We start from the raw sequence: 72,089 nt of genomic DNA, 5'->3' as shown, positions 1-72,089 counted from the left end.
TCCAGGATGATGAAGAAGAGGGTTATGAGGACAGAGAGGAAGGGACATGTTAGAAAAACACTGGGGGGTAAAAGTAACAGTACTTGGTGATTAATTTGATGTCAGGTGTGGGAAGTGAGAAAGAAGCAATTGCTAAGATGACTATTTCCTGACTTGGGGAACTGGTTGGATATAAATCCAGATAATAAGATGAGGACTTCTGGGGAGAAGCAAACTTGGGTGTAGGAGGCAAAGATTGATGAGTTCAGGTGCCCATGGGGTATTCAAATAATTTCTGTCTTTTTTCATAATTAAATCAGCTATAAATGCATACATAATTACATAATTATTTATTAATACCCATTTATTCCCCAAATCCGTGAACTTCATGACAGTAGGAACTATATCTTCTTGTTCACATCTGACACCGCCTGGTGCAGAGTAGGTGCTTGATAGACATTTGTTGAATGTTGAATAAGTGCGTTGGATAATAAAAATTGTAATGATCATACCCAGCACTATCAAGATGAGAAGTCTCAGGCACTACTGCTATGAATAGTAATCAGACACGAAGCAAAGCTGTTGATGGTGATGAAGATGATGTGCTTGACCAGGAACATCTCTATGGTTAAAAAAATCAAGGCAGCAGTGGAGAATTTCATCAACATTCCTCCAAAACCCAGAAAAATAGGCCAGAATCTCCTACTTCAATCAAATTGTACTTCTGTTACATATTCATCAAGTGCCAATCGTGTCGTAGGCCTATTAGGAGGTTTTCCCAGGTGCTTTGCAAATGGAAAGACTTCTGTTGATCTGTCATATACTTAGTGCAATTGCCAGCTCTTGTGAATCAAAGCCAAGTTGACTCCAGCAACCCAGGGTAAAGCATGCCCTCAGCCAGACTGATTTCCTGCAGCTGCTCTCAGGGTACGGCAGCAACCTGATCATTAGCTGCAACGTGGTAATTAAGCCAGGCTGTGATTGGGGCAGGCTTTGTCCCTGTTTAGCTCATTCACTACAGGGCTGTGGATTCACTGTTCATGCCCCACCTCCTTCCACGTGGGTGCTTGAGAGGCGATTCTCTGATCCATCAGTCCTGATCACGCTTTTTAAAACAACCACTTATTATGCCCCCTTATCTTCCTGAAGTGAAATCCATAGATAATATAACCTATATGCACGCATAATTTCAAATAAATCAGTATCTTGCATAATGGTAATATCCAGGTACTTAGAAAAATTGTTTGGTGATGATGATGATGATGATGATGATGATGATGATGATGATGTGTTCCACCAGGAATATCTCTGTGGTTGGAAAGTCAAGCCAGAGAAGTAGAATTTCATCAACATTCCCCCAAAACCCACAAAATAGGCCAGACTACATAAGGAAGGTAACTCACAATAAAATGATGTGTATCTCAACATGCAAATGATACTCTACTAGTTCTGAGGAAGTGGTCTATGCCTACACCATGTGATAGTCTCACGAATGCACTTGCATTTGTCTCCAAATACAGACTGGGGGTACATTACATTGGTGACTAGAAACTATAGTATCCCTGTCAGTGATGTGTTTGCCAGGATATTCAATAGGTCTTCGGTAAGTTTCCAGACAAAATGAAGGACAGTCTTTCCTTGATTTGCATAGTGGTTGCATTCTTTGGAAATTAAGTGTACGTTATACTATAAACAAAATAAAACCTCCCTAAACCTCAAAACTTCCAAACTTTGTGGTAAGGTTCTGGGTTCAGATGATTAAAAAACAGGGTTTTCACTTATATACTTGTCCAGTAGGAGAGACAAAGTTATGTGGGACACAGACAATTCTTCACTGTGACAACAGTCGCAGACTGTGGTCCAATAAATGCTAGTAGAGTCACCCAATCATAGTGACCACCCAGAAAACTGCCACCTCATTGAAAACACAGTATTCTAGCATGAGCTCCCCAGTTAGATCTCTCCACTCAGCAAGCTGCCCACTTGTGAGTTCATGACCTGAGCCAAAATCAAGACTTGATGCTTAACAGACCCACCCAGGTGCCCCTCACACCCATTTTTTTAAAAGTTTATTTATTTATTTGAGGTTGGTGGCAGAGAGAGGAGAGAGAGAATCTCAAACAGATTCTGCACTGTCAGTGTGGAGCCTGATGTGGGGCTTAAACTCCTGAACCATGAGATTATGACCTGAAGGGGAGTCAAATGTTTAACCAATTGAGCCACCCAGATACCCCCCTAACATCCATTCTTTTAAACTTAGTTTTTATTTAGAGTTGGGAAGGACAAATTCTAGTCTTTTTAAAATAATGAAATGGTAGAAATTTCAGAACACTAAGAGATTTAGTCAGTGAAGAGTGATTCTCTTGTCCTTTTAGTCTCCAATCACAAATAATATTTAAAAAATATTCAGATGTTACTGACACAGTTTGGGCCTTCTACTGGTGAGATTTGTTCTTCTCTATTGGCAGAAGTTTGAGTAATTCTAGATGCCCCAGTTTTTGAGGGAGTCATACACAGAGAGTTTCCCACAGAGAAGAGGATGTATGGACTCCTTTATTATAACTTCTCTAGTGGCAGAAATAAGGTGCCATGGCAAAAAGTTGATTCCATGTTGTTTACCAGCAACATTGGATTGTCACTTCACATAATTTGGATGCAGAGTTTCCCATCTCTAATACTCCCCTATAAGCCCCTTAAAGTCGGAACACACTATTTGCATGTGCACACACACACTTATGAATGCATTCGTTTCTCATGAAGTGAGGGTCCACAAATGAGAACCTCCCAAGTGCCTAGAATGCAGGATGCATGTGAGGCCTGGGGGCGGGAGGTTGCTGCTCTGCCTCAGTCTCTAGGCCTGTTCTGATCACTTCACCTCTCCATCCCAAGGTCTGGGTGGCCCAGGGTGGTCCCCCTGAGCAGTTCAGTTGGACCCATCTCTCCTCCAGATTGCTACTGTACTCATTGAAATGGCTTATGATATCTCCATTGCTGTGTCAATTACTGTATCGTTGATCTGTTGCCCTTTTTATTACTTGTATTACCTCAATTGTTCAAATATTTTTTGTAAGAATGAGACATTTTTATCATTTTTGAAAACATATATACAGTTGACCCTTGAACAACACAGGGGTTATGGGGCCTGATCCCTCCCAAGCAATAGAAAATCTCTGTATAACTTTGACTCCCCAAAACTTAACTACTAATAGCCTACTGTTAACTGGAAGCCTTACTGATAATATACAATAACAACACAAATAACAATTTGTTAATACGTATTTTGTATGTTATGTGCATTATAACTGTATTCTTAGAGGAGAATAAGCTACAGAAAAGAAAACATTACTTAGAAAATCACAAAAAAAGAGAAAATATATTGATGACACTGTATATATTTCAAAAAACTCATATATAAGTGGACCTGAACAATTCAACCTGTGTTGTCCAAGGGTCAACTGTATTTAGCTATTTTAACATGAATATATGTAGTACTTACCATGTATACCAGGAACTATGCTAAGCACTCTACAAGCATGAACTCACTGAATTCTCATAACAACCCTATATATATTTTAAAAAAAACGAACAAGAGCACTATCGCTATCACTGAGGCACAGAGATGTTGCCTAACTCATCCTTTACACATTCTAGGGTGCACAGAGTAGTGGAAAGAACACGTGACTGGAAGTCAGCCAACCAAAAAGTCTCACTTCTATCTCTGTTTCTCTCCATTCAATTAGGTAGCATTTTTTTTCTCTATGCTACCAATCAATATCTTGAATTCTCTCTTTTTCCTACATAAAAGATAACATTATATATATGTTCATTCCTTTTTTTTTTTTCTCGCTTCAGGAAACATTTTGGGAATCCTCCCATAATAAAACACAGGGGACTTTCTCATTATTTATTGTTGCATATTATTCCATTGTATGACGGACCATAATTTGTTTAAACAGCTCCCCAACAATGAATATTTGGAGTGTTTCCAATATTTTGATATTTCATTTAAGCTATATACATATATTTATGTTTTTTTACACCTTTTTTAAAGCATGTAGAAGAGATTTCTAGAAGTAGCATTGCTGAGTGAATGCATACATGCTCTATGCTGTAGTAGCCATGGACAGATTCCCCATCACAGGGTAGGGCCATGCTGCATTCCCACCAAATGCATGACATGTCAGCTTCCCACAGCTTCACCGAGAGAGGATAGGTTCATATCTGGACTTTTGCTAACCTGATAGGTGAGAAGTAGTATTTTTTGTGTAGTTTTTCAGGTATATTATCTTGTCAGTGAAATTGAGCGCACTTTTGTATGTTTCAGAGCACTTTGCAATTTGTCTTTAGTGCTGTGTCCTAGGCTCATTTTTCTGTTGAGTTTTTGGCCTTCTGTATTTTAGAAGAGTAATGAATTAAAAATATTTTCACACCTCTTCTTTTGTCTTTTTATGGTTTTGAAATTATTTTAAAGAATTAATAACTATTGAATAATTTATTTANCTGGAGATCTCACCAGACACTGAATTTGAAGGCATCTTGATCTTGGACTCCCCAGCCTCTAGAACTATGGGAAATAAATGCTTGCTGTTTAAGCCACACAGTCTGTAGAATGACTAAGACTATCACCCTACTCCTGAAATATCTGAATAAGAATAGCGTATGTAAATGAGGCAGGATGCTGAGAAAAAGAAACAGAGACCAAGATAGAATTCTCAGAAATTAAAACATTTGATTCTAAAATCTTAAAGTTTAATAGCAATGATAGAATATAAAGTTGAGAAAAATCTAGAACATAGAGGAAAAAGAGAATAATGTGGAAAATACTAAGGAAAGAGGCACAGAAGATCAATTCCAAAGTTCTGACATCTGCTTTTATTTAAGAGTTCAAGACCAAGAACAATGAAAAGACACAGGAAAAATAATAAAGGAAATTATAGAAGAAATGGTTCAGAATTTTCCAAAATGAAGGGCTACCAAATGCCCAGCAGAATAAAGAAGAAAAAAAGGAAGAAGAAGAAGAAACAGAAGGAGGAGGAAGAAAAGGAAATAATGTTTCTAGAACACCAAGGATCAGAAGATTCTAAGAGGTCCCAAAGAGAAAAAATAAGTCCCTTATTTTTCCAATCCAACTGGCATCAGGTTTTGAATCCAAAACCACAGATGCCAAAATGCCTTAGAATAAAATTGTTTAGAGTTCTCAGAGCCAAATTATTTTAAAACTAGAATTCTATATCAAACCAAATATTTAAATGTGAATGCCTAATGAAGTCTGTTTCAGATATTCAAGAATGAAAGAAGTTACTCCCACATACGCTTACTGAAGGAGTTACTTAGTGTGTCAACTCCAGAAAAACTAAAGCAAAACTCCCAGAAAATGGGCAGTTTTTAAATAGAAGAAATGATAGAATGTACTAAAAAAAATTCCTGAATACCAATTGTCAGTGACCTAGCAAGCAATTAGTCTAAAGTATTAATGGACTCAAAAGAAAAATGTTTTCAAGAAGAATGGAATGGATTTTAAAAAAAGGTAAAGTGAGTAAAGGCTGAATATGATAAAGAAGGCCTATGTTTCTTCTACCAAAAAAGATTACCAAAAAAACAGGGGAGCCTGGTTGGGTTAGTCGTTAAGTGTCCGACTTTGGCTGAGGTCATGATCTCACAGTTCGCGAGTCCGTGAGTTCCAGCCCTGCGCTGGGCTCTGTGCTGACAACTCAGAGCCTGGAGGCTGCTTCGGATTCTGTGTCTCCCTCTCTCCCTGCCTCTTCCTCACTCATGCTGTCTCTCTCTCTCTCAAAACTAAATAAACATTAAAAGAAAAAGATTACCAAAAAACAAACAAAAAACCCACTCGGAAACTCCAGGGAAAAACAAAAAAAATTTGTACAAATAGGAACTAAAGTGTAGCATTATTTTGAGCAATTGGATAAGTGTGAGAAAGAAGAGTCTGTTCTTGAAACTTTTTTTTTTTTTTCTTTTTTGAGTGGTAGTAGAGTCATGACATTGGAACCAGAGAACAGAAATGCGATCATGGTGCACTATTTAGCTCGGTAACAATATTTACCCACATCATAAGCAGTATTTTCTGGTTTCCAATTTTTAGAATCGACCTATAAACAAAGCAGGGGAAACTTAATTGTGGTTACAGAATTGATGGAATTTGAGAAGTAGAAGGGGGTAGGGAGGTAGAAGAAAGAAGAAATTTGACTTCCATCTTCATTTTACTGAATGAGCCATCAAAGGTATCATTGACTGTCGATGGAACAAGAATTAGAGGTTTGTCTATAGTTACCAGAGTAACAGAGAAACCAAAATAGCCTAAAATTTTCAAAACTTAGGAAGGAATGGGGCGACATAAATTAAAGCCTATCTACCCTAGAAGGAAGTGGATAGATAATGTCTACTAAGGCTGTTGATCAAGACACAGCAGTGTAAACATATTATTTGAAGATTCAGAAGAAACCACAGGCAGAACTAAAAACAGAAACCAGCTAAAGTCTGTCGTCTATGGGAAGTGACTGAGGGTGAAGAGAGGTGGGTCAGGGTACTGTTTCTTCACATTTACAAAATCTTTTGGACCAGTTCATGTTTTAATCATGTGCATGAATTATTCTGATAACATTTGAATGTGAGTCCTGGAGACCTGTTTCACTGCCACACCATTAAAATACTAAAATTGATTACAAAATAAATGAAATGTTCACAATAAAGGGAGAGAAAGCAGAGAAACTCAGGCTAGGTGATCTTGTTCCAACTCACACTGGCCTATGGGTGATATGTAGGAGAGCTGGAATCTGAAAAGTGACTGTATGCCCACTGGGCAAGTCACCACTGGGCCTGTATGACAAAGATCCCATTTCTGCCATTGAGGAATATAGGGTCTAAGTGAGGTATTGCCAGTTCTTCAAAGACCTTCCTTTTCTACACATCTGCTCTAGCTAAGCCCCCAAGCTCAGGTCTGAGCCTTGCACAGACTGAAGCTCTTGTCTCCTTCCTCCTCCTGGACAGGATAGATAGTCGCAAGTAGAACTTGAATTCTTCCTTCACCCTTTGGTGATTTTGCTTATTAAAAGGGGTCATCCCCATCCTGGACCCAGCCTCTCATCTGCATTTATTGCTTCCTTGTTAAGTAAGAAAGATAAGAATATTGAGAACTTCTACTTCCAATGGGGAGCTTGACTTACAGCCTTAAAGACTATAATCTAGAAAAGTATATCAAATATGTATTTACATAGCTAGGAGGCCGTCAGGGAAGAAATCCAAGTTCTTATTGTATGAGGTAACATACAATCACCTCGTTGAGCCCTGAGAAAGAAAATATAGACTGACAACAGTGGAGTTTGGAGGGAGGAAGCCTCTTTCCTGAATGTTGCAAAGACCTGTTGTAGTTTGTGAGTGTTGGGTTTAATGTAGATCGTACGGGCCTGGAGGTAAATAAGCATTGCCAGGTGGCAGGGATGTGGTTACATTTTTGGCCAGGAGACTCATGTACAGTCATCAGCTGATGGGTGTTTTGGGCTCTGGCCTTCCCTGAGTGTTGATGTGAATCCTGATTGGGAAACCATCTGCTTTTCTTTAAGATCTCTCCTGAGGAGCCCTGCACATTGCCGGTAGGTCCAATGGGAGGTGAGGGGTAGTCTAGTTAAGTGGTCCTCAGGCTCCTGGGAGGCTGTAGAATTTGTAGGATGCCAGTTGCCCATGTACACATTCACATCCAAAGCAGGCACAGATTCTAACTTTCTTAGGCGTACAAACCACTGTTTCTCACATGTATATACATGCTCTTGTGACTAGTAAAATACAATAGTTTTATTTATTTAATTTAAAATACAAATATGTTTCAATGTTTCTTATTGAGAGAGAGAGAGAGAGAGAGAGAGAGAGATTCAGAGTATGAGTTGGGGAGGGCCAGAGAGAAAGGGAGACACAGAATCCAAAGCAGGTTCCAGGGTCTGAGCTGTCAGCACAGAGCCCAATGCAGGGCTTGAACTCATGAACCGCAAGATCACCATCTGAGCCGAAGTCAGATGCTTGACTGCCTGAGCTACCCAGGCGCCCCTAAATACAAATAATTGCAAAGCATTGTTCAATTGACAGTAATGTTTTACATTACGTGGTTTCATAAAGGACATTAAAAATGCAACCACAGGTCTTTTCTGTGATCCCCTGCCCCTCATTAGTTTTCCATGTTACACTCAGATAGCTATGCTTTGTTTTAAAGCACTTAACACAATTTCTAATTGTTTTCTTATTGTCATAGCCATTTACTTTATGTTTGTCTCTTTCTTACTAGACTATAAGCTTCATGAAGGTAGAGAATGCATCTGCTTTTCTCACAAACTGTATTCCTAATTCCCAGTAGAATGCCTGGCACACAGTAAGTGCTCAGCAAATATTTGTTAAGCAAATGAATGAGATGGCAGGGGTAGCGGAAGGGTATTCAAAAAATTTTTTGTTTGATTACTAAAGTTTTGGGAGCAATGATCTGGTTATTTTACAAATATAACCAAGACCCAGAGGAGCCAAGAGACTTACCAAAGAGACATGTTGGTTCATTGCAAATATGGAGGCAAGCCCAGCACAGTGATCTGTCCAACACCATTGCCAATTTCTAATAACATTTATTTTTGAGCTTATTTGTAAGTAATGTGATGCTGGACATGATTCAAAGCACACCAAGCAGAGGCTCAGCCTCTTCAGTGATTATAATCTAGAAGAGCATCCAGTGGATATTTTGGGTTGATACTTTCTCAGAAGGTTTACCATAAACTGTATACTTAGTCTCCCTGCCCTCCCCCCAGGATGTATAATGGTGTCAGTCACAAACAACGGTTTGCTAAAAGGAGGGGGCCATTTTTTGTTTGCGGCCCCCTCTCCACTCCATTTACCCCTGAGTCCCTTCCTTAACGTGAAATTAGACCGTGCCACTTATGGAATAACAAACACTAGAGAGAACTATTCTAGGTGTGACGGGGAAATACACAGGACTTACTAGGCACGGTACCTGCTTTAGAGGTGAAAACAAGCATGTCTACATTTATTTTCCTTTGTAGCTGGGGCTCTTTCTCTCTAAAGATCTAGTCTAAAGATCTATTCTGGGTACTCAGCAGCTGCAGAATTGACCTGCAAATAAATTCAGCCACATTCACAGTTCCTAAAAATGACTGTGACCAGTTCACTCACAGAGGTGAGAGGAAAATATTTGCAGAGAGAACAGAGGTACATAGGAAAAAGTTGCATCAAATAAAGAAAAAAAAGTCCTGAGATTGCATTGCATAAACCCACCACAAATTCTTGGCTGTTAGGAGGTAGCAGTCACTTTAGTTATGGAGAAAAATCTCAACGTGCATCCTGCATGGACCGTGGCAGCAGCCTGTGGGACATGTCGTTCCCCTTCTCCATTTATGGCTGTCTACTGCCGTTGCTTGACCAGGAACATAGGTGGGAATACTTACACAGTTGACACTCTACTCCCGATGAACTGGAACTCCCAGCTCTCGAGGTCACGGCTGAGAAATAGGGTGACCAAAACAAATTTTTTAAACATAAAATTTCCTTTCGCTTTGATAATTAACAGCAATACCTGGATTGAGAGAAAAACATTCTCTTTTTTTAATGTTTATTTATTTATTTATTTTGAGAGAGAGAAAGAGCATGTGAGCGAGGGAGGGAGGGGCAGAGAGACACAGAGAGAGAATCGCAAGTAGACTACACACTGTCAGCACAGAGCCCGACAACAGGGTTTGAACCCATGAACCATGAGATCATGACCTGAGCCAAAATCAAGAGTTGGATGCTTAACTGACTGAGCCACCCAGGGGCTCCTCTGGATTTCTAAAATACCTTTCCTCGGGTCATGTAGGTTGATGTATCAGAGAAGGCCTAAGGGCAGAAAGTGGTATAAATAACCAGGTTGCTGGTGATGACAAGGAGCCTGCAGCTTACTTGAGTATGGGCTGCAAGACAGTGCATTTTTTTTTCTTTTATAGTTTATTGTAAAGTTGGTTTCCATATAACACCCAGTGCTCATCTTAACAAGTGCCCTCCTCCATGCCCATCATTCCTTTTTCCCCTCCCCCACTCCCATCAACCCTCAGTTTGTTCTCAGTATTTAAGAGTCTCTTATGGTTTGCCTCCTCCATCTCTTAACTATTTTTTCCCCTTCTCCTCCCCCATGGTCCTCTGTTAAGTTTCTCCTGTTCCACATATGAGTGAAAACATACAGTATCTGTCCTTCTCTGACTTATTTCACTCAGCATAACACCCTCGAGTTCCTCCACGTTGCTACAAATGACCAGATTTCATTCTTTCTCATTGCCATGTAGTATTCCATGGTATAGATAAACCACATCTTCTTGATCCATTCGTCAGTTGATGGACATTTAGGCTGTTTCCATGATTTGGCTATTGTTGAGAGTGCTGCTATGACCCTTGGGGTGCACGTACCCCTATGCATCAGCACTCCTGTATCCCTTGGGTAAATTCCTAGCAGTGCTGTTGCTGGGTCATAGGGGAGTTCTATTGTTAATTTTTTGATGAACCTCCACACTGTTTTCCAGAGGGGCTGTACCAGTTTACATTCCCACCAACAGTGTAGGAGGGTGCCCGTTTCTCCACATCCTTGCCAGCATCTAGAGTCTCCTGATTTGTTCCTTTTAGCCACTCTGACCGGCGTGAGGTGGTATCTCAGTGTGGTTTTGATCTGTATTTCCCTGATGATGAGTGACGCTGAGCACCATTTCATGTGTCTGTTGGCCATCTGGATGTCCTCTTTGGAAAAGTACTGTTCATGTCTTCTGCCCATTTCTTCGCTGGATTATTTGTTTTTCAGGTCTGGAGTTTGGTGAGTTCCTTATAGATTTTGGATACTAGCCCTTTATCTGATATGTCATTTGCAACTATCTTTTCCCATTCCATCGGATGCCTATTAGTTTTGTTGAGTGTTTCCTTTGCTGTGCAGAAGCTATTTTTTTTTGTCTTGATGAGGTCCCAGTAGTTCATTTTTGCTCTTGATTCCCTTGCCTTTGGGGATGTGTCGAGTAAGAAATTGCTGTGTTTGAGGTCAAGGAGGTTGTTTCCTGCTTTCTCCTCTAGGGCTTTGATGGTTTCCAAGACAGTGCATTTTAGATACCTTTCATGTCCCCACCACTTGAGGACCCTGGCAGATGACATTGTAGAGGAGGAAAAATAATTTCAAAAATAATTTTTCCGCTACCATTCTATATTCTTGGCTGAGAACTCCTATCATAAAAAGGCAGATTAACAAATTTAATTACATACATACATACGTACGTACATACATACATATGCCCCACGAAGATATGAGTCTCAATGGTAGCCCGGCAGTTGAGGCTTATAAACCATCCTGAGATGAGGAAAGACATAGGGGTAAGCCTCTCTCTTTTGGTTTTCTTGGCTATTTGGAAGGGAAACAAGGTTCCTGGGAGATCTACCATGTGCCAGGAGCTGAACTGGACATTTTACATATAATAAGCCACTTAATCTACCCAACCACTCAGCAAGGGGCCTAACAGTCTCTTCATCTTGCATACATTCAGAATAAACAAGTTCAGAAACATTAAGTTCCTTGCCCAAAGTCACACAGCTAATACATGGTGGAGGCAATATTAGAAACCATAATTTTTTATAACAAAGCTAAAATTTACTTACAGGCAGAAACTGCGTTTACCTCTACCAAGAAGCCCCCCAGACACCGTGGACAAAGCGGCATTGTGACAGACTTTAGGGAGAATTGGGACCTTCGCGGACCCCATCTTTTGCACTTGAGGAGTTGTTGCTTCCTGCCTTGCGGGGCGGGAGGGCAGAGCCCTACTTCTGTTCCTCTGCAGAAAAAAGCAGGTGCATGACAGACACAGCAAGTTCACTCTTCAGACTTTTCTGTGAAACTGCAATATGTTCTGTTTCATGTTTCCTAAATTATTTGCAACAGGCAGCTGTGCTTGGTCAAAATCTTAGAGGTGCTGTGGGATTCCAGACAGGGTGGGGGCTGCCGCTCTGCTCCCTTTGGCTGGGAATAATACAATTCACAAATGTGGAGCATCTGGGGAATTTAGGGGCTAAAAAGAGAAGCTCCTGGCTGGAAGTGGCTAAGATTCTTGGACTTTCGTGGGGTCGGGGAATAGTTTCAGGGATGTTTTGCTTCTGCTGTGGAGCTAATAATAACGCAGCCGTGTACTGACGGTCACTGTGTTACAGACACTGTACAAAAGGACCTTTTTCAGGTACTATCTGCACCCATTCCATCAATCCTGATAGCATTTAACCTCTCAACTACCTTGAGGGGTGCACATTAGCAAGAACGTATTGCAGATGAGTAAATGGAGGCTTGGAGATCATCAAGAACTTGCTAGAGTTTTCACAGCTTTAAGACCAAGTTGGGATTCAAACCCAGGCTGTTTGACCTGAATGTTCATTTTTGAAAAATTTTTCAGTGTTTATTTATTTTGAGAGAGAGTTGGGGGAGGGGCAGGGAGAGAGCAGGCTCTGCTCTGTTGGCGCAGAGCCCACGGTGGGGTTCGATCCCAGGAACCGGGAGACCTTGACCTGAGCTGAAACCAAGAGTTGGATGCTTAAGTGACTGAGCCACCCAGGCATCCCCTGAATGTTTACATTTTTAACAGCAGTGTATTGTTGCCAATGAATTTATTGTGATGTTAACGAATACGTCAGACAGACTTTTCTCCATTTCATACCCAGCAAATGTTTGGGCAATTAAGATAGTTTGAGTTCACTTATGAGGGGAATGGAAAAAGAGCACTTGGGCTTGTCCCAGTTACATGAATTAATTCTGTCTTGGGGTTCTGATGGCAGCGTAAACCAAAGAGCCCAGAATCCCATGATGAAATTATATCGTTAAAAGTCCTTGGCAGCTTAGCTATTATTTTATGTAAAATATATGCATGGCTTCTGAGAATCCCTCTCCACCAGCAGACAGGATGAAAAAAATATTAGCGATGATAGGATTCTTTGCTATCATGCCGGTATTTATGTGCCATTATTGATAAGAATGTTGCTTGTTTGGAATCTGGAAGGTAAACAGAGTTTCAAATTCCAACCCTCTATTGTGGAAAGTAATAACCCTGCAGCATGGCCATGCAAATTAAGGAACTCTGAAACCCCAAACCTCCAATCATAGCACCGGCACACCAACATTCCAAACACGCCTCTCTCCCCAAAGAGAGCCTGGCTCATGCCACGGAATCTTTTCAGAGCCAGCATCAAAGGCTGCGTGACGCTTAGTATTTGCGACATCTCACTGCAGCCGCAGTCCCAACGTGGGGTGAGGTCACTGAGGGCAAATAACTAAATAGTTTTCTCCAAAACGCCATAGTTGGAATTCCCTCTCTTGGCCTGGGTTCCCTTGCCCCTCCCCCCCCCCTTGCTATCACACATCTCTTAGCCTTACAAAGTCCTTCGGGCCCAGTGCCTGGCTGGTCCCCCCACCCCACCCACCTGCCGCACAGGCATTGCCCAGCCCAGGCATAAAAGAACTCTACTCCCGCAGAGAGGGACCAAGCTCAGCACTCAAGACACGCCCAGGCTATCTATAGAAAATCCCTCTGGGGGTTCTGCTGACAAGTCACTCGAGATCCCTCCTTGGGCTTTATTATGTCACAGGAACCCTGAATGGAATGCAGAGGATTAAATTCCAAGCCCTTCCCAGTCGGCTGGGTCTCCGAAGGAAGGAGAGGAGCCAGCGGCTTTTAGCCTGGCTTAGTGGCCATCTGGGCTCTCAGGTGCCCCCTACTGAATGTTTTCGTCCCTCTGGTCCTGATGCCTGCAGCAGCTCAGTGCAATAATCCAGGGCTCCTGAAGGAAAGCCTGGGGTCTGGCGGCAGCTAGACCCTCTGCTCCCTTACAGCCTCCCGGGTACGTAGGCAGTAGGGTAAGAATGCAGTTTTGACCCTCGGAGCTCATCAAGTGGGTTTGGGCAAGTCGCTACTCTCCTCTGAGCTTTGTTTTCCCCCAGCACAAGAAGCCTGGCCCATGAAACTGTCAACATCATTACCATGTGGAAGTTGGGGAGTGTACATGGGGAAAGGGGAGATCTCAGCAAGTGCTGAGGGGTTTGTGGAGACCCCAGTGACAGGTTCAGGTCCACACACATTGAAAGATGACCAAAAATGATGTCAGAGCAGGGAAACATTTCAAGCTTGGGCTTATTCTTTTAAAAGGCAAGAATATTGTCAGGTTACTAAAACCTAACAGCCCTGTGTATTCCTCATCTGCAATATGGGAGTAATAATAGTACCTACTAGATAGGTCTGTGGTGATGAATATATGGGTTAATTCATCAAAAAGGCTTCAAATGGTGCCTGGTATGTAATAAGACACCTATTCTTCCTCTTATTATTCTATAAGTTACTTATTATTGTTGTTGTGGTTATTACAAGATCTCAGAGCTTTTACAGACAATAATGTTTTGAAAAGATCACTAGTTTGGGTAGCATTTATTGCACAATTATGGCATGTCAGTCATTCTGTTGAGGATTTAAAATAATCTATCATTTCAGAACAGCCCTGTGCAGTAAGTACTATCATTTCCATCTTTTACCTGTGAAGAGCCCGAGTTGTTAGTGACTTGCCCTAGGCCAGAGAGCTGGGAAGTGACTGGGCAAGTGCCGTCATTCCTGTCCCATCAGAGCTGGCCCAGGCTGGATTCCTCTCTGGCTGTTTGAACTTGCACATGCCCTTGACCTTGTTGGGTCTCCTATGGAGATAACCGGTCAGATATTAATCCCTGCTTTCTTTCCTTCACACGGTTGTCTCCAGGAAAGTGCTGTACAAACTCACGTTCTGCCCAAGAGCGGGAGGAATTTAATGTTCATACAAGAAGGTAAGTCAAAAGGAGGAAGTTACGAACTTGAACAGTCACAGGGAGCTTGCATTTTCATGGGATTGTCCTGTTCCTTCTCAGAGAGCAAAAAGGGACATAGTACACATTTGATCTAAGCCAGAAGCCCAGGGAGGCTCCTGTAGTCCCAGCAAGGCCACATGTGCTATGAAAAGTAGATGGTTCACCACTTTCAGAATCTCTCAGATCTTGAATCTTGCAATGGTGTGCGCATGCACACAGGCGCACACACACTGATGTTCTCAGTAATAATGCATCACTGGCTTCCACCTCAGCAGAGTATGAAACATGTAAACAAATAATAAATTACGCCTGTGCCAATGGGGCATAGAAGCAGTAACTATAAAATACTACCCAGGGGAGAGAAAGTTTATTGAGACTGTGATAGAACACCCCAATCTCATTGCCAATGGCATTATTTCACACCCAGAGTAAGCTGGCAGGGTTGTTACTTCTTGAAGGAGAGCTTTGTCTTTTTCTTTTTTCTTAAGCATCAGCTTTTTTTCCCCCTTTAAACAATGCAAATCTTTCCTTTTGACGGGATCTTGAAGAGCGGATTCCTTCCATTGTTATAAAAGGGATGCAACTTGCAAAGAATGAAGAAATTCCTGATGATAAGGATTTTAACTACTGCTAATTTGGGAAGGTGGGTGTTATGGTGGTTTTCCTTTACATTAAAGGGAGACCTTGCTTGGCTCCTAGGGGGAAAAGATCCTTTGGGGATCATGTCCCTATTGGACCCTGGGTTGAGAGATGATGCCACATAAAACTAGAGTAATGGTTTCCAAAGTGGGGTGTCACACCCAGAGGGTGCTATCCCCAAATAGTCCATTTGAAGTGAAGAAAGTATTGAATTTTTTAGATTTATTTGCATGTTATCAATACAAAACCATATTTTTGTTATTTAGGTTTAAAAATATATAAAACATAATGAACTTCCGACCTCATGTTCCCATATAACCATCATATGACTTCAAAAATTATCAATCTGTGGCTGTCTGTTTTCCTTTCTTCACACACCTACTTGCTCTGTCCCCTTCTTCTCCCACATTATGTGAAGCAAATGCTAGCCGATAGGTTGGGAAAGGCAGCCTTGCACATGCAGTCATTCGGCATCTTATCAAGAGATAAAGAGCACACCCAGCCTATGCTGGGGTTATTGCTTCGTGTGGGAATATCTTTCCTTATTTTAGGCTCAGTGAATGTTCCTTTGTTCTAAGCATGCGCATCAATGGCCCTTAGCCCCCCCAGTCTTCAGAATTTCAGACCTCATGGAGAAGTTGGGGCCCTTCCACTCTGAGAGTATGTGTTGGCACGTCACTTGCCCTGGATTGGCTGCTGGGAGAGACCCAATGGCCATGGGGTACCAATGCCCACTATTGAAGTTATTACTTCATTTCTTCTCTATGTAAGTAAAATGTCCCATCTGTTATTTTCCTCGGTGATTCCAATACCACGGTGGAAAGGGCAGAAGAGTTTGGAGTCCACATCTGGATCGGTAACCAGTGCACGGTGTTCTTCTCCCTGGAATTGATGACTGGTGCTCCACGCTTCATTGTACACTCTGTCATGACAGCTATAAAATTTTCAACATATGAATCTAAAAAAACTTCCTTCCAGGGCACCTGGGTGGCTCAGTCAGTTAAGCATCCAGGTCATGATCTCACAGTTCATGAGTTCAAGCCCCAGATTGGGATCTATGATCACAGCTCAGAGCCTGGTGCCTGCTTTGGATTCTGTGTCTTCCTCTCTCTCTCTCTGCCCCTCTGCACCACCTCACACTCTATCTTTAGATAGAGTTACTCCTTCTTTAAAAATGTAACCAGGGGCACTGGTGTGGCTTAGTCGGTTAAGCGTCCGACTTTCGCTTAGCTCATGATCTCGCGGTTCGTGGGTTCGAGCCCCACGTCGGGCTCTGTGCTGACAGCCAGCTCAGAGCCTGGAGCCTGTTTCAGAGTCTGTATCTCCCTCTCTCTCTGACCCTCCCCTGCTCACACTGTCTCTCTCTCTCTCTCTCTCTCCTAGAAATAAATAAAACATTAAAAGAATTAAAAAATAAAAAAATAAAAAATAAAAATGTAACCACAATACCATCATTATATTCCAAAATGATCAATGATAATTTCTCCGTATAATTTAATACCTAATCAGTGTTCACATTTCTTCAATTATCCTATCTATATCTTTTTACAGTTTGAATTGGGATCAAAACCAAGTCTGTATGTTGTAATGGATAAAATATGTCCCTTAGATCCCTTTTAACCTACCGGTTCCTTGTTCAAACTCTTATTCTCTAATTTTGCAAATTTTTGTTGACAAACTTGGGTTATTTTTCCTGGTTAATCTTCCACAGGCTGGATTCTGCTGATTATACTCCCATGGAATCACTTATCATGTGCTGTTATCCCTTGTATATCCTGTAAATGAAAAGTCAAGAGGATCCCTCAGGTTCAAATTAAGTATTTCTGGCAAGAACACTTCGTTGAGGGCGCTACGGACAACTATTGGGAGAACATAATATTTGGTTGTCTTTTTGTGTGTGTGATATCAGCAATCTGTGACGATCATTGCCAAATCCTGTAATTCACTAGGGATTACAAAATATGGTATTCTAATTCTATCTATCTGTCCTCATTTATTAGCTGGAATACTTCTGTAAGGAGAATCTTCTCATTAGCTTTTTGCTGACCCTGAGGCACAGTTCTGATAGGAGGGGCAGGACAAATGATTCTTTTTCTTTACCAGCTTTCAAAATAGTTAGTTCATTACCTAGTATTCTCTAAAAGTGATTACCAGGGCATTTTTTAAGTATTGCTATAAACATATGAATTTATATATATATAAAATGTGATCTAAGCCATTGTGGTTGCTCCAAGTGTCCTAATTTTGAGGCAGTGGATACCTATTCAAGTTGGCTCCTGAGTCTTTTTGGCACGACGCCAATAATAATTGATATCTTCCCTGCTTTCTGGTATGACAAGATGTTCCAGGAGCACTTTCCAGATTCTCCAAGGAGCAGATTCCTTTTAATGGGAAATGGTATTTAGAGACCACAGTCTATACTTAGAGTTAGATTATCCTTTTATTTTAAATTCTAATGTACATAATATATTAATACTATGGTGGATACATATAATTTATAAATGGCAAAGAAACACATATACCCAAAGTTTAGAGACTGCTTATTTAATGTATATATCTGGTGAAAGTGCTTGAATTCTGATACTGAGCTCTCTTCCTTTCCAGCTGTTTAGCCTTAGTCAAGTTCTTTTTTCTCTCTGAATCTCAATTTCTTCAAGCGTAAAATGAACACCATAGTTATAGCCACCTCAGGAGATATTGTGATGACCAAATTAGAAAGATAGTAGATAGAGATAGAGAGATAAGTAGATGATGGGTTAATAGATAGATAGATACATACATACATATATACATACATACCTACATATCCTGGCCTCACTCAACAAATGGAAGCTATTCATAATATACCAACTAACACCAATATTGATAGAGCTCCTCTTTTACAGAAGGTACTCTGTCTGCCCTCAAGGAGCTTGCAAACCAGAAGACTAGAGAAGCACTACACACAGGGAAGCTCATGCAGCATCCATTCTCCCAAAGACTTATCGAGTAATATGAAGGTTAAGTCTTTTGAAAGGTCAGAGGAAAACTCCCTGGCACCTGGAGAGGTCTGGAAGTCTTTGTGAGAAACATGGGGTTTTAGCTGCACCCCGAAGGCTCACCTGAAATGGTGGGAGTGAGATGAGGTTGCAGGGAGGGTATGCTGGGGTGGGGGAGATGGTCAGGTGCAGAAAGAAGGAGAGGCAACAACATAGCAGCAAGTAGAGAAGCTATGGGAAGAAATAGTCCCAGGAAGGAATGAGTGTTCCAAGGTCCCAACCCTCCACAGAGGTGAGCCAGGGAAAGACAAGAAACAGGACCCTGTTGGCTATAAGAGCTCACTTTGTCTCAGTGGTGGAGGGAAGCCAGGCTGCATCTGAGAGGTAGGAAGGGGATGTGATGTGCACAGAAGGGTTCCTGGTGGTTGGTCTATAGAAGGACAAAGTAGCCCAGGCATGAGACAGCCACAGTGCCACCTAGAATCACATAGGCTGCCCTGGCATGTGGCAGGCACCCCCCACCAGAAGGGAGATGCTGCAGGAAAATAAAGACTTCCAAAATGGCTTTGACGACCCTAGCCCCAGGAATACCTAGACAAGGTTCTCGGCAGCCAAAACAACACCAGGAACAATTGAAATAGTGCTTGCCTTTAAAAACCCTGGCAGGAGTCTGGCTCCCATCTGCTGGGCCATGTCAGGAGCTCATATTCTCATGATTACATGCCAGGCACTGTGTTAACCACTTAACATACATTCTCCCATTTAGTGCTCAGCATCAGCCTCCAAGAGAGATGAAGTGCTCCCATCAAACAGATGAAAACACTGAGGGTATCAGAAGTCCAGCAATTTATTGCAAGTTAAGTACAAACTGAAAGTTAGATTCAAACTCAAGTCTGCCTCTAAAACCCTTTCTCCTATGCTTTCCACTTTCTACTATTAACCAACTGGTCCTTAAAATGATGATCTGATTCATTTAGTACAGAACCTATAAGCTGCTATTTATTGAACATGTGCCTGGCACATTCCCCATTTTTATATACATTAACTCTTTTAGTTCTCTCACGCCTTATGAGAAACTCTTCTGTTATTCTAATGTTGGTAATTGAGGCACAAAGAGGTTAAATAACCTATCCCAGGTCACATAGTAAGAACAGTGCAAGGATTCAAACCCATCTGGATCCAGGCCTGCATTCTTGGCCTTGTGCTGTACTCTGCCTCACAGTGGGTGCCCATATGGGCCAGGTGTCTTTTCCATCCCATGTTTCCTTTCTGATGCAACCGTGTGCCCACCCAGGAAGCACCGTGGGTGAGTAGGCAGGAAGACTGGCTTCACTGAAATAGCCTGGGAACAAGATGTCAGAGGTGGCAGGTGGCAGTTCTGTGCTGACGACATCTGTTTCCTTGCAGTGGCAGCTCTGATACTAATGTGAGGTTAGTTCCATTCCTTTTGGCACTTGGCTTTGGGAATCTGAAAAGTCTGAACATGAGGGGTAACTGTGCACATACCAGGGAGAGGGCCCATCTACCTACTGTGGTATCAGAATTTTTTTTTTAATTAAACATTCTTCCTGGGAGATTTTATAGGGAGAGCACGAGCAGGTGGTGTTAAGAGTAGGGGGAAAAATCTTCTTTTGTCCCTTGGGGACTAAGAGCAATGCCTGTTCTACTGAGATTTGCAGTCCAATTTATCTTCCTTAAATGACCACATAGGAAAATGATGACAGCAGCGAAGCGACATTAGAAATGTGAAATGGATAAATAAAACGTTGGTGAGTGCTCTGGCTGTTGAACCCACTTGAAAAATGGAGATCTAAGGAGCACACAAACCAAACTAGAAGAGGCCTTTAGAAGGAAGGCACTGGAACAAATGTCAAATGTTTATCTGGACAAAAAGAGAAACTGATATGCACAAGCCCTCAGGCCCCTTGCAGGGTCCTTTCTTCTTGAGCAAGGCTGAACATTTCCACAGGTCATTTCCCAGCAGTGGTTACAGCTGCTTCTAGTAATGACGGAGCAGCATGGAGCATTTGGAGTGGAAGGGGCCTTTGAGGTCACACTTTATTGCCTGACCACTTCACTCTGCAAATGAGGAGCCAGTCCCAGAGAGATGAAGTGACATGGCCTGATATTTGATGTGCGTTTTCTTGGGGGATGTTTGTACAGAAATCAAATCATCTCTCAGATTGGTGTGCAGGCTGAAGCAGCAGCAACCGCAGACATCTGTGAACCCTACTACGTTCCAGACACCAGCAAGTGGCCAACATGATGTCATCCAGGCTTCACAACAAGGTGGTGAGACCGGGACTACACAGCCCAAATTTTCAGAGGGCACTGAGGCCTGGGGAGAGATTAAAGGTCTTGCCCACGGTCACAATGCTAGGAAGTGTCAGAGCCGCATCTCAATCCAGCCCTGGCACCAAATCCCCTGCTCCTTTTCTATTGCCTTCTGACAAGAATAGGCAAATAGTAAAATAAACCAGGACATACCTCCTGGGATATTATTTTACAATTAAAAATCATTATGAACTTTATGTAGTAACATGGTAAATGCTCATTATATGGTGTTTAGTGAAAACGGTAATATCAGCGTAAAAATACGCAGAAGAAAAATGGAAGTAGAATGTTTAAATACTAACAGTGGCTGAGTAGTATGTAGACTTTTTTTTTCCCTGCTTTTTACCCATTCTAATTTTTTTGTGATGTGGTAGAGGTCTCTTGTAATGAAAGAATGAATATAACCATTTTTCTCCAAGAACTAGTACTATACCCCTAGAATCGATAAAGAAAAGGCTAAAATGAATAGTAATATATTTTTCTTTCCTTGACAATAAAAACTAATAAGTAATTGATTTGCAGCATGAGATAGAAGACCATTTTACAAAGTCCATACATAACACAATTCTTTTCACATTTCATTGGATGCAACAAAAACTAAAACTCAGAGAACTTAAAATGTGGAGCTACCCTATTTTTATGGCCTGTGTAGCCTAGTCTATTAATAAAACGAGATGATAACCTTCCTATGTTTACCAGGGTGGTGACTAATCATTCTTTCCTCTGTCTCTAACTGAGTTCCAGCCAACAGTGAGACTCATGGACACACTAGGGGAGAAGATTCCTTCCCGTCCACTCTTTCCTTCCACATGTGGAAGCTCCAGCACAAAGAAGTCAAGCCACTTGCATGTTGCTACACATGGCCAGATTTCATTGTTTCTCTTGAGGGTGTTATGCTGAGCAAAATAAGTCAGGCAGAGAAGGACAAATATCATATGTTTGCACGTATAGGAGGATTAGGAGGAACTTGACAGAGGAACAAGGGGGAGAAGAAGGGCGGAAATGGTGGGGGAAAGGGAGAGAGGCAAACCATGAGAGACTCTTGAATGCTGACAAAAACTGAGGACTGATGGATGTGGGGGGGAGGGGGGATGGGCATGGAGGAGGACACTTGTGGGGATGAGCACTGAGTGTTATGTGGAAACTAATTTGACAATAAACTATTTGTAAAAATAAAATAAAATAAAATAAAAAAAATTTAAAAAAGTAAAAAAAAAAAAAGTCAAGCCACTTGCTCAAGGTCTGTGAGTCTTAATATATAAATCCTGAAAACAAACTCCAAGCCCTTTGAAGCACAGCCCTTTTGATTTTGCACCAATCCTAGCAGCCAGTGAAGAACTGATCCTTCACTAGATGAGTTAGAGCTTCACTGAGAGCACAGGTTGAAAAGTCCCATTTAATAAACATGGACATTAGCAGTAGCTCAATTCCCTGAGTGCTTCCTAGGTGCCAAGCACTACGCTGAATGCTTTACAGGGGTGATTTAGCCTCTAAGGTAAGCCTGCGGTACAGGTTATAGCATCAATCTTATTTCTATACTAAGGAATAGGAGCTTCAGAGGACTGAGCCTCATGCCCCAAGATGTATAGCCAGCTGGCAACCGGCTATGTCTTAGCATTGGAAGGGACTCCCAGCTCCAACTCACCCACAGACAGAATTTTATTCCCATAGAGTCAAGAAACTTGCCTGAGGCAAGAAGGGAACTCAAATGAAATCCAGATGTCTGTAGTCCTGAAACATGGCCAAAGCCATTTTGTAGCAATCCAGTAAGCCTTGAAATGACCACCTCATAAAACCAACCAACCAGCCCCTCCTTCCTCCCACTCAAGGTGTCTCCTGGTCACCTGGCCCTTACTTACTCAGCATGCTCCCCCCCATTTTTAATAGAAGCCATCATCAAATGTAAGCTTGAAAACTCATTCCATATTCGTTCAACAAACACATGTCAGGCCTCAGGCTTCTACAAGGCATGAGGTGAGGATGGAGGTGCAAAGTTCGCTAGTGTGACAACGCAGCCTCAAGATCCTTCAAGTGCACCAGCAGTCTTACTTTACCAGACAGACATGGAAGAGCCTAAGAGGTGATGCCTGTTGCTGTTACTCTTTAACAGCAAGCAGCGCCTCCTCCTATGTTTGCCGGAGGAATTATGCAAATATTTATATATCCTAATACCCATCAAGGCAGGCCTGAAGCAACCTGCGCTGAATGTCTTGAGTTCTATTTCCTTTGTTAAAATTAAGTGGCCCAGGCCGAATCAGGGTACACTGTGTTAACTAGTCAATGAGCAGAGCCAGGAAAATTGGTATCAAAGGAAAGGAGAAAAAAGGAACGAGCAGACATTTAAGGTGAGCAACTAGAAAGCACATACTTGGAAAGCAAATGTGTCAATAATGGCCTTCGGAGCCAGTTATGTCTGATTTGGATCTTGGCTCCAACCAATCACAGGCTGTGTGACGTTGATAAGTCCTATAGTTATTCTCAGGCTCTGTTTAAAATCACTAAATGATGTACTAATACACACCTTGCAGGGTTATTAGATTCATGATAATCTAATGCAAAATGTCTAGCACAGTGTCTGCTATCTCGCATTGCCCAATGCGTGGTAACTGCCATTATTACTTATAATCCCTGGAGATTTCCACTTACACTTGGCTTGCCCCAGTTGTAAATTAGTTGAAGACTTCCAAAAGTGAAGAAAAATAACTTCTTAAGAAACAAATTTAACAATCAGCTGAGTTACCAAGTATCTGCTCTGGACTTCAGTGTGGGCGGGGAAAGCAGGGAGTACTGCTTTTTCAATGACCGTGAGAAAATAAAAACACAAATTAAAATGAAAACTGCACTAAGAAAACCTATTTTGAAAACACTAGGCTAAGCCTCTGTGAAGCAAATGAACTCACCTACTTGTTTCAGATCCAAAGGAAAACTATAAATGAACATGGATCTCCCTTTGTCACCAGGGTTGACCATCTAAGTATACTCCAGAACCAGATAGAGTAGATCAGGTAATACTAGCTGCAATAACAGATAAACCCCAAAAGAAAATGTTGCTTTTTCATTTGCATAAAGTCCAACAAAGTGGGGATGGGAGAGATGTGAAAGGGATACTTCAGGCTAATCTTCAACATGAGGCTCCCAAGTCTGCGCTGGCGTCAACATCCAGCCTACAGATGGGGAGCAGGAAGGTACGCCTATCACCTCTGCCTCCACACTCCATTGGCTTAAATTTAGTCACATGGTCATACCTAATTGCAAAGGACGCTGGGAAAACTCAGGCCGTTGGCTGTTTGCTCAGCAGGAACTGGAAATGGGTTTTCGGAATAGCAGTCAGTTTCTGCTACACGGCACCTGCAAACGCCAGGTGTTCCATGTTTGGGAAATCTGCGACCCATTCTTTCTTGTTTTCATTCTTGCAACCCAACTCAGGTATTTAGTCCCCAGCTTCATAGTACCACAGGCAAATTTCACACAACATAGTGACAAAATAGGAGAATAAGAGGGAGGGTGGTAGATAATAAGGACTCTGAAAGGGAAAAATTAAATGAAATTTACACTCAGAGGAAAAATTCAACATTCACCCTCTCTGCTTACGCAAGACCCTGAAGATAAAGGCCCTAAGAAACCAAAGTGGCATTCACAGAGCTGCATCAGCAGATTCTGCTTTGTTTTGACAAAGCTAAATTTAAGGTAGAACTTGAGTCTTTCTCAAAGTGAGAGGCTTTGATTGACTGTTTGACTGTTATGATTCTTGAGTGTTGTGACTCAAATCTACATCCCCAAATAATACCATCTGTAATGATCACACCTTGTTCTGGAGCACACATTTCTTAGAGCTTCCAGACTTTGGAGAAATGGCTTCCTTTATTGGCATGTCCAAACCAAGCACCCACAACTCATATAGGTCTATCTCTGGATCACTACCCATCTCCTGGACTCCATGTGGCTCTGGCCCAGGCCACAAGAAGTTCGGGCTGAAGTTTCCTCTCTCATCTTCCACACCCTTCTACCTTCCTGCAAAAACTGTTTTGGAGCTCGTATCATTTCAGTTTCAGTTTTTTTTTTTTATCATGACTCACAATAATAATTAAATTTTATATTTTGACCCAGTACACATAGATACACACAGACACACACAGACACAGACACACACACACACACACAATTAAAAGTTTCTTAAAACATTCTTATTTTATTAAGAATGGTGCACTCTGATCATTTTTGTTCACTTCTGTTTCAGTCCATTAAAAAATGCTCCTTAGGACTCACTAAATGCTTTAGACAAACCGTCTTCCATAGATTGTCATGTTTGTAATTTACTAGCCTATAGTCACTGGCCTACATTAGAATTATTTTTTCTCTCCTTGAGGCCAGTGAACTTCATTTCTGCTGCACTTTTCCCATATTCTCCTAAAACCACACTCTCAGCTTTTCCCCTCATTACCTTTAAAATCTTTAACTCCAGTATCTCCTTGGATCTCAGCCCTCGATCCTGTTGCATCCACTTTACCTACACTTCAAGCTTAATCAGGAGCTTTAGACTCTTACTCTTCCATTGACTATTCTTTATCAGAATCTTCCTGGTTTCGTGTCTTCCACAATCTACACAGATTCCACGATTACAACCTCCTGATCTGTCCACCATTTCACCACTTGGCATGAGATATTTTGGTTCTGTCCTCCTGATAACCAAGCCTACAGCTAGGCCATCAGCCCAATGGGCATGGCCAAGAAAGTATAGGCATTAAAGTATCTGAGCCAGGCCCATCAATTGGCATTGACGTCTACACTGAGTTACCACTGCTTATTTATTTATTTATTTATTTATTCCTTAGCCCACTATAATTTTTTCACTTCCAATCGCTCTGCACTGTTACATAGACTGAGAAATGCAAAGCATACTCTATGGGCCTTATTTTATTCTCTCTGCAGCATCTGAGACTACCAACCTTCGGAATCTCTCCCCATCACTTTGAGGGCCCCCTCTTCCCTAATTTTTCACATTCTCTCCTGCCATTCCTTTTCAAGCTTCTTTATAAATTCTTTCTCCACTCTCTACCCCTTAACTGCTGGTGTTCTCAAGTTCCTCCCCTTTCAGCACACTCTACAACATTCCAAGGCAAAGCCATCCACACCCATGGTTTTCACTTCCATGTGTATGATGATGATTCTCACAAATATCCTAAATCTTCAGCCCTCTGTGTCTTCATATCCAATGCCTACCACATCCCTTCGCCTGATGCCTCACAGAGCCTTTCAAGCACGACATGTCCCAAACTGAAGTTGGATCTTTACCCCTACTTAGAGTTTTCCAATGGTTTTATATTGCACATAGAAAAGAAAAAAAGTCCATGATTATCACCATGGTCTTTCAGGTCCAGGGGTCTAAATGGTCTAACTTCTAGCTCCCTTGTCTACATCATTGTCTAAACTTTCTTTATGACTTACTCTGCTCAAGCCAAACTGGCTTCCTTGCTGTTCCTCCAATAAGCCATGGATCCACTTATCATAGGGCATTTATCTTGTTACTCTCTCTGCCTGAAACGCTATTGCCCCAGATCAGATAGCCACAAAACTCTCTTCCTCATCTTACTCAAGTTTCTGCTGAAATAACAGCTGCTCATAGAATCCTCTCTGACTAATCTATCAAAATAGCATCCTCATCACTCTCTATGCCCTTACCCAGCTTTATTTTTCTTCAAAGTAGGTACCATCACATTATATGAATGTGTTTTTTTGTCTGTTTACCCTGTTCACTAGAATATAGGTTTCTCTATTTAACTGATGAAATTCTCACCATCCAGAAGATTTGAGACAATGTAAGAACTCAATAAATAATTGATGAGTAAATGATTAATTTATCTCCTTCCCCTCTCTTACTCTATCCCTCCAAACTGTGTGTTCTCCAAGATTCTAGGTAAAAGGTACATGATTTTCCCAATCCTAGCCTAACCCAGAAGCTTGACCTTTAGCCTCAACCTCTATCTCTTCTCTCTACCCACATCCCATTTATCATGCATCTAAGTATATCTTCCTAAGTCTCTCTCCTATCACATCTGATCTCTCCATTTCCACTGCTGTGGCCTTGTTTTCACTGTAATGGATCCCTTTGTAAACCTGATAAAAGCTAGGGGTCTTCTCAGGAAAATATTCATGGAAACACTGTATTCTTCATAAAAGGGCTTCTAGATTTTCCAAAGCCCAGTCTCTAGACTTCCCTCCCCAGGTGCCACAATGGCCAAGGGTAAAAATCTCTACCTTAAAAATTCCTTATTTCTTATCTGAATAACTGTGATGTCTGCTGTGCTCTGAATTTTGTGCCCCTCCCCGCCTCACCAGAAAATGCATATATTCAAATTCCAATGTGATTATATTACGAGGTAGGCTTTGGGTGGTGATTATGTCATGGGAGGTGGGCGCATATGAATGGGATTAGTGACGTAAATGGACTCTGGAAAACTAGCTAACTTTTTCTCCATGCGAGGTTACATGGAGAAGATAGTGGTCAATGAAGGAGGGAGCTCTCGTCAGACACCAGATATGCTGGCACCTTTATCTTGGAATCCCAGCCTCCAGACCTGTAAGAAATAACTGTTTGTTATTTATAAACCATCCCATTTATGGTATTTTGTTATAGTAGCCCAAATGGACTAAAACAGTGTCCTCTGACAGGTCTCCCTGCCACCAAGCCTATCCTTCCTTCCACCCGGTTTCCACAAGAACAGCTTTTAACAGTGCAGCTTTGTCCAGGGCCTTCTATGTGTCCCTTGTAATACCTGTTAATGGTCCTCCATCACCTTAGGAGCAATCCCCTCTATGCAGGTGCAAGCTGCTGCTTATTCCTCTAGCCTCAGCCCTTTAATGTTCCACACCCACACTCAGCTGGAGCTATTCTGAAAAACTCCTCTCTCACACCTGTGTGCCTTTGACTGTGAAGGTTCTTTGCCCTACCTGGATCCTCACTTCCATCTGCTCGGCTACCTGCTACTCATCTTCCCCCAAACAGATCAAGGATTATCATGAAAGGATGTATCTGATATCCTGGGGCTTAACTAGAGACTCTTTCCTCATATATGACTATCTTATGATCATTATCTTGTCCATTTCCCCTGTCAGATGGTGCATCACTGAGAACAGGGGCTGTTTTGTTAATTTCTGTGGCACATAGTAGGTGCTCAATAAAGGTATATTGAACAACCAGATGGGATGATCAGGTAAAAGAAGGGAGAGGTGGAAGCAGCATGTTTTAGATTCATATAAATGGGGCAGGTATAGCCAACACAGCTTCCAAAATAGGAAAATCCATATTTACAGAGGAAATAAAGCTGATAGTTCTTCCATTTACAAAAAGGATTCACCACAAGGGGCCTCTAAATAGCAGGTATTTTAACCAGCCTATGTAAGTGTTTGTTTACAGATCATTAATCATTTTACAAAGAAGCCAAAAGCTCAAGTGCAACCAATCAGAGCCTTTAGAACTGAGTCACAAGGCTTCTGAAATTACTCTACAAGTTAACAGGAAGAATGATTCAATGTTAAGCTCTACAATTAACACATAACTTTTCAGGAACAAGCCAGAGAGAGAAAGGAAAGGAAAGGAGGGAGGGAGAAAGAAAAACCACAGCAACAGAAGCAATAATGTTGAGAAGTCTAACTGAAACACCCAAGAACTGCCTTAAANGGGTTCCAAAATTATTATGTAACTACAAGAAGGCCTTCATAGTAGTCAGTAAAGACAAATATCTCAATTTCTAGTGAAGACTAAGATACAGAGAGATCTTGTCTTGGCTATTAATATGTACCTAAGAATTCAAATGTATTTACTCTGATGCTAACCCTAAAGTTCACTCGTCTATTCACCAAATATCAGTTGAGTCCCTGGCACATGTCAGTCCATGTGAGATAAAATGCTGACCAAGATCTAGGCAATCTCTTGCTCTCAAGGAACTTGCATTTTAGAGGGAGGAGCAAGCGATCAATTAACACACAGGTAATTTACTACAGTGAAAGTAGTAGCAAAAGAGTAAGAAAGTGATGTGACACTGAGGGTGGGGATTCCAGGAGCTTCTCTAGACAGAGAAGGCGAGTGAAGCCTTCGGGGAGCACATCATCAGGGCTGAGCCTGATGGATGAGGAGGCAGCCACAGAAAGATCTAGAGAAAGGCACTCTGGAAAAGGGACCATCAAAGTCCAAAACCTGAGATGCGAAAGATCTAAGAGCCAAAAAGCCCTTAAACCAAAAAGAGGCCACTCTAACTGCAGTTCAGTGAAGTAACATAGCCTGGATGGGGTTGGAAGGCAGACTATGCAGAGCTTTGTAAAATGAATAAGGACTGTGGGATTATTCTAAATGCAATGGGAGGCCATTATTTCGTCAGGAGACGATATACTTAGAAATAATCACTCTGGCGTCTATGTGGAGAATAGGGCTTGAGGGAAGAAGAAAATAGCACACCAGTTAGGGGGCTATTGCAGCAGTACCAATGGAAGATGACAGTGGTGTGGACCAGGGTAGTAGTAGAGGCAGACAGATGTGGGCAGATTGCAGATCTAGCTGATATGGGGCGCAGAACTGTTGTAAGCGATGGCAAGTGAGGCCTCTCTAAGATTCTTTCTCACTCAGACATTCTGTGACTATTACTTGGGTACCATGGCTACCAAAGTGGAGCTCTTTGGTTGAGGAACTCTGCCTGGCATGAATGCTGGGCAGAGCCACACTTGGGTCACACTGTGATAATCACAGGCCCATGAGTTTGGGGTGAGAATTCCTATAAATCCATCACTTGAGAAACCCAGAAGAAATCCATTCTTTGCATTCTAAAAGTTCTCGTAGCTAGCTCTGCTTCATCTTCCTTCTTGCCCTAAACCCGGAACACTCTCTTGGGGATTCTCTATTTCAGGGAATGGTGTCACCGATCCAACCAGAAGACAGCACACCATTTTTGACAACTCTGTTGCAAACTGACCAAAGTCACGTTGGTTGATCACAATTACTCTGTATTGGGTAGCTAATGGCATCTCTCAAATGTTAGAGGAAGATAGGGGCTATAGGTCTCTTCCCCAACAACCTCACAATCAGAGCGTGTCTCAGACCAGATCCTGCCTCACTGACAGAGGCAGTGACAGAACTTTTCGTGCAAAGTTCACCTTGAGACAGATGCAACCATACCCCATGGCAGGATTCAGTTAACTGAGGCTAGTGGTTCTCAACTGGAGCAGATTTTGTCCCTTAGATTTGCCTTCCAGGCAATTTATGGAGATATTTTTGTCTTTAACAACTGGGGACATGCTCCTAGCATCTAGGAATGCTAGGCCAGAGATGTGGCTAACCATCCTACAATGCATTCCATCTATCCCCAGGGTCACTATATATACCTTTCTGAATAGTTATAGAATCCGTCTCTCACCTCTGCCTTCTACTGCCCTAGTTTGGATCTTCAGCATTTCAGACAAAGCCTTCCTCCCACCCACTTCCCAGCACCCCCTGTTTCTTCTGGCCCAGTCTCCCACCCTGCTATGAGACTGCTCTTCCCAAACTAGGACTGGTATCCCACTTTTGAAAATTCTCCAGTGTCTCTTCTGTGCACAATAAACTCACTCTTTGCTTTCTCTCCTACCTCTTCTCCTTGGGCATTTCATTTCCACCTGCTACAGTTGCTTTAGTGTACCACATTCTTCTAAACCTCTGTGCCTTTGTACATGCTATTCCTCTGCCTGGAAGGCCCTCCTGTCCCCTTTTCTTACTCCTTTCCACCTTTCTGGGTACCCAGAGCTTGAGCCTAAACTCAAATACTGTCTCGTCCTGTGACAAATCCAGGCCAATCCTGGGCCTCCGTGCTGACCTTGCCTTATTCTATACAAATCTTCACTGAAGTCAATGCCCCAGTTATCTTTTCATACTGTGACTATTTGCGTGGCTACTACCCTCATAACTCTAAACTCCTATATGACTAATTCATTGGGCCCAGCATGCTACCTGTTATACCACAGGCAGCAGCTAAATATTTGCTCAATAAATGATCACTTGCTATGCCCTGGGTTGTCTGGTTTTTGCTTTTAGTTTTGTTTTTTAACAGATTTTAAATTCTTCAAATTTTCTGAGGATGAAGTGATACAAATGTGATACTGTGGTTTTCAAATCTCAGTGTGCCTAAGAATCCTCCTAAAGACTTGTTTCAAAAGCAGATTCTGGGGTCCCCAAATGCCCATGTAGTTTTTAAAATTAATTAATTTTTAAAAAGTGAGATTTAATTTATGTATCATAAAATTCATCTTTTAAAAGTACACAATTCAGTGATTTTGTAGTATACTCACAAAGTTGTACAATTGTCACCACGATTGAATTCTAAAATATTTTTATCATTCTGGAAAGAAAACCATATTTATTAGCTGTCACCCTCTGTTTACGCTACCCCAACCCTTGGCAGTCACTAAACTCCTTTCTGGTGTCTGTGGGTTTGACTAGTCTGAGTATTTCCTATATTGGGTTGTTGGGTATTTTTGCTGTTGTTGAGTGGTAGGAGTTCTTTACGTATTTTGGGTATTAATCCTTATCAGATATATGATTTGCAAATATTTTTTCTCATTTTCTGTGTTATCTTTTCATTCTCTTGATAGTCTTTTGATGTATGCATTTTTTAAATGTAATGACGTCCAATTTATTTTTCTTTTATTTCTTGAGCATTTGATGTCATATCTAAGAAACCATTGCCTAATCCAAGGTCACAAAAATTTATGCCTATGTTTTCTTCTAAGAGCTTTATTAACGCTTACATTTAAATCATTGATCCATTTGAATTGGCTTTCACATGTGGTGTGAAGTAAAGGTCCAACCTCAGTGTTTTGTATGTGGATATCCAGTTGTCCCAGCACCATTCGTTAGAAAGGCTATTCTTTTCCCCATTGAATGGTCTTGACAGCCTTGTAGAAAACCAACTGATGATAAATGTAAAAGTTAATTTTGGATTCTCAGCTATGTCCCATATATGTATATGGGACTATATGAGTCCCATATATATAGCTATCTGAGTGTGTGGTACTGGCATACTATATATATATGGATATAGTTGAGTATATATATATATATATATATATATATAGTATGCCAGTACCACACACTCAGATAGCCAAGGAGCCAAGGAGCCACATTTAGAAAAACCTTGGTCTAAATTACAGTTGCCGTAAATAAGAGTTAATCCAAAACAATGGTTCCCAACCAGGCTGAACATCAGCATCATTACAAGAGTTTCAAAAAGAAAAACCTCCTGCTCTCCAGGTGTTCCTCTGCCCTATCTCCCTCTCATCCCATAGGGTTTTGATTTAGCAGATGGCTAGAAGGCTCAGGAACTGCTGTTTTTAAAATGCCACACTCATGATCATCCAGAATTGGGAATTGCTGGTCCAGGTGATCATTTAAAGTCCTTTCCAACACAAGGGACCTATAAGGTTAGGAAAAGAGAAAATATAAGGTAGAGTTTGACCCCAAAACATGTTAAATGATCATCCTATGTATATTTGACTTTCAGAAGGCATCTTTCTGATGAAATAAATTTGAATATGATTTTATGAAAAACAATTGAAATCAAAGGACCAGTAGTACTCAGACGTCTAGATTAGGAGGAGTTATGTCGTAGTATTAATGCAGATGTGGGCACTTGTCCCAAGGCCAGGCACAGTGCCTTCCTTGGGCTCCCACAGCCGCATGCTCTATTGATGCTGTGTCTGTCTCCCCCCACTAATCTCTGGAACTTCTCAGAAACAGATTTTTTCCACTTTGGATTTCCAGTGCCCATCGCTGGGCCTAGAAAATTGCAGGTATTCAATAAAATGTCACATTAAACTAAACATAGTTTCTATATTTAATCAAATGCACAGATAAGGTCAAATAGCAGGCTTTATGTAAAAATGCTAGGTATCTGATGCTTTGAAAACAGAACTGGGAGGGAATTAAGCAGTGGGATTAAAAAGATTATTTTTTAAAAAACCAAGCAATTCTTTTTGTACCATGTTTATCATCTTAGTCCTTACCCGCCTGCCTACTGACTGTATTCCTCAGGGTCCCAGCAGGAAACAGATGGCTCAACAGAGTTGAATGGAGGAACTACTTCCAGGGGGGTGGGCAGAATTAAGGGGACAACAAGAAATGAAGTCTGTGGGACTCGTAACAGTGAGATGTCCTGACCATCTCTAGGCCCGAAGGGCCCAGGGGACAGAGTAGAGTGGTCAGAACACAGCGAGAGCTGGAACTCAGACAGGGCTGCACAGCAGGACCTACAGCTGTTGGCATGATATGGGCAGAAAAGAGCACAGCATTTCTCAGGAAGGTTGGCCAGCGAATCACCAGCATACTCACCCACGAGGAAGAGGAAGACCTGGACATTCCACAATAACCCATTGGGAAAAACAGAAATGTAAGGGGCTGGGGTGCAGCATATCAGCTAAGCTTCTTCGTCTTCAGCTGATTTGACCTTTCTGGAATGTTGTGCTTTCATTAATTCATTTATCAAATACTTGAGTCTTTTCATGTTGTTCAGCACTGTTTTTGGCCCTGGGGATACAAAGAGGAGTAAGACACATATCCTGCCTTCAGAAAGTTTTCAGCGGGGACTGAGGGACACAGGCAAGCAATGACAATACAATAGGGCAATGGTAGGTTTATTTGTTGCCTAGGGCTGTCATAACTTCCCAGTAACAAAGTACCACAAACTGGGTGGCTTACACAATGGGAATTTACTGTCTCACAGTTCTGGAGCCTGGAAGTGTGAGTTTAAGGCGTCAGCAGGGTTGATTGCCACTGAGATCTGTGAAGGAGAATCTGTCCCAGGCCTCTCCCTTCGCTTCTGATGGTTTGCTGGCGATCTGCGGCATCCTTTGGTTTATAGAAGCATCTTCCCAATCTCTGCCTTCTTCTCTACATAGCATTCTCCCTGTGTGTGTGTGTCTATGTCCAAGTTTCCCCTGTTCATAAGGGCACACTAGTTATATTCGATTAGTTGCCACCTTTCTCTAGTATAACCTCGTCTGAACTAAATACATCTGTAATGACTCTATTTCCAAATAAGATCCCATCTGAGGAGCTGGAGATTAGGACTTTAACTATCAATTTTGGACACAGAATTCAACCCGTACAGTGGGGATGGGCTCAGGGTATTATGAGAACACATACAAAATGGTTGTGGAGGAGGAAAGAAGAGAAGGCGACTTTGTCGGTCTTAAGGGGATGAGTGAGAGTCAGCCAAGTGAAGAGATGAGCAGAGGAGGGAGAGGAAGAGGCCAAGGCACTTGGGGAAACAAGAGATTGCACTCGTGATCTGGTGCTTAGGAGAGCTCAAGGCTGCAGAGAAGGACCAGCCCTCCGGTCACACAGGACCTTTACCACCTGCAGAGAGCCCAGCCCAGAAAGAAACAATGGAAGGGTTTTAAGCAGGGACTTAACAAGTGCAGTTTTGCCTTTCAAAGGATTGCTCTGACAGATAGGTAGAAGATGGTAAGGATTGCAAATGGAGCAAACATCCGGGAGGCTGTGGTGTGGGGCCACGTGAGAGAGTGGTATCAGGAACAGCAGGAAGAGAAGGCGTAGGTTTGACCAATACTGAGAGGGACTTGGTGATTGCAGTGCCTGAGCAGAGAAGAGTAGGGGAGCAACAGCCCCACCCCTGCAGCAAGGCCTCAGTGTCATGAGCAAGGTGCAGAAGAGATAGTTTTAGCAGGAAAATTGTCCCTGATTGTGGCTCTGGTAATACTGGATTACTGGTGCTTATGGGAGAAGATAAGAGTAAAGATCTTGAGGGGCGCCTGGGTGGCTCAGTCGGTTAAGCGTCTGACTTTGGCTCAGGTCATGATCTCACGGTTTGTGGGTTCGGGCCCCGCGTTGGGCTCTGTGCTGACAGCTCAGAGCCTGAAGCCTGCTTCGGGTTCTGTGTCTCCCTCTCTCTCTGACCCTCCCCTGTTCATGCTGTCTCTCTCTGTCTGTCTCATTAAAAACATTTAAAAATTTAAAAAATAAAAAGTAAAGATCTTGATTAGAAAGAGGGACTTAGGAGTTCTTTGTAGGTCTGACAAGAGAGAATGAGATTCACCAGGGAGTGTGTGTGGCAGAGGAAGACATGCTGCGAGTGACAACAGAATCCTGGGGAACACCCCATGTGCCTGCCGCCCGTGCCTGTGATAGGCAGAGGAGAGGAGGAGGCCTTTCTGAGGGATCGTGGAAAGCAGAGAATGTAACATGGAAGTTAAAGAATTAAAGAATCAGGACACTTCAAAGAAGGGTAATCCATATTCTTTTTTCTTAAGTTTATTTTGAGGGAGTGCGAGAGGTGGGGGAGGGGCAGAGAGAAAGAAGGGAGAGGGAGAATCCCAAGTAGGCTTCTTGCTGTCAGCATAGAGCCCAGCATAAGGCTTGAACTCACAAACTATGAGATCATGACCTGAGCTGAAATCAAAAGTCAGACGCTTAACTGACTGAGGCACCCAGGAGCCCTGGGCCATCCATATTCTTAAATGCTTCAGTAAGTTCTAGTAAGAAAAGGACTGCAACTAATGTATTCAATTTGCTGCCAGGGAAGTCGTGGGCCACCTCGGCAACAGCAGTGTTAGTATTGTGGTGGGTGGGAGCAGAGGCCAAAGAGCTGAGGATGAATGGATGTGAAGACGGCAAGAAGTCTGGAAGAGAATGGAAGACATAAAGTTTTGAAGTGACTAGAGGAAGACGTGGGGCATGAAACTTGAGTACGATTAGAGGCTTAAAGGGAGATGGAAGAGATTTCATCAAAATGAAATAGAATAACCATCAAAGTATGTCAGTAGGCATCAAGGGGGAGAGTAAAGGGCACAGAAAGGGGAGCACGCCTCTGAGCCTGAAGATGAAGAGGAGTATGCATGGGTAAGTGTTTTTAGGAAGTGGGCAAGGCATTGTGGGGGAATGAACCTGATGACCTTGAAGTTAGAGATAAGTTTGTCTGCTGAGTGTGAGAACGAATCAAGGTTGAGCAAGAGCCTTGGTGAGAGTGTTGGAAGACTTGGAGTGGCCACCCAGGGGCACAGAGAAGTGAGCTCTCCGAGGGCAGGGGAAGGCAACATGGGCAGCAGGAGGACCCGTGGAGGCTGGGGGCCATGAACTTGTGGTGGCCCAGCCTATACAGGAGTGTCCATTTCCCCAGGAGTGTTTGGTCTCTAAAACAGAGCAAAGACAATGGGATGAGGGCTTCTGTGCATCCATGTCTGGATTTTGCTTGGTGACAATTGTGGGCAGCTAAGGGATCTGGAGAGATCTGTGAGCCACTGGGTCCAGGTAGGAGATGAAGGAAGGCAAGGGCAGGAGAAGCCTGATAAATGAGGAGAAGATGGAGACATCAGCGGAAGTATGGATGCAAGAAAGCTGGAAGAACGCGCAGATGTGATCCAAAGGGACACACTTACCCTGCTTACATTTTGCTGAGTGTGACGTACGAGTGAACAGCAAATCTTCACACGAACAAGTCCATGATCCCTTTGCAAATTGCTCATGTAAAACCGTTGAAGCTGGATTGAAGGGGAAACTATATAAGATGCATCTCAGCTACTTTGGTCAGGGCCCTTTAGGCTGGGTCCCACCATGATGTCAGGAATTATTATTCTTGGGGTGGGGATTGTTTAGAAAATGAAAGAAGAGAGCATCTGTTTTTTTTTTTATATAATCTTTATCAGAATCTGATGAAGTAGTTCAGCCCTTTTTCAAGACAGTGTATAGCAACAGATAATGGTGCCTTTCCATGAATAATGAATCCCCACTTTACAGGGAGAGTGTGGATGAAGGGCAATGAGTTGAAGGCTCTAGCAGAGTCTCTGGCTGCATTTTGTGAGCTGGGCGAGTGACCGATCAATGGCAGAGAACGCGGCAGCTGACCAGATGCATTCATCCCATGCTGGGCGCACTGAGACCCGAGTTCTGATATGCAAAGAGAGCCCGGGCCGCTTGTCAAATCACCAAACAGGATGTTGGCCATGCAGCAAACAGGCCTGCAAGCTGTTGACAGCCAATGTCAGGCTGCCAGAGCCGGGCCCCACCGCATGATGGGCACGGCCCCAAAGGCTGGGCGGCAATCTGTATTCCAACGCACACCCTCGGCCACGCTGCTGGCGCTCCAGGCCGACGCATCAAGCGATGCCCGTGCTCTGGGTCCAGAGACACTGTTGTGCAGCGCACACAGGCCCCTTTGTTTAGCAACAACGCAGGCATGAATGGAGGCAGCTTCCTTTGGTTCTTTCCTCAAGGCCTGGAAAGAAAGGCCTTGTAGTCCAGCTGCCTGACTCATCAGCTTTGGGAGTGGAGGGGGCTTCTTGCCGAAAGCAAGTTGGTTTTAGCACACCCAAACACGGAGCTTTAAGAGGCTTGGCCAGAACTGTGGCAAAACCCCACTCAGGTGTCCCCAGGCCTGCGTGGCGCTGGCCGGGGGCCCTTGGCAGCCCCTGCTCATTAAACGGGTTAAGAAAGTGTCTCCGGCAGAGAAGGCTCAGTCAACACGGATGCTCTGGTGCAATCTTTTCAAATGACAGAGAGCCTCTTGCTTTGTGTGTGGAAAAAGCTGAAGAGCAAGATAGGTTCAATATGGGGCCCAGGAGCGGTTGAGTAATTACCATTTTCTCCTTCTGTGGCTGTTTCATTTCCCCTGAAGTGATCTTCTATCCACTGAAGGACACTTGGTGATCCAGGGCAGGGCCGTTCTCTCTCTGCCTCCAACCATGCCACCGGACACGTGCATGAGGGAAGCAGCCAGCGGGGAAGATGGGTTCTGAAGGCCATTTTTCTGTGACCCTAGAAAAGGACCTAGATCGTCACCTCCCAGGCCTCGGCTAGTGGTGACAAGTGGGCTCCATCCCAGGGGAAGGGAGACCTAGTTTCGGTTCATAATGAAAAACCATTTCCTTTTAAAAAAAGAAAAACATCTTTGTGACCCTAAAGGAATGATTTCCTTATTTTTTGGCTCCAGAAAAGACCTGCTGCAGAAAGCCTTTGAGTAATTCCAAAAGCTTTCGGCGTGGCCAACATCCTGTTTGGTGATGTACAATTTCCCAGCAAGGAGGAAGGCCCAAGAGAGCCCCCCGGGTTCCTGGCGCTAGGTACCTTTGGCGCCCACAGGCCAGGAGTCACACAAGAGCAGTGGAGAGAAAGGTGGTGGTAGGAGTTTTGCCCAGGTGGCAGGGACTGCGTTCTTCCCCTGCCAGGGTCTGCGCCATGGCGCCCTCCTCCATGGGGTTCCCTTATGAAAGAGAAGTCATACTCCCCCCCTGCTTGACACCAGCTCAGGGTATGATTCATTTCCTGTCACTCCAACACCCAGTTCAACACGCAGCAGGGACTGAGATATTCAGTGGATGGATAGACGTTATAAGGACTGAAAGGCATGTTTCTTTGTACTTTAGCTCTATCAGCTTTGTTTACAGACTAGACCAAGGCATGTAACTCTTGAAAGTCTTCCAAATCTAGAAATCTGGGCATTTTTATACCACGGCTTCCAGCTCCTCAGCAGGGTGCCCTTCAAGGAGAGACCAATGCAGCTGAATTGAGCCTGGACAGAGAGTACCTGCTTGCTCCCCCAACCCCATCCCTGAAGCTGGCCCAGGTCCAGGAGAGTTCTAGGACTTGGAGTACGAGCCACAGGAGTTAGAAAGCATATACCATAATTTGGCTCCTCTACTTCTCCCTGACTTCTAAGAAAATGTAAACTTCTCTAGGGAGCAAGCCCACCCCTCCGCTATTGACTTTCATACCCTTCTCCTCCTTGCTTCCCTCCTTATATTAATTCAACATACATTTATTCAAAGCATACTGGGCGTTGGACATTGTTGGTGACTAGGACTCTAAGATGATTCAGACCCATCTGTGAGTTTATAAACCACTGGACTAAGGAGAGGTGCATATATTCAGCATTTGTCTCAAAGTTGCTGACACACGTCCACATAGGGAGCTACCCTGGTGGGGGCACCTCACCAACAGGAAAAAAAAATCCCAGATATTTTTTGTTTTTCATTTGGGAGATTTGGTTTAGTGGTACCCTCATATCACCTTGAACTGATATTTGCACCTTACAATAATTTGCACATTGCCTCTTTTATTCCTCACAATAATCCTGAGATCAGAGATTTAATCTGGCGTACAAATGAAGAAACTGAGTCACAAACTAAGTCATTGTTCAGCCGCAGGGCTAACAGAAGCTTTGAGCTCAGGATGCCTGAGGGCAGCCCTGGCTCTTCCTACTCCACGAAGCTGCCTTCCCAGCAGGCCAGCAGCCCAGCGCCTTCAGATGGGGAACCTGGTCAGTCCTTTTAAAGGGGATGAGAAGAGAGCTCCAAAGCCAGAGTGTAGCCTCCACTTTTCTTTTTTTGGCCTCAGCTGCTTGTCTGTTTTTCAGTTTCCAAACTATAAAAAAGAAATAAAAATAGGGATAAGACTGTTCTGTTGCTTCCTTAATGAACCCACCTGCTGGCTATTGCCAAAAAATTCCTTTAAAGAAGCACAAATCTCTTCATTCTGCAGGTATAAATAAAAAGCTTAAGATGCAAATGCCTGGAAGCCTTAACACACAGATATAAATAAGTTCCACTCAAGTCCAAATGATAATAGAATATTCTATCCTGCTCGTTTTGAGCTAGAAAGCAGAAATAAAAATCACCAGTAGTCCCAAAGCTTTGCAGTATTTCTATAGGTAAAAAGTATACAGATAGAATGTTTTTGAGCATCTACTCAGTGCCAGGCACTGTGCTGGGTGCTAAAGATTCAATGGTAACCCAGATAGACACGGTACCTTCTTCCATGGCACTGAGAGCTGAGAGAGAAATGCAAAACTTAGGTGAGTAAATGAGAGCAAGCTTACAGTGAAGGGGACTAGAGAGAGGTCTTCCCAGGCAGAGGGAACAACGTATTCAGAGGCTCCAGGGTCAGTGTGGCGCGTGTAAAGGGACCCAGAAGTGGAGAGCCAGGTAAGGCAGGTAAGGGCGGCCGCAAGGTATGAGAAAGGTCTTTGGTGAGGGACCTTGAAACTTGAACTCAAGCTTACAGGGCACTGAAGGAGAGCCTGAAGGGCAATGGGAAGACATTCAAGGGCTTTATAGCAGGAAGGATCATAATATGGCTTGCATTTTTTAAAAATTTAATTTGCTGCAGCATCAGGAATAGGTAGGACTATAGTATGAACAATGCCGTCTGCGTCATTTGGGGGATGCTATGATGGAAAAGGGGAGATGGGAAGATAGATGCTCCAGAGATGTTAGCGTCTTAGAGTCTTGGAAAAAGAAATGAATGAGATTTGGTGATGGGATGTGGGGATCAAGAGGAGAGGAGTCCAGGATAATCCAAGTTCCTGAGGCTCGGCTGAGATGGGCAAGAGACAGTGCTGCCGGTGGACAGAAGGGCCACCACAGAAGGAACAGGGCTTGGAGGGAAGAGAATGAACTCAGTGTGTGGCATGTTGGGTTTAAGTCCACATGAGCATGGAGACACGTGGCGTTCATGCGGCGTTTTTGCCTTGTTTTTGCTCACACCGCCTTCCCTGGCCCATGCGGCTGGATCACCTCAACACCCAGCCGTTCTAGTCCTTCCTTCTGTCTTCCTTGAATCCACAAAACACAACACCTACAGACGGTGAAACAGAAACAAATGTTCTCATGCATTCGATGTTCCTCTCTGTGCGGTCTTCATTCCCTGGCAGAAGAGCAGAGGGAGAAGCCAGTTTCTGTGATTTGCACATTGGAGATGTTCTTCTTTACCAGATACCCGCTGCAGCGCAGATCACTGCCTCTCAGCAGCCTGTCGCAGGCACGTGCGCCAAATGTAGGATTCCAGAGAGCCCAGGGCAGGAGGGGAAAGACTGCCCAGGTCCGTCCCCATGTACTTTTGTGAGCTCTGCGTGTCAGCCTGGCTAATGGAATGATGGGCTGCTATTGACACGGCCCCATTTTTCAAAAGGCAAATAAAATTAAACCACCATGAGAGAAGCAATGCAGATAAAAAGTCCATCTCAAGACTTCTTATGCACTCTGCAGCTCACTTTTTTCTAAATCCTTTCATTGATTATATTGTCTTGAGAGAGAGAGAGAGGACAGAAGTCCTTCACGGTGGCTGAACTGTGCCTGCTATGATTTCTCCTTTCTGAACAAGTTTTTAGTCAATGGACAGAAAAGAGCCTTTTGCAAGGTACTCCCAAGCCTGGAAAACATTTGTCAAACTGTTCTGTCTAAATCCCTCCCCCGTGAAGATTTCTGTGCTCCAGGCCTCTTTCTTAAAGGCTTGGATCACTGTATACAGACAAACAGCAGAATTTCCCTTCCGGATAAAAGGTCTGTGAACAGGCTTTTAGGAGCAAGTGAGAGACCCTCTGTCTTTCCTCTTCCCCTGCCTCAGAGCTTCTCTTCCTCCCTCACACTCCTTCTTAAGTAAACAACAAATATAAAGGCCACAGTTAGAGACATCTGAAATCCCTGTGAGGAGAAGAAGACAGGGGCTCCTGGATCTCACAATAAAATTAAGTGGGTGTTTGGGCTCTGGTCCTCTAGAAGAGCAGAGACTTGGGCAAAAGAAGTGAGAGGTACTATTCAGATGGTGACGGTCAAAGGCGGGTAAGGGAAGTTCAAAGGCGGGTAAGGTAAGTCAAGGTGAGAATCGATTCCGTGGGGTGTGCTTCTGCTCTGTCCGGTGCTAGCTGAGAAAAAGAGCCAGGGGCTTAACAAAGGTCTTTACTTAACACAAGGGACTTCTCTGAAAAGAGAACAAGGAGAAATGCGTCTCATACTTCAGAATGATGCACAGGAAAGAGAAAGGGGAGAGATTAATCTTTAGGGCTCCCCGCCTATCTCTTACCTCCCGGTTGTTAAGTTTCACCCCAGAAGAAGCTCCTTCTTCCCGGACTTCCAGATTATGTCATTCAGATCCTCACCTCAGGAGCGAACGCCATACCTTCCAAGTATGGGGTGAGGGGTGGAGGTGCAAAGTGGGGTATCTGGGGCCCTGAGAGGGAGAGAGAGAGAAGAAGAAGGAGAGGAGAAGGAGGAGGAGGAGCAGGAGGAGGCAAAAGAGAAGAGGGAGGAAGAAGAGGAGAGGGGAGGAGAGGAGAGGGAAGAGAAGGGGAAGGGAGGGAAGGGAAAGGAGGGAGTGGCAGCAGATGTAGCTAAGGAGATCAGAGATGGAGCCTAATGTCTCTGTCCCAGTACAATGGCTATAATGGGTGATATCCTTTTCTTTCCATGGAACGGGATTTGGTAGAAATGGAAGGGAAAACACAAAAGAGGACCTGGGAGGGGTGTTCATAACAAAGGTCTGAAGGATATACTGAGTGTTTCTAGAAGAAAAGGATTGAAGGAATAAGGCTGGTTTTACCTGTGCATTTTGTATCTCAGGGACCTAGGGGCAGGGAGCTGTGAGGGAGCCTGATGGAGGGACCCCCGAAGCCAGGATCTGCATTGCGGAGGATTAAATACTCAAAGAGGCACACAGGGGCTTGCTCACAGAAAAGAGTGCTTATAAAACCAATCGCAATGGTTGGTGATGAGAAATGCTGCTCTGCACCCCAACCTGCTTGCCCCAAAAAAGGCCTCAGGGGATCTAGCGATGACTCACTGTCTCTCCAGCTTGTCCTAAGGATAGATTGTACATGCATCTGTGGGGAAGGCAAATGGGAGATGTCAAACTGAGCGCCCCTATTTCCTGGACAAGGGCAGGATTGGGCCCCTCTCCTTGGCAGAAGGGAAGGAACCAGGGCCCCCCTTAAATCTGTCCCATGGCCCATTCCACTTACCTGGCCAGAGGAATGACAGCTCACCCTGCTGCTTCTTTCCCAGGCCCCACGCCTGAGTGGGACTTGTGGACAAAGCACTCATTTCGGGGGCAAGGTTTTTGGGGTCCCTCTGTTGGCCACATGTTGCTCTCTTGGGAGTAAGTTGATTGGCTTTTTCCTGGCAGAGCTCCATCCAAGCCTCCTGGACGGTGTGCTGGATCCCTGCGAAGTCAGTTACTACGGAGGCAGTGCTTGGGCAAGATCAGGGTATCCACTGAAACAGGCCCATGATGTTTTGGACCCTTCAAGGCTAAACCTTGGTGACAATAAATATTATTCATCTAGCACTCCACAGAGTGCAAAATGCCTTCACCTTCACTTTCTTCTGTCTTTTTGTAATAACAAAACTGAAGTTGATGACGAACGATCTAGACTCATGAGGTTATTAAGAGTTCCCAAGGTCACACAGCTGATAAAGACCCGAGCCCAGGTCTTTTATTCCTAATTCTCCTCTGATTCTGTGTTGGACCCCTAAAGAGGAGCCTGAGAGATGAGAATTATGCATTTTGATTATTCTAATTTGGAAACATGGTTCAAAATGCCTGCATCTAAGGCGGCAAGGGAAAGTCTTATAGGCCTCCGTCTTCAGATGGCACCTACCCCACGCGATCATGGGCAACAGCCCTGAAATCCTCCCTATCAGGCATTTTCAGTCCTCACTTCCCACCCCTCCCACCTGAACTATTTTGAGAAGGAAATCAACAAGCATTTCCCAAGCTGCTTGTCTCTTGTTGGCTCCCTAGCAAGCGCGCTCTCGCTCTTGCTCTCCCCCTCCCTCTCCCTCTCCCTCTCTCTCTCTCATACACACACACACACACACACACACACACACACAGGCACGCACACCTCCTGCCCACCCCCCTCCCAATACCCCCCTTTCCAAGTGCTGCCAGCAGAGAGGCTCCCTGGGAATTTTAATAGCATCAATCAGCCTCACAGCTGGGGGCAGAGATAAGGGTGCGACAGTCCCTCCCTTAAAACCCTTCCCCTGGATTTGTGAGTCTAACTCTCACTTCTTCAATTTGGGAGCCCTTCACACAAAGACAAACACGTACAATTGCCAGTCTCCAGCGTGGAGAGAGGGGAGGAGAAATCAGCCCAGCTCCCAGCGGCCCATTTATCTCCTTACCACAAGGATTCCTCTGTTTCCCCCAGTCAGCCTCCAGGTCCTGGTCTTGGGGGAGCCAAGAGCAGGGGAGGAGGTGGGAGGGGGGAGGATTCCTGGAACCCAGGGAAGCCCTCTTTGAGGAACTGGGTCACTCCTGGACTTGAACCCAGAGCAGCGAACTGGGCCTGCTTCGTGACTTTCCTCTTCCCTTGGATGTCCTTCAGACCAAACAAGTAGAGGTGCTAACCTTTCTGAAAACAGCTGTTTCATCCTTTCTTGTCCCTTCTTTATACAATAGGCTTCTTCCTCCATCTCCCAGATTTTGCACGGCTTGAGGGAGAAGACACTGGGGTTATTCATTATTTTATAGCCCAATGTTTCCAATAGGCTACGTGGCCCCATGATATAATATAAGGAGATGATCAAAGGAATTGAATTAAAATCTTGTTTTCTTCCCTTTGCTGGTGTGTGTTGAGGACCCACTGCTTAACCACTTTCTGCCTCAGTTTCTCCATATACAAAATGTGAATAATTACTATCTGGAAGAGTCATGGCAAGGACTCAATGAGATAGTGCTTGGGGAAGTCACTGGCCCCCTGAAGGTCTCAGTGAGGCATAGGTCCCTTCCCTGACACAGGGTTCTCAAGCAAGTTCCCAGTGTCTTTATACTTAATTGAAAACCAAAGAACACTACCCTTCACTCTGGAAATCACTTTGTCCTTATGGTTCTTTATTTCTCCTCTTAAAAACATACTGTCAAGATGCCTGGGTGGCTAGTCGATTAAGTGTCTTGACTCTTGATTTTGGCTCAGGTCATGATCTCACGTTTTGTGGGATTTAGACCCGGGTCAGGCTCTGTGCTGACAGCAAGGAGCCTGCTTGGGACTCTCTCTCTCTCAAAATAAATAAAAATAAACATGTAAAAAAAACATACTGTCTAAACATTTATTCTCTTTTTCTTAGTTATTCATCCCATTTCATTTAAACTCCTAGAAAAAAAATGTACCTCTTTTCTAACCCCAAGTCACCAGGGCAATTGTGGTTTTCCCTTCTTCCAGTACCTCCCTCCCCTACACACATGTGTACATAAAACTGGGAGAGAAAGAGATCAGTTCATTCATTCATGTAATTGTAATCACTCTACTTCCAATAGGATTTCAAGGAAATCAACACGTGCCTCTACAATAAGATACACATTTAGACTGAGTTAAAAGTAAGCAGGTGAGGACACCGGGGCAGGGGACAGAGAGTGGTTGGAGGGGTAGAAGGAAGTCGCAGTGACATCAGCCCACAAAAGCAGCTCAGTTCTGGGAGCAGCTCTCAGAAGAGCTGGAGGGTTGACCATAAGCCACAGGCTTCTACTCCCTGCCCAGACTGGTGCTTTCAGGGAAAGGATTGGAAAAGAAAGCCCCTGAAAGTGACCATCTTGGCAACATCCTCTGTTTCTCCCCGGGGAGAAAAGTGTGGGGTAGAACCACGGAGGTTTATCTGTGTGGGGTCAGGAGGAGGTAAAACCATGGCTGCTTTCTGGATAAACTTCTGTCAGAAGTGGGTCATGTGTTGGACATCTAGGGGGCAGATACTCCCAGTTCAAATCACCAAAAATGGGTGATGGGCCTTGAGGAGGACTCTGTTGGGCACATACTGGGTGTTGTATGTAAGCCAATTTGATCATAAATTATATGTTATATTTGTTATATTCATAACAAATTAAAAATAGACATGATTCATTAATTAATTAATTGCCACATCGAGATAACCTGGGGCTTCACTTGGAAAATGCAGTTCTACCACAAATTCAAGCAAGCCCTGACTTCATGACATGGGACTACTGTAGACATCATAGTAGCCCAATAGATTAAACAACAAACTTTTTTTAAATATATATTTTTTAATATTTATTTATTTTTGAGAAAGAGAGAGCAAGAGCAGGGGAGGAACAGAGAGAGAGAGAGAGACACAGAATCTGAAACAGGCTCCAGGCTCTGAGCTGTCAGCACAGAGCCTGACAGGGGGGTCAAAGTCACAAGTGGTAAGGTCATGACTTGAGCCGAAGTCAGATGCTTAACTGACTGAGCCACCCAGGCGCCCCTAAATAACAAACTATTATCAAGTTGTTTTCAGAGTTCAAAAGCTATGATGACTAAAGACAGGCTCTCCTATATACATACCCATGCGTCGTGCAGTTCACTGAACTGGGTGGGGGGAGGGCATCCAAAAGTATCTGTTGTAAGGGAAGACAACATTTTGTTCAGCCTTCCTAGGCTAGACCTGAAAATTAAACTGAAAAGGATTAATAAGAGAAAACCATCATATTTTATTGAATTTGTCTATGGAAGTGGGAGCTTCACAAGAGAACGAAGACCCCCAAAAAACGGCCAGGACTGGAAGCTTTTGTACCTTTAAGACCAGAATAACAATACATGTGTGAGGAATTGGCAAGACAAAGGGGTTTGCGTGGGGGTGGGGGTGGTCATGCTGGATCTAGGTAGACTTTAACCTTCCTTAACTAGTAAAATAAGGGGTAGTTTAGCAAGCTTTGTTTGTAAATTCCTCTGGTGATTCCTCTGGGCTACTGAGAGTCTGTCTCCAGTAAAAGGAGAATTTATTTCCTGACTTTAGGAAGAAAAGGGGGAGCTTTTTACACATTTCCTGCTTATAAATTGCCCTCGGCTCAGGGTACCTGGTGGCTCAGTTGGCTGAGCTTCTGACTCCAGCTCAGGTCATGATCTCATGGTTTGTGGGTTCAAGCTCTGTATTGGGCTCTGTGTTGATAGCCTGGAACCTGCTTCTGATTCTGTGTCTTTGTCTCTACTCTTCCCCTGTTTGCCCTCTGGCTCTCAAAAATAAAAATAAACATTAAAAAAATATAAATTGCCTTCTGCTCAAACCAATTTTTATGTCAAAGAGGCGTATTTGGGGGTGACATAGGCTGGTTTCCTTCACTGCCCTCCTCGTATTGATGAAGATCCCAAGGTTACTGGTTTGAGCTGTCATGAAGACTGGGAAGCAGCGTGGAGACTGGCAGAGGTCTTGATGCCCATTCCAATATGGGTCTCTCCCACATTTCACTACCTTATTTCTTGACTCAACCCCTGGGCTCTGCCCATCCCACCCTCAAATTCCAATCCTCACCTTTCCATCTTCCCGTTCTCTACCCCACTGACCGGCCCTGCAGCAAAGCCACTACTAGTATTTTGACTGCTCCTTTGTGGGAATGGGACCCTCAGAGGCCACAGCACCAGGAAATTGATTCTCCCCTGTTTCTAAGGTGATACCTGGATTATTTGCTACAGGTGTTTACACCACATACCCAGCATTCATGTTGCTTGTTTCTGTTAAACTATTGATTCTTTCTCTTGGCAGCTGACAGGAGGCTTTGATGTGGGTCTGTGTTGTAGTTTCTAAAGGAGGGAGAAGTCGGTGGGAGGATTTACAGCTGTTTGAAGCGTTCCTCCGCCCTCCCGATTGTTCTGGAGGGAGGAGCCCGTTGATTTTCCCCGGCTGGGGGCAGCTTTCCTGAACCCAGTTTCTCTCAGAGAAGGCGAGAAGGGAAACTCAAGTGCTTCCAAATCAAGATCTGAGTAATGAGATTTGATCTGAAGGGATTTGTTCTTAAACTCGAAGAATTTCCAGATGCGATCCATAGCACCAGCAGAGTTTGGTCCTTCCAGACGGGCGAAGGGTCTGCTCTACTGGGGATGGGGCCAGACGGGAGGGTGTTTATCGACCCCTTCACCACCCTATTTCCCTTTTAAATTGTTCTGCCATAGAGACATCCCCTGTTTTGTTGCAGCAACTCTCAGCAAGTGAATAGTGCTTTCTGGGGACCTCGTCTTTGTTAAGTAGATCTGCAGTGATACAGTAGAGATTTTTATGTGCAGTGCTGTGTTTTAATAGACTATTAAACTACAGCATTACACATTAGCTGGCTCTGGCACAATTGCAGAAATATCGAAGATGTGCTCTCAGGAAAGCACTCTTTACTTTAATGGCGAGATGCTGCACTAGACTGAAAATCTCTGCAAAGAGAGCAGGGGGAGGGAGGACCCGGGGCTGTTCCTGGGCTGCCACAAACCCTCTCTTACTCCAGGACCCGAGTCTGGAAGGGCGATCCTCACCTATGTGTTACCAACCCAGGGCCCATTGACTTGTGGCTTCTTGTTGCCGAAAGATTTTTGTCAAGTTGTGAGTTTCAAGGTCATTGGGCTTTCCAGGTCCATTCTTACTGGTCTCAAGGTTGGAGTGACTTTGAGGCATGTGGTCATTTGTCTTCGTTTATGGGGGCTTGGAGCTTTCATATGTATGGTTTGCTCTGTTCTCCGTGGCCCGAATGATAGGAGTACAAGGTGGATAATGTTCTTCTTTGGAAAAGTCATTTTGCTCCAGGGTTTTCTTCTCCCTAGTGCTCCCTCCTCCCTTGCACGCCTTCACAGGTACCTGCACCGACACCAACTTTCTGTCTCAGTAATAAATAAGGGAGTCAGGAATTCGAGTCTGTTCCCCCTCGTCATTTCAGAGGAGGCCGGGCCGAGTCTATCCCCAGGAGAAAACGAGTAGATTTCTCATCAGCCCTATTTTCAGGGATGGCTTCGGTAACTAGAGGACCCTCTCCAGCCATTATGCAGAATAAAAGTTTAGGCGAGTTGCTCTCCACCTGTGTTATTGTGCAGCAGAAATAATCCTTGAGAGCAGAGCCATCCAAGCCTTACCAGATGAGAGCTGTGAACAGCATTTTCCAAAAAATCTATCTTATCTTATAAGCCTTTTCCTACTGTGCCTTCCTGCTGTACAGCAACATTTAAAAACCAAATTGCAAATTCCAAAAAGAGGCCAGTGCCTTCCCAAGATTTGCGCCCCCAAAACACACTCTTTATGCAAACGTAGGCCCACAGGAAGCCTGGAGGAGGCAGGAAGAAATGGAAAGACAAGGGAAATAACCCCCAAATCAGTAGTACAACAGGACTTCCCCCATCTGCCTAAAGAGTTTGCTCATTCAGCCTTGGAAGTAATCGTTTTCTTACCCACTCAGTGACATTTTATTCTAGGTGAGCAGAGGAGAATGTTAATTTCATTCATGCTCTCTCCTATGTATTATTATGAGGACGGGTGAATTGCTTTCTTTTTCTCTTTTTAAATGGAGGGCTTGTGAATAGGGTAGGCAAGCCACTGTCCACAGGGTAGGATTTGTCTCCTAGAGTGGATGGCTGTCATGCCACCTTTATAGCTTCATCTCTCTGGGGCTTGAAAGTGCACACACACACACTCACACACACCCAAGAATGGAGTTTCACAGACTGCACATTTAGGCCTCTACAAACAACATGCATGTACCTGAACATTTTTTCCCAACAACACAGGAAGGTATAAAATATAAAAGAAATACCTTTTTCATCCACTTATCTTTAGACTAACTCCTCAAAGGCCACTAACAGTTTGTTTTTAATTCTTTTGATAGCCATTATAATTTTATTTAAAAAATTTTTTAATGTTCATTTATTTTTGAGAGGGGAGCAAGGGACAGAGAGAGAAGGAGACACAGACTCCAAAACAGGCTTCTCTGAACTGTCAGTTCAGAGCCTGATGTGGGGCTCAAGCCCATGAACTGCGAGATCATGACCTGAGCAGAAGTTGGACGTTTAACCAACTGAGCCACTCAGGCGCCACTGATAGTCATTATAATTTTAAATTATATATATTGTTTATTTCAATTCAAGAAACTCTCTAATTGTTTCCTACAAGGAAAGGAGATAGAGATACACCTCTCCACCTTGGTTGTCCCTCTAACTTAAATTGGCTCAACATCCCAGACAACACTTAGAAATCAATTGCAATCTTAGCAACAATTAGTTAAGAGTGAGCTAAAAAACACTTAGACTAGGTGCTGGGAGGGGCTCCCAGGGAAGGCTGGGGAGAAGGAGGGAACTCAAGAGGGAAGAGAGAAAGAACCAGAGATGAATTTCTTTGACAACATGGCCTTGTCGGATCATGTAGCTGCTTTTTCCCATTAGTTAAAGGATTAAAGATATGAGAAGGAGGGTCTTGATGGGCAACGTGTGGGCTTGCTTTAAGAAACCCATCTCGGTCACGTCTGTCTTTATTCACTCAAAAAACAGGTATATTCGTGTCAGCAATAAATAGTTCATTGTCTCTTGCAGTAGGTTGCATTAATGGCCCAATTTCATACGCCTCTCTCCATGTCCTTTGCCGCGTAACTTTGCAGTCAGAGTGAAATTTTCATCCTGGGTGTCTTTTTCCATTGACCAATGGGATATTAGTAGACAAAATGCAGGCCTACTGGGCTTGCTCCCATTTGGGCTTCTATTATCACCATGAGAAGGATGAGCTCAGTCTAGTGCTTAGTCCCCATCAGTAGATGAGAAGAAACCCATGGAGTAGCACAGCCCCGAAAATTCGCCCCGGCTGAGGGCAGAGGCATGAGCCAGCCATCCCAGGGGACATCAGCCATGCCCAGCTTAGATCAGATAGACCCTGCAGACCTGTGAAAAATAAACCTTGTTGTTAATAAGCCATTGCCATTTTCTAATTTGCATTATGTTATAATTTTGTGGCAACGGTCAACACCCCTGCAGTCTTCCAGGAACTATTCAGCCGAACTCCGGAGGAGGCAGCAGGGAATAAAACAGCCTGACTCTCGTGGAACTTACATTCCAGTCAAGCACTTTACAGTTTACATGCCCATCTACCCGTTTTGTCCTTTTGACCATGAGTGGCAGTCTCATTTTTGAGATAGGGAAACTGAGGCTCGAGAAAGCTAAATAACTTACTCGGGGTAATAACCTAGTAAGTGCCAGAGCTGGAATTTGAACTCATGTCTTCTGACTCCAAGTGCTTAATTCTTTCCACTACTCCAGAGCAGCCTGCATCTCCTGTGGGGATCACCGCCTCTCACTGGAGTTCCAGAGGGACCTGATTTGGGTGCGAAGACAGATGGGAACAGCAAGTCTGACCCAAGGAGTACTGCTCTGTTATCGACAAAATGAGAAACAACTCTCATTTTTATCCCCTGAAATTGTTCCTCCTTGCAATTAAACCAATCTCTGTTTACAAGTATTTAGCATGATTCTAGAAATTACATTTTGAAATTATGCGAACAGAGAGAGAAGGCAGCCCACACAGTGAGCGACTTCTTGTGGGTAATTGGCTGCTGGTTCTGGCTCCAATGACGCCTTCTCTTTTAGAGCATAATTAGTGATTTCAAAAGAAACTGTTAGAAATGTCCTAAGTCTCCAAAGAAAGGCTTTTCTAGCTCCTCGCATTAGGAGATCTACTCAAAAACATGCTGACAAATTTCCCTTTTTGTTTTTCTCCTTTTTATAATACCTCCCAAGCTATTTTTCAAAGGTTGAAAAGGTTGTGAGTGTATAGAACTCTTCCAGACATGGGAGAAATCCCAGATTCCCATCAGAAAACACAGAATCTCTTTCTCCTTTCTTTCTGTCTCCCTGTCCTTCTTCCTGAGAAACACACAGACTATTTGGAATTTAACAAGGTGCATTTATTAGGACTAGATTCAAAAGTTTAAACAAAATAAAAGCTTATCTCTCTCTCCTATAAGAAAATATTTAGGCGCTTATGAACTGCTATAGCAGTTCCATGTTCAGCAAAGACGAGTTTCTGGAGGGATCTTTCATCGTCAAGGTCACCTCGTGATCTGAGATAACTGAAAGATAACTGGAGATTCAACCTTGACATCCATATTGGAGCACCAAGAAGGGGGGAGCTCCTCCCAGCTGAGTCACTTTTAGAGACATTTGTCTGAAGTCCCACAAAAAAAAAATTGACTTACAATTCATTGGCCAGAGAAGAGGCACATGACCGTATCTAGCTAGCTGCAAGAGAGTCTGGGATCAATGCAGCTAAATAGAAGGTTCTGTTACTAAGGAGGCAGAAAAGAATGAATACTGAGGCAGGAAACTAGTTTCTACCACACAAGTAACAGTGGAGAGATGTGGACATGTAAATTGAATGAAGGTACAGCTTGGTTGGTTTGCAACTAGTGTTAAAACTAAAGAGACCTGGTTAATTTGGTGGCATCATGCTAAGAGCTGGGGATGTAAAAGGGCTCTATCTTTTTCCTCTTTCCGTTCACCAATGTTATCCATGATTCAGGTGAAGACTTTGAGAGCTCTCTATCTCTGCCGATGGCATAGACCAGCAAGTTTAGCTGCCATGTAGGATAAGAGATAGGATCAGGATCCAGAGCTCTGGAAACACTGAAGTGCTGGGCAGGAAACAACAGGAGAAAATTTAAGAGGGAAAGATATAAAATTCAATATTTAGATCTAAAAACGAACTGCACAAGTGCAGGATGAAAGAGACTTCGCTCAGCTGCAGATTTAATCTCCATGTGTTAAAAGTGAGATGGGGCTATCTAAAGACATAATTGGATCTGGCCTCTGGCAGAAAGGAACAGGAAGCTAATATTTATAGAAAGGCTACAAATGCCACACCCTTTGATGGGCCCTTACAATGATTCTGGAAGGTAAGTATTCCTATCCCCTGAATCACAGACCAAATAATGGCCCAGGTACACACAACCAGGAAGGACAGAGCTCTGTTCTTTCCTCTCTCCACAGATATGGTCCCTCTGGGGTAGGACTGGAGGGACGGAGAAGCCCTGTTGTTTACTCCTGGCCCTATCTGAAACTCCCTTTGTAGGGACTGCTCCTCAGGGGACGAATTCTAACTGGCTCAGAGAGCGCTTTAGCCAGGTAGTGTTAACAGCAATTAGTTCATCTGATTAAGCAATTAGCAGTCTTTGTCACTTAGCAGAGATCAGGAGCCCAGAGGAACCAAGGCAAAACATAAACTATGAAGAGAAAAGATGGGAGGGAGACAAACCAGGGAGCAACTGAGAATTGCAGGGAGAACCAGATGCCTGTGAAGAAGCGAGCGACCGTGAGGTGAGGGACCGTTGAAGTGTAGCCACACTGAAGACCTGCATCACCTCCACAGCAGCCTTCAGATGAGGAAATGGAGACACAGCATGGAACAAGAATTTCCCAGCTGGTGGGTTCCAGCTGGCAGGTTGAATGGCTCTCTGCTCTTGCTACCCGTTACCTGAGAACTCTTAAAATACCCATGCTGGGGCTCCACTCCAGACTAATTAAATCAGAATATTGGAGAAAGGGCCAGGCATTGGTATTGATAAGAGCTCCCACGTGATTCTATTGTGCAACAATGGTAGGTGGACTTGGAGACCCATGTGATAGGCTGCTCAGGCAGGAGGTACAGCTCCAGCCAAGGATTTCCCAGGGAAGGGAGTGTAGGACTCTCTGCCTGGTTTACTTGGGAATTTCATCACTATCATTCAGCATTTCCTTTGCTTGAGAATGAAAGCACGTCCTTATCAAAGGCTGAGAATCCCAGAGGAGCAAACGATCACAAATCCTGGAGCCATTCATTATGCCTCATCCCAGGAAAAAGAGAATGGTCTCTTCTTAATCCCTCCCTGGCTTTATTTCTGCCTAGAACGTCCCACTCCTCCATGAACCCTCTTCTGAAATACCCATTCTTCCATGAATTGTTCCCTAATTTCAAGAAAAGGAAGGCTTTCTCTGTTTCTCTTACTTTGCAGGATTATGAAACCACCTCAGTACACTTTTTGCTGTTAAGATCTATCCCAGTTTTTACATCTGGGCCAAATAAAGCACCAAAGTCACCTAGACATAAGGACTCTTGGGGCTTACCCCCAAAATCCAGGTCCAGGGTGGGCTCAGGAATCCGTATTACCCAAAATACTGCCCACTTTAGCTAGCGTTGCTCTTTGGCTTTTACAACACGGTTTAAAATATGAAGGAGGAATCTTTCCTAGAGTATGTGGCTTTGTGCAACTGTGTGTGTATGTTTTGGGGGTGTGGGGTGTTCAATTGTAATACCTGGGAATCACCAGATGTTCATATTCCTGCCCCAAGAGGAAGGGAAGTTGGGGAAATTAATTTTGATTTTATACCTCAAGTAGGAAGTGATGTTTTTTACAAAAAAAAGGTGAAACTTCCCTTCCATCTTCACAGTGTGGAACACGCTGAGGGTAGCAGAAGGTGAAAAGAGAATACAGATGCTGAGAAAGGGACAGAAAGAGGGATGAGCTGTGGACAAGCAGAATTTTGCAGAGGTTTTAGAAAGACTAACCTTTAAAACAATTAGTTGATAGTGAATGTAAGGTGAAACTCAAGATTCCGTGCAAAGAAGAAAGAGATACTCCAGCTGAGATCTCTACCAGATAACTGTATCATAGGATGTGTGAAAGGATGGATTGGCAAAATCTCCATAAAGAGGACTGTAGCTCAGATAGAAAAGATACTATTCTCTGACTCACGAATGACAAGTCTGCGTATGTTCCCTGAGGAGGAATAACTGGTGAGTGATATCAGATCTCCAAGATACAGTCTACATAACTGCGAATAAACACTGGGGTAACATGTATTTCTAAAATGTTCTTATTCATGGGGCGCCTGGGTGGCTCAGTCGGTCAAGCACCCTACTTTGGCTCAGGTCATGATCTCGTGGTCTATGAGTTCGAGCCCTGCGTCGGGCTCTGTGCTGACAGCTCAGATCCTGGAGCCTGCTTCAGGTTCTGTGACTCTCTCTCCCTCTGCTTCTCTCTCTCCCTGCCCCTCTCTCTCTCTCTCAAAAATAAATAAACATTAAATTTTTTTTTAAAAAAAAGATAAAAACATGGAGGCAAACCATAAATACAGAGAGCAAACTGAGGGTTGCTGGAGGAGAGGTGGTGGGGGATGGGCTAAATGGGGGATGGGCATTAAGGAGGGCACTTGGGATGAGCACTGGGTGTCATATGTAAGTGATGAATCACTGGGTGCTACTCCTGAAGTCAATACTACACTGTATGTTAACTAACTTAACTTTAAATAAATAAATCTTTAAAAATTAGTAAAACTGAAAGAAACATTAGAGACCTGAAAAAAATTTTTTTTTCTCATTCCAGAATGTGGGCTCAGTGGTTATCTTTTTTCCTCAGGGTAAAATCTCAAGATTAAAAGCAACAACAATCACCTCAGGCACTGATCAGAAATATGAAGATTGGGGGGCCTGGGTGGCTTTGTTGGTTAAGTGTCAGACTTTTGATTTCAGTTCATCATGATCTCACGGTTTGTGAGTTCGAGCCCCGCATTGGACCGGTGCTGACAGTGAAGGGCCTGCTTGGGATTCTCCGTCTCCCCCTCTCTCTGCTTCTCTCTCTCTCAAAAATAAATAAATAAAATTGAAAAATAAATAAATGTGAAGACTGAGTTATTAACTTCATTATTACTGTCAGATTTGGTGCTCAGGAAAAGAGAAAAACAGCAGTCCTTCCCGACCGTATTCCCAGCATGGGCCCTGCTACATGTTCGACGCATGGAGCAAATGCTTTGTCTAACAGGACATTGGATGGCACTTAGCCATTGTTCTGCCCATGTATTTCTGACAGTAGAAACTTCTTAAACTGAAAGCTCTTTGAGGGCAGGAATTATGCTCAGCTCAGGCTCTTCTCTGGTACCATGCATAGGCTAGATGCTAATCAGGTTTAGAAAAATGTTCTCTCACCCTCAGTCAGTTGTTAATGCCTGGGACTCAAGCAGCCTTCTCCACTTCATCTAGGTCTCTTTTCTGGTTAGTAATCTTCCTCGTTTTCGCCTCAATTTTGTATGAGAAATGGAAGGTTAAACAAATATAGCCAATTAGGAGAAATAAAGCCTAAGGCTAAAAGTGGATTGATCTGCATTCTTTTGGGTTTGGTGGTTCATTCTCCACGTTTCTCTAAGAGTTGAATCTTGCCTAATTATTTCTCTGGGAGGATTATAATCAAGAGTGAGTATAGAGGTGTTTGGGTGGCTTAGTTGGTTGGGCATCCAGCTCTTGATTTTGGCTCAGGGCATGATCCCAGGGTTGTGGGACCCAGCCCCAATTTGGGCTCTGTGCCGAGCATGGAGCTTGCTTAAGATTCTCTCTCTCCCTCTGCCCCTCTCCCCCACTCACGTGCACTCTCTCTCTCTATCTAAAATAAGAAAAAAAAGTAGGGGCACCTGCGTGGCTCAATCAGTTGGGTTCTGACTTCAGCTCAGGTCATGATCTCGTGGTTCATAAGTTCAAGCCCCACATTGGGCTCTCTGCTGTCACCTTGGAGCCTGCTTTGGATCCTCTGTCTCCTTCTCCCTGCCCCTCACCCACTCATGCACATGCATGCTCGCTCTCTCGCTCAAAAATCAAAATAAAGAGGGGCGCCTGGGTGGCTCAGTCGGTTAAGCGTCTGACTTTGGCTCAGGTCATGACCTCATGGTTTGTAGGTTCGAGCCCCGCGTCGGGCTCTGTGCTGACTGCCGGCTCAGAGCCTGGAGCCTGTTTCAGATTCTGTATCTCCCTCTCTCTCTGACCCTCCCCTGCTCACGCTGTCTCTCTCTCTCTCTCTGAAATAAATAAAACATTTTTAAAAATAAATAAATAAAAATAAAGAAACATAAAAATAAATAAAATAATAAGAAGAAAGAGTGTGTTTGGAGGCACAAATAGTCGAAGAAACATTTTAGTTGTTGCATACAGAAAACCAGATAACCAAAGGAAATCCAAGGTGAAGAAAGGAGGCCCAGGAGAAACAGTTCAGTAGAGGGCTAGAGCCTGCTTCAGATAGGATATGCATTCCTGTTTTGGGAGATGGAGTGGCGAAAGGATATTCCTAAATTCAGGTGTTGAATATGCTGGTCTTCAAGCTCTGAGCTGAGCCTTTTGCCACTTTCCACCCTGTGGAAAGCAATCAGAACCATTTAAACCTGACATTTCACAAGCTGAAAGCAGCCCCTTCGTTCTCCTGTGTAAGTACCTCGTAGCTTTGCCCAGAAGTTTTCTAACAGAGAGAGAAATAACTGCAGAGGATATCTGCATCTATTTTGAAGTTCTTAGGTGTGCAAGGACTTGAGGTCCCCGTAATGGGTCTCCTCTCCTTCTGGCACTGGCAGAGGCCCAACACTCTGGAGAGGACCTTGAACCTTTTCCCTCAATGTCAGTCTATTGGTTTTCCCAGAAAATGTCTTGAAATTCCAACTTCCTCACTTTTCCCTTCAAAAGCCTTTGTAATATCCTGTCGCTAAATGTATTGTCCTTCATTACAGGCTTTCTGAAGACAGGTAGATTCTACTGTCCTTGGTAGTTCTCTTGCAGCCCTTGGCATCTCTCTCTGCAAACCCCTCAACCCTCCTCAGCCATCTCAGTGTATAGTATGTAGAAGTACTGGTATCGTTTTCCTGGTTCTGAAATCAGGTGCGATGACAGAGTAATCCAAGAGAACACGCGGGTGCAGTGGGTGAGGCTGCAGTGCTGGGAAGCGGGTAGGTTGCTGGTGCTGAGCTGGTATGACATTCATCCAAACATTTGGGGCCATGAGGAGGTCATAACTATCCAGGGTGAACAGTGGGGGGTTGCATACAGAGCTCCCCAGATGAAATTTTACAGGGTGGGATAATCAGGATTATAATTTGATGGTAGAAATCATTTGAAACATTTACCTAGATAAGATATTTATAAGTGCAGTAGAGGAGTGTTCTTAACCCGAGGAAGAATCAACAGGGCTCCATGATAGACTTTAGGTAATCTATAAAACCTCGGAAATCATAGTCAAAATTGTGTGTGTGTTGTTGGGGGAGGGTGTCCATAGCTTTTATCAGAATCCCAAAGACGTATATAGCACCTGAATAGTTAAGAATCAATCAGTGACTGGTGCTTTCAGCATCTCTAACCAGCCCCGTAGCAATAGGGGACATCTGGGAAAGCAGAAACAGCTCCTTACCAGTGTATCATTGCTAGAAATATTGCATAGCCAAGCTTAACCCTCAATGGGAAAGACTTCTAAGCAAGACAAAAAAACCCAGAAACCAGAAAAAAAAATATGGACAGGTTTATTATAGAAAACAGAAACTTTTTTAAAAACTTACTTATTTTGAGAGAGAGAGAGAGAGAGAGAGTTCATGAGTGGGAGGGGGCAGAGAGACAGGAGAGAAAGAACCCCAAGCAGGCTCTACACTGTCAGTGCAGAGCTCGATGTGGGGCTCAATTCCTCAAACCATGAGATCATGACCTGAGCCAAAATCAAGAGTCTGATGCTTAACCCACTGAATCACCCAGGCACCTCAGAAAAGTTTTTATACGGAAAAAGCAAACACTATAAATAAAATTAAAACCAAATGATAGGTTTCGCTATAAAAATACTTATAATCTACATAACAATAAAAAGTTGATAGTCTTAAAATAGAAAAAAAAAGTTTAAAAATTGAGAAAAGACCTGAAGAGTTCATTTATAGATGAGGATATTCAAACAGCAATAAATATTTAAGAAGAACCACAAAGGTCCCTATGATCAGATATGTACAAACCAAAACAAAGACACATTTCTCCCCAGTTAGATTGGAAAAATGAAGATCAATAATGTCTCATGTCTAGTCACAAACTGTTGTGGGAATATAAACTGGTGAAATATTTTCAGAGAGAAATTCAATAGCTTCTAATTAAATTTAAAATGCATATAATTTTTATTTCAGAAATTTCACTTATAGGAATTGAGTCCTCAGAAAAGTCAGGCAAGTATGTACAATGTTTACTGAATCAACGTATTAGGAAATATCTGACAGCAACATAAATATTAATTGATAGTAGAATGATTTATAATACATTACTGTTGATCTATTCTGTGGCATATTAGGAACCATCAAAAATAATGGTGTTCCTCTTATGTACTGACATGGAAGAAGTTCCACGTTATATTATCATGCTTAAGAAATTGGGGCGCCTGGGTGGCTTAGTCGGTTGAGCGTCCGACTTTCACTTAGGTCATGATCTCGCGGTTCATGGGTTCGGGCCCTGCGTCGGGCTCTGTGCTGACTGCCAGCTCAGAGCCTGGAGCCTATTTCAGAGTCTGTATCTCCCTCTCTCTCTGACCCTCCCTGCTCACGCTCTCTCTCTCTTCAAGAAATAAATAAAAATATTAAAAAAGAAAGAAAGAAAGAAAGAAATTTACAGGGCGCCTGGGTGGCTCATCTGTTAAGCGTCTGACTTCAGCTCAGATCATGATCTCATGGTTTGTGGGCTTGAGCCCTGTGTCAGGCTCTGTGGTGACAGCTAGCTCAGAGCCTGGAGCCTGCTTCAGATTCTGTGTCTCCCTCTCTCTCTGCTCCTCCCCCACTCATGCTCTCTCTCTCTCGCTCTCAAAAAAATAAAATAAACATTAAAAAATAAAACAAATAAAATAAAATTCATTTTCAGTGTGTTGTTGAGTTTTCAACCTCCATGTGCTACTTTTGGAATTATAAAAGAAATATACCAAAAACTCTGCTTCACAGTTCATCACAACACAGTTGTGATACGGTTTGTGCAGAGACTGTCTTGACCCAGTTTTGAGGCCCCCGATAGAGTTTTGTCCCCTTCTTGAGCAGACAATTAATTCCACAACCCCAACCACCTAATGGGGCTTTCCACTCCAGAGGGCTATACACTTGTGCTAATCGCCCCAGGGCCAGGGACCAGAAGATCGTGGATAGGCCCTAAGTCCCACAGCCTGGTTACTCAACTAGGCAATCCTAAATTGGTTTACCTTGTTTCACGTATTCCTTCCCACAGAAACCACAAGAAAGTGGAACTTTCCCAGTGCTGTTTTCTCTGTCTGCCTTGTGACTGACCCTGATGCTTCCCCAAGTGGTCCTGCATGGTACACTATGCTCTTCCCAGGAAACTGTGAGTAACTATCAAAGGCTCTCCAGCTTCTCTCACTTGATGTGCATCTGGACTTACTATATCTCATCTGAGGTAATATGGTTAAAACATTAGTAAAATGTGCTTGGCTGTGCTTTCAAGGGACACCCCAGGGGTAGATGCTCAATGGTCATAGAGTGAACACCAGAACTACCCCTATTTATCTTCCTTTGCCTGGCATCTCCCCTTGGCTTCCACCATACTGACCTTTGCACGGATTCTGATGCTTCTTCCCTTCAGAGCCTGCACCTGATGCACCTTTGGCTCCATTTCCTGGCTCTGACTTTACCTCTCCCATCTGGTCCAACATCTCCATGGAGCAGTTATTGGCTAATGACCTGCTGTCTGGCCCAGCTCCCAGCAAACATGACCCAGCTTCATGGACAGTCCTCTAGCAAACATGACCGGTGAAGCCCAGAGACAGAGCAAATCTCTGAGGCTCCTAGACCTGGTACAGACTGAAGCTTGGGGCAGAGAGCAGACAGATTATTACAAGTTTGGAAACTTGAGAAACCAGCAATTACCAGCAACCTCTCTGAAGCCATTCCCGTAAACAGAAGTGTGAGCACATTGTGGACACTGGGGCTGAAGCAAGCAGGCTCTTAGGAACCAGAAGGACACAGTGAAGGGCAAGGGAAAGGAGAGGCCAACAGGTGAGATGAACAGAAAGAAGAGGTGGTGCAGGTAATAAAGTGAGATGGGTTTTAAAAAGCTCAGGTTTAAAACCTGCCTCTGCTGATTCTGTGCTGCCTGCATAGACATGGACACTTAAACCTTTCAAGCCCTAATTTCTTCATCTGTTAAGCTGGACATAATGATGCTCACCCATGCCCACCTCCTGGGCCATTGTGAATTCCATGCCCTGTGTCTCTCCTCACCAGAAACCACAGCTCTAGAAGGCGTAAGAACTAGAGGGCAGGTGAGAAAACAAGAGGCTCCTTGCTGTCGAGGGGACAACTTGACTCGGAGCCAATTAGCTTCTTATATGTCTCTGCTCTGGCCCTTTTAAGGCCCTCTGAGCAGGAGCTGCCATCATGTGGTGGCAATTGCCAAGCTATGGAGAACCTGAGAGGGAGGGCCCTGATACTTGGTTAGGCATGAATTCTCTCCCTTTCATTTCTCCTCATGTTGCAAGTCTAGCCTCCACAGACCTTCAAATCCCATGCCCTTCCCCTCAACAGCCCCTGCCCCACACACATACCAACTTTCCTCTCATCCCTCTTTGGGGCTGAGGAGTTAAGAGTTACCCATCTGTGTCCAAAATCTCAAGCCAAGACGTGAACTCCCAAAGCCACCTCTGCAAGCCCCTCTCGTTCACCAATTCCCCGGGAATCTCAAGCAATTTCCATTATTGGCAGACACGGTGTTTCCTTGTTGTGTTCCACTTTCACACAACTGGAGTTTGTAGACAAGAAAAATACAGCTGTTACGCAGCACTAACTGGGCTTTTATGTCGCTTCACAGGCAGGAGACTGGCTGTGGAGTGCCACACACCTCCTTATCACGGCTTGCGTGCTGGGACCTCTATTCATTTTATGCATTGTGTATTTCGGAATTTTCCAGGATGTGGTGAAGTCGTGTTGCTTGCTCTCAGAATTATGCAAAAAGCCATTCTTTTTCTTGAGCAAGAAATCGTAGGCACTCCAGAACCCTTTTGACTCAGGCAGAGCTATGGGTGGGTTTTCCACAAAAGGCAGAAGGAATGAATTGACACTGACTATGTTAACTAGCCCTCCCAAGGGGAGTGGGGGCCCCTGCTCCAAGCCAAGGATGAGAGTCATTCTGAGGCAGGAAGCCTTTAAAAATTCACAGTGGAGCTCAGCTCCTTTAGCTTTGGGGCCCCATTATGTATTGGCTGAGAGAGCTGCAATCATGAGTTGCCTATTTTTTAAATTAAAATAATTAGGCCAATGTAATGTTCAGGAGAAGGCCAGAATTGACAGCTTCTGTTTGTCAGCAGCAGGATCCAGAAGGACCTGGGGCTGTGTAGGTCCTTTGGGACCAGGATCTCTTGAACTGAGAGCCGGAGAAGATATTACCCCACAGAGGAAGGAGAAGCAGGAGCCTTCGTCCTGGAGAGAGCCCTTGGCCTCCTGCAAAAGGGGGAGAAGTCATGCTTGTCCAGCCTTTGGGAGCATCTTGGGAGGCTCCTGTTTCTCTCTGCTGCTTTCAGACCTCAGGACCCTTATCAGTGGACACTCACACTGATTTGCCTCCACTGGTACCCAGTGTAGCTGCAAGTTCCCCTGCAGGTATTAGGGGATTCTGCTCCTTTATAAATATTCAGGACGTAATGGATGGAAGGATGAAGATGAGGAGGAGAAATGAAGCAAAGTGCTTAAGGAGAGAACCTTCTTAGTGAAGGCAGAGGCTGGCAGCTTCTAAAGGAAAGGCCTCCCGACCTCTGCTAGGGTCACTTCCAGCTTTCACCACTCGGGGGAGGTAATATTTCTGCCCCCAGAGTAGACTATGGGGAGTGGAGGCTGCTTTTGCCCCGTGGGAGTCCAGCAGGCCCTCCCCTGCCTGCCACACCCGAAGTCTGGCGTGCGACTGCAGCCTGTGGGGCTCCTACAAACTTTGTTAGAATACAAGCCCAGTCTCATTCCTTGCACCTAACTTTGCCACGTTATAACCTGTAGATCAGATGGTCAGTGTCCCTCCTGGGCCCATGTCTAACTTTCCCCATCCTCTGTAGTGGCTCCATCTAAGTCATACCCTTTTGGACACTAAGTTCCAAAGGACCTTTTGGTCAAGAACTCAGATCCTCTCGTACCCCTTCTGATATCCGATTTGGTGGCTCCGTGGGATCTTATACACAATGTCCTTAAACAAGACCTCAACCTTAGCGTAGAGCTCAGCCCACTGTTAACCAACCCCCTCCTCACATTGGGATCCACAGTTTCATCAAAACATTGGCACATTACCCCCACCCCCATTATTAGACATATACCCCCAAGAAATGTGTCTTAGACTTCCAATGATCTATTCTTACCCAAAGAGCCTTCCAGAGTGAACTATCTTGTGGCCTGTTGCCTGTCCTCAATATCAACCAGACTCTTCTTAAGAAAACTGATTCAGGGTCAGGCTATACAAAGACATATAAAATGAACAGGAAAATTCTCTCCTCTTCCATCTTTTCATTCCACCCTAGAGAAAAGATTTTCATTCTTGTAATCACACCATAACTATAAGTAATAGGCTTATTTCTTCATCTGGATTCACCAACTTTCAGCTGCATCTATTGCTCTAGGTAATGCACGTGACACAAAAAAGTTGGGAAAGGTTGGAGACATGGCTCTATCTGTACTTGTCAATAAATCTTTTTTCTTACAACTGCTCCCTACCTCCTAGTGCCCCCTCTTTGATGCATTGTGTCTTCAGAACCAGTGGGTGTTTATAAACGTGAAGGTTCACACTGGGATGAGCTTTGATAATGACTGGCAAGGGAGGCCATTTGGGACATGTGTTAAAGGAGAGGACAGACAGCAGAGTGAAGCCGGTATTCCCCTGTAATTTCACATTCTTCCACTCCTTCTCCTGCCCAGACAGCACCGGGCTGGAGCGGGGTCCTAGGCCTGTGGGTGAAAAGCAGATCAAACACCACCTCTGTCTTCCCCATCCAGTCATTGCCGCTGGTGTGCTGTGGGCAGCCAGCGTCCCTTCCCAGTCCCACCTGCGCTCACACCAGCCAAGGGAACTGATGGGCCACAGACACTTCACAGGCGTCAGAGACCTAGAGAAATGAGGCAAGCCTGAGGGACCAGATGAGGGGGAGAAATGTCTGGCCTGAGACTCCCTGCTCACGCTCTCTTCAACTGCACCAACCTCCTGCCTTCTTCTGCCATTGTCCTATAAACCTGATGTCCGCCTCTTCCCTTCTTAGCTCTGCATCGTGGACTGTCGTGACCCAGAATGGGAAACCAAAGGCCTCCATCCATCTTCCACACAGCAAATTCTCACTGGCTGTTTTCTTCTAAGATTCACTAGGTTTTCTCCATCTGGACCTACACATCCAATAGGATTGTCATTAGTCACGTGTGTGGCTATTTGCATTTAAACGAATTAAAATTAAATCAAATGAAAAGTGGCCAAGAGCCACTTACGGTTAGTGGCCACAGAACTGAAAAGCAGAGAAATGAAATAATTCCATCCTTACAGAAAGTTCTGATCTACACTCTACTCTGACCCAGAGCTCCCGACTCCCCTTTCCTCACATTCCCATTCCTTTATAATATACACGAGAAAACACAATTTTTTTCTTGTCTAAACCTCCTCTTAGTCAAGGCTCCACTCATCTCTGTGTAAGGAAAGTTTGTTCCAAGATCTTCCCTAAGACAAAGGGCCGCCATTCCATCTCTGATCAGAATTGCACCTCTCTGCTGGAAGGCGAAGAACTGGGCTGAGTTCTCTCTTCTGCTTTTGGGGACAGGGATGCAAGCCAGCCCCCACGGGGGCCAGCCGGCCAAGGTCAAGGAGGAATCTGAGTGGTGGACGTCGGTGGGCAGTCTGGAAGACTCTGTACAGACACTGACGATCGAGCCAAGCAAATCAGAATCAGGCTCTAAGAGAGCAAAGCGTGAAAGACCGTATCTAAAGATTAGCACACTGAGAGAAATGGAAGCAAACAGCGAGGTCAGTGAATTCAACTCTCTCATCTGAAGAGGAGAACCCTAAACTGGTTAAATGACTGGCACAGTCAGCAATGGAAGGTCCCAAATCTGTGTAATGCCAGAAGGTAGCAAACAGATCGACTCACAGTGAAATACAAGCACATTGAAGAAAGTGTGGTGCTGGGGGAGGGAGGCCTCACCAATGGAATAAATACTCTTCAGAAAAAGTTTACTCTAGAATGGGATGATTTTAATTTTTTAAATTTATTTTTGAGACAGAGAGAGACAGAGCACGAGTGGTGGGGGGGGGAGGGCAGAGAGAGAGGGAGACACAGAATCCGAAGCAGGCTCCAGGCTTTGCACTGTCGGCACAGAACCTGATGCGGGGCTCAAACCCATGAACCATGAGATCATGAGCTGAGCTTAAGTCAGATGCTCAACCGACTGAGCCACCCAGGCTCCCTTGGAATGGAATGATTTAAAATAAATCCCACTTTTCTTTTGACTTTCAGCATAAAATGGAGAAGTTACCCTTAACAACGCAGCAAGAGTTAAAATTCATGATGCCATGGGAGTGTGTGAGTGTGTTTCTGTGTGTTTTTTAACAAGGAAAAAAAAATTCAAGAACTTTCGTTGTTGTTGTTAAACACCAACAATACTCATGTTGAAAACAATGCATTGTTCTACTCAAAATGAAAGCAGTGATGGGCACATAGTAAGCAATCCATGAGTACTTGCTGACTGATTGAAAATAAATCACAAAATAAAAATATAAATTAGGAGTTCGTGCCTCTGCTGACCATCTTTTCCCTGGACTAATGAGTTGTTTATTTCGCTAGCGACAGCTTCTCCATGGGTTTGTTAGTACAAAATGGTGTTTACTGAGGCTGGGCATGTGCTAATCAGTGTAAGAGATTAGCGTGTACCTCCAGCAGTGGTAGCTACAGCGACAAGACAGCAGGCACAAAACTTCATTTGTTTTCATCGCACAGTGGGTTCCGACTTAATTCACGAGTCCCATAAACGAGGGATCCTGTGATTGGCATCTCAGTAAGTGGAGGGGCGCTGTACACTTGGGACATGTCCTGTGTTTGAGGGGCTGAGAAAGAGGCACTTGCTGGTTAGGAATTTCAAACCAGACAGTCGGGTCTGTAAGCAGGAGCTGTGAATACTTGTACTGCGTGTGGCTTGTGCATGACAGTCACATTGCCAGTAATAGCAACCACTGAATGGGCATTTGTTGTGTTCACTTCTAAGTGTCCGTTTCTCCTTCTTTGATGAAAGCGTCTTTACAGATTGCTTTGGAGAGAGTGATGTTTCTCTTCCCGTGCCTCCTATTAAAGGGATGGCTTAACTAGCCATAAGGAAGTCACTCCAAAATGTTAACATCTCAAAAAAGACACAAGGTTACTTCTCTCTCATAGGACAGACAATCCAGAACCAGGAGACAGGCTCTGCTCCTCACAGTCAGCCAGGGACCTAGCCCAGGAAGGCAGATCCGCCATCCTCATGGCTGCCAAGGTGGCCCCAGCCTTGCCATTTCCGCCCAGCGGGGAGGAAAGGAAGCACAGAGGAGTGCCAGTCCTGGAAGTGGCTATGTATTACTTCAGGTCATATTCTGCTGGCATGAACTTGGTCCTTGGCCTCATTTGGCGGCAGGGGAGACTGGAGCTTAGAGTTCCCAGTCCAGCCCCATGTGTTCTAGGCAAAAGGCAAGCACATAATCAAAGCTGAGGTAAAGGACACTGTCCCACAAACACTCTCCCTAGAAATTCAAATCTTAAGCAGTGCAGCACAAAGGCTGGGAACGGTTGGAGCCGGTCCATCCCAGTGGCAATGTCCTCAAGAGATCATCAACTGATTTCTGCCCCCTGGACTCCTGGAACAGCCCTAATTCTTGCTTGTCTTTTTCACCTCTCTCTATGGCATTGCTGTGGGTGCCCATTGTGCTTCCGCTCACCGAAGTTGGTGTTCACTGCTTCCAAGAAAGACGCACCTGATCCAGCTACCTCTCGTCGACCACCTAACGTCTGTCCCAATGACAAAGATTTCTGGTGCGTTAACTGTGTGCCAGACAATGTTCTAGGAGCTGGATTACATCATCGTGTCCTCACTGAGCTCTGCTTCACAGCCACATCCTCCGATTTCCTGTGAGCAAACCTCCTGGCATTCAGGGCTCTCTCCTCACTTTCTCCCCGGCAGCCTGAAACTCCAGATCGCACTCAGCAAGTTTCCCACAAGGGCGAGCGTGGCTGAAGAGATGATCTACGTGGCTGAAGAGATGATCTACGTGGCTTGTGCTTTCCATGGGCATTCTCACTTTTGTTTTGCCTGGTTTTTTATGTTTGCAATATGTAAATTAATTGCCAGTGCATCTTGCAAGCAGGTTATGCCCGGGCAGCGATTTGACTCTTGCTCTGCAGCCTCAACAACTCCACCAGCCATAGGCATAATTTTGGTGACAAGCTGGAATTTGCATATTTAGCGGGCATCAGTGCACTGCTTTCTGGTGAACCCAAAAGAGAATTCCGTCTTCCTTCAGGCTATTATTACCCGCATCCAATACCAACAAGCACATTCAAAAACAGATGCCTTCATTAAGGTCTCCCCTTTACCTCATTGTCATGCAAATAGCCCGAATCAAGGAGTCTAGAAAGTGCTGGAGAGGTGACAGGAGAGCATCTTAAATAAGTAACAAGTCAGCGTTCAGGGCATCCCTTGATTAATTGGGAGTTATAGCAAAGTGCTACAGGCGTCCGCCAATGGGAGCTTGCTGACACCAAATTATCTTTGAATACCCTCCAGTAAATCTGAGAAACTCCCTCTCGCTACTTCCGTCAATACTTTGTGGGGTAACTTGTTTTCCTGTTTCCCTTGAGGAGTGGAGGTGGGATGAAGAAGGGGTGGGGCTTGGAAGCAGTTGCCCTTGCAAATACTCGAGCTAATTAGCAGAGCGCTGGGGGCCGGGCCGCCCTAGGGGCTGTGTCTGGGCAGTGTCTCAGAATCTGAGTCGGGCGTACCCAGTGCGTTCGGTAATAGCCCTCTAAAGGTTGCAACCCTAAAGCTATGTGGTGGCAAGACGGCATGAATAATTCAGTGAGCATGAGGTCCTGAACCCACGTTTTTCTCTCATAAAGAGGAAAGCCATGAGCCTCAGGTACCAAGTTTCAAACCTATCAGAGCTAAATCTCACTCTTTCAGAGCTTGGTTACTAAGTGCTGTGTAGGTGTGAAAAGCCTCATTACCATGTAATTTTGTTGGGAGCAGACTTCCAAGTACCTGCTTTACTTTATATTCACATACACAAAAAAGATCAAAATGCGTTTTATTTCCTAACAATAGCCAATTTGGCTATAATTATTGTGGAATACTAAATTTTAAGGCATAGCACCCAAGTGGCTCCCCACGTCGCTCCCTTCCATACGTGAATATATTCTTATTTATTGCCTTCCCCGTAACGAACTTTGAGATAAACAACAGAAAAAGTAATTTGTTTTTTGACAATGCTGAACCTTTGAATAGAGAAAATCACACAGTTAAACACAGAGCGCAGTCCTGTGTGGTAAGTGGTATCCATGGCAACCAATAGATTTTATGCTAAGTCTGGCCTTTAAAAACATTTCACGTTTACCACTGAGAAAAAGATGGCCTTGATTTAAAAATGATACAACAAGTACCTCGAATGGGCATGCTTTCTGCTCTGAGCCGCAAACACAATTAAGAGGCATCTCCTCAGCCCAGATCACCTCAATAGTATCTATGTCATCCTTGAGGAACATCACGGCCAGCTGGAAAAAAAAGAAGGAGGTTGAATATTTTGTATTCTGCTGCAGGGGCTGTGAGGCAGTTTGTTTTTTACTTGTTCTCCTTGTATTTAACACCAGGAGTAAAAAATAGGGAGTAAAAATAGCACATTTCCCTCTTATCTTAGTCTGTGATCATGGTGACAGTGAAAATATTATGGCCTGCTTATCGGGAGTAGCTCCAATCACGCCCGCTTATTATAACTTGAAATAATGGATGGAGAAATACCTACCATACCAGCTTCAGACTGAGCGACTCTAAATTAGTTTCTGTTCACATTTAGAAAGTTGGGTACCAAAAATGGAATGCAGTTGTGGCAAAGAGAGGATGTCGCCTTAATCATACACTTGAATAAAATGAGAAAAGACAAGCCCCCTTTTTCTTTAAAAAGAAAAAAGAGAAGAGATTTGATCGATGATGCATCAAAGGAAGGAAACATAATTAATGTCTTCGGGAGGAGTTTGTTTTGCTGAGCTATTTGTAAATGCTTTGATAGCTCCCTTAAGATGACATTTCTACTTTTTTTTTTTTTTTTGCAAGATGAGTTGTCCTTTATTCCTCAAAATGGGATTATCTTGACCGTAACAAGAATTAGAGAAACCTTGATATATTTTCTCCGAAGGTATATTCAGCTGGAGTATTTCGCTGTTGACTGGTGTTACCGCTGAATTGGGTCTCCGCCCAAATTCGTGTGCTGAAGCCCTCACCCCCAGTAGCTCAGAATGTGACTCTATTTGGAGATTGGGCCTTTCACTACGTGATTAAATTACACTGAGTCTGCTAGTGTGGGTCCTAATCCAATCCAACTGGTGTCCTTATAAGAAAAGAAGATTAGGACACACAGAGAGATGCAGGGGAAGTGTGCTCACAGAGGAAAGAGGACATGAGGCACAGCAGGAAGGCGGCCATCTGCAAGCAGAGAGAGGCCTCCGAAAAAAACCAAACCTGCCGACACCTTAGGCTTCAACTTGTAGCTTCTAGAACTGTGAGAAAATCCGTTTCTGCCATATAAGCCACCCAATCTGGGGCATTTTGTTATGGTAGGCCTAGCAGATCAATGCATCCAGGGCAGGGGTGAGGCATCCTTTTACAGAAAGAACAGCTTTTCCGAAGGTGTGTTAGTCAATACATTGGGGAGGGAGGGCAGAATGGAAGAAAGCCTCAGTCGTTCTATCTTCCCTGAAGCATGGGGGTTTTCTGGGGGACAGTGTTGTCTGCTTCACAAATACTTCTCCTGTCTCCTCTGACTCAGTCATTCTCGTCCGTGGCAAAAAAGATGATTTGGGGACACCTCACTATCTCCTTTAATTAAAAGCAAGGATATCTTCTAAGCCATCCACATTTCATAAAGACAAAAGCCTACACTTCTTTCATATTGCCAAATACCTGAGCAGTGACGTAGACCCAGGAGGGTGGTGATGCCAGAAAAGAATGTGTGTGTGCAAGGAGGGAGGTGGTTGGGAGGTCAGGCGTGCTGTACTTCGTTCCTCACATTCATAAGCTTTGCTTGATGCCTGGGCCTCAGGCCCAGGACCACACATCAGCCACCTGCCCAAAGGCATGGGCCATTCATCTTTCTGAGATAATTTTCTTCTTTCAGTCCACAGAGAGCTCTGGGCTATCTTTGGCCGGGGAAAGAATGTTGACTGTTTCACATACAGAAACATAAATCACTCTCTCTAGGCCTTGTTAACTTTTACTTATAAACTGTTTTAATGTAGAACTGTCAGGACCCTGTGAAAATAATGGGTGGTGACAGGCTTAGGATTAAAATCTTCTCAGGTAGTTAGGATGGTGAGTTAGGTTATAAATTGCTTTTAAAGAGCTGAGGCATGGACTATGAGCTTCATATGCTTATTCCAAATGGACACCAATGAGGCAGCTGGGACAAGTATATGCTAGTAATTCATCTTAATTATTTGTCAGCAAAGCCATCATAATAAGAGATGTCTTTCACGTTGATCAGAATGACCCTTGGTAATCTCTAAAGGGTCTTGTCTGAAAAGTACCATTGGAAAAGAGAAGTTGAGTCTTCTGGGGCTTGAGATTTTATGTCTCAAGCAAGGAGGCCTGAATCAGAAAAATATACCAACGGATGTGAAGATATAGCTCAAGTGTCCAATTATAGACACATCCATAATTCTCTCAGATGACCTCATTTGCCTCAGTGCCAAGGCGCTGGTGGACTCATAATTTCTCTTAAAACATACCATGTCTCATGGCTTACTGGATAGGGATGGCTGTTTATTCACAGAGAGGCCAGGCTTTGAGGAAGGACCAGGATCTGTCATTACACCCCACAGAGGAGGTATAGATTGTCAACAAGTAGACAAAGCAGACAGCAACCATCTCTAGCCATAGAGAAGCAAAGTTTTCTTAGGGGGCTAAAAAGGGTGTATGGATGGCCACCAAGTGAATGAAACTTGAATGGGAATCTAAGCAAAAACCAGGTTAAACACTGGGTGAGGAGAGAAGAGCAGACCTGCACTCTTTAGAACTCAGGCCCGAGAGTTCAGTGATCCCATCCCTCCTGACAGGAATTTCTCAGTGCTTAAGGAACCTCCAGGAGCCCAAGGGTCACACAGAGTCATCTTCAAGAGGCCAGACTGTCAGAATCTTTTATTCATTCATTCGACGAACAGTTATTGTATACCTCCTATGTGCCAAAACTATTTCAGGGCCTGTGTACCTCTATTAACAAAACTGACAAAAACCTATCTTCTCATGGACTTACATTCTAGGGCAATCTGTTACTCCACATCAAGCCTCATTCACCAAATGGGACAAAGGCAACTTCCGTGGCTTGTTCCTCACGACAAGAGTTGCCTGGGAAGGACAGCCTCAGGCAGCTGGGAAAATACTTGCCAGGAAATGAGCTGGAGGGGTTGGCTGCCTCCAAACCACACATCCCATCCTCTCTGGCCAACGCTTCTGGGTGGAGAAGCCTTTCTACATCTTGGAGAAGCTCTACAATTCAATAACAATTCACTAAGATGTTTCTGATTCTTAAAACATGTAACTATAGCTACAGACAAACTTCATTACAGGGCTTCAGAGAACCATCTGCTAGACTTTAATTTGCTTCTTAGGACTGAGAGGATTATAAATCATGCTGTAACACATCTAGGAACATTCTTTCCTCCATATTTCAGCTTAAAAAAATTATATGTAGTAGTATCAATTTACTTTACCCTCACCCGGAGCCTCTCATGGATGGACAGAAACAAAATCTCATTAATATGATATTCAGTTTTACTAATATGATATGCTAATACAAATATAAAGTAATTTGGAATACTTTTCCGTAGGAAATTTTAACATTTTTTCTCTATTAAATCTATAAGGCCATGTCCATGTCATTCCAAAGAGTCATTAGCGGATTCTGAGACTTAACAATTGAAGGAACATCTAAGATGCATGGATAAAATTATTCAGGAGAGATAAGATTTCCAGCCTGCTATCCTTAGGAAATACACTTATCTTTTTATTTATGATAATCAAATCCTCCATTTACAAACATTTGTTGAGCATCTGTGTTGTGACAAACCTAGGCCCCTCTTAGGAGCTTCCAATTTAGTGGCAGAGAAAGAAGTGAACGTGAAATCAAATAAAATATAATATGGTATATGGATGCACAAAGGTGGAAGTCCTTAACTCTGCCTGGTACATGCTTCCCAGAGGAAAGGACATGTTCACTTCCTTGGGGAATTCCCAGGAACTACAAACTGCACATGTAAAGATCAGAGGAGAAAGAAAGAGCATGGAACATTCTGGCAACTACAGGTGCATCAGTAAGAATAGAATTCAGAGCCCATAGAGAGGGATGAAAAATGAAGCTGAAAATATTGACTAAAGCCAGGTCATAGGTGTATCTTTTCAACTCTACTCAGTGCTTTGTACTTGATTTTAAAAATAAACAGCTTTTAGAAGAAGTTTCCTTTTTCTGATTCATCCACCAAGGGCTCACTCCATCATCTCTGAAATAATGAGAATCCGAAATGGTGCACTCTGTGCCCATGACACAAAAGGAACTTAATGTATCCACCTAAGGATCAAACTTTGTCCTTGGCTTTATGAATCCATACCTTAGCAGTTGCTTTGACTTAGAAAAATAGTGTAGTGATCTAGGAAAGAAGAGGCCTTATCATATAAAAAGACAGTGGTCCTGTTTATGGCCATACCACCCTGAACATACCTGAT

General features: G+C 43.8%; 1 long non-coding RNA gene across 1 annotated transcript; it reads right to left on the bottom strand.

Annotated features, from left to right (window-relative positions):
* Positions 1-31,911: 31,911 nt before the first annotated feature.
* LOC144237275 (uncharacterized) lies at positions 31,912-41,846 on the bottom strand. Its single transcript, XR_013336808.1, has 3 exons — positions 41,636-41,846; positions 33,155-33,349; positions 31,912-32,240 (listed from the first exon to the last, which is right to left on the bottom strand). It is a non-coding gene; the product is annotated as an uncharacterized LOC144237275 (long non-coding RNA).
* Between the last annotated feature and the right edge of the window lie 30,243 nt (positions 41,847-72,089).

The sequence above is a fragment of the Crocuta crocuta genome, unplaced genomic scaffold, assembly GCF_008692635.1.
Source record: "Crocuta crocuta isolate KB4526 unplaced genomic scaffold, BGI_CrCroc_1.0 scaffold166, whole genome shotgun sequence".
Classification (NCBI taxonomy): Eukaryota; Metazoa; Chordata; class Mammalia; order Carnivora; family Hyaenidae; genus Crocuta; species Crocuta crocuta.
Note: the sequence above shows the minus strand (reverse complement) of the source record. Positions and strands in the feature narration are given on the sequence as shown.